This window comes from Scyliorhinus torazame, chromosome 1 (genome assembly GCF_047496885.1).
Source record: "Scyliorhinus torazame isolate Kashiwa2021f chromosome 1, sScyTor2.1, whole genome shotgun sequence".
In the NCBI taxonomy this organism is placed as follows: domain Eukaryota; kingdom Metazoa; phylum Chordata; class Chondrichthyes; order Carcharhiniformes; family Scyliorhinidae; genus Scyliorhinus; species Scyliorhinus torazame.
The window spans coordinates 411,043,525-411,111,833 of record NC_092707.1 but is presented as its reverse complement, the minus strand read 5'-3'; the positions used below and the strand labels follow the sequence as shown (position 1 = coordinate 411,111,833).

Genomic DNA, 68,309 nt, shown 5'->3' with positions numbered 1-68,309 from the left:
GGCCAAATATCACACAGACGGTGCGTAGCCACCCCATCATGCTCCACACCTGGAAAATAGCACGGGGAATGATTTTCCGCATCAAGACTTTAACCACAGTAGCAGCTTTATTATCGATAGTCGGATACGCCTTGACCCATCTGCTGAACACATCCACAATGACCAAAACATATTTATAACATTGACACCTTTCCAACTCAATGTAATCCATTTGGAGCGTCTCAAAGGGACCACTGGGCAACGGGGTTTGCCCCATCCCACAAGGGATACCTTTTCCGGTGTTATATTGCTGACAAATCAAACACCGATTACTGATACTCTGGGCCAACCCCTGCATTTTAGCACATTCAATGACCCATTAAGCCAGTACATCAGACATACAAGTCTGATGTGCTGGCGTGGTCCATAAAGAGGAAACAGAATCATATGTACAACCTAACCGTTTCCACATTTGTTTATCACTCTCAGGAGCGTCCTCCTGTAACCTTATGACGTCTTGGATGGTTGGCATTGACTTGTCAGAAGCAGACATATTTATAGTAGATCGTTTAGTCTGACTTAACATTTTAGGCACCATCACTTGCTGAATTTGCACGGCTGTCCACGCTGCACAATCTGCTTGTTCATTACCAACGTCAACTGGGGTCTTACCATTTGTGTGGGCAGCGCATTTAATAACGGAAATCTGTGCGGGCATAAGAAGGACCTGCAGTAAGTCATTAACTAAACCCCGGTGGGATATTTGACCACACATAATCATGTCAGGTTGTTCTGACGAAATGTCACTCAAATCGCCCCTTATTGTGGTAGTTTCCTGAATCAAGGCTAAACAGTCGTGGCCAGGTGTGTCTTCATGGACAGGGGGACCACTAAGAAAACAGGCTGGATTGATAGTGGTACAGTGGTTAAATGTCGGACGTGGATTGTTCAAAAGGTATACCTCATACCTATTCTGACGAGCTGCGGTAAGATGCTGAGTCTGCAGTTGCCTCAGTAGTGTGATGACCGAGTGGGAGCTATACACCGTAATATCCTGTTGGAGGGCGAGAGCATGTAACGGCTATGCGGTGGCATTGATTGAACGTAAATCCTGTACTAATCGGTACTGGTCTGGTTTGGCTGGTTTCGGCACAGCAAGTATGAGGGTGTTACATTCTGATTGGCAAGGGACCAAAATACCCTGTTGCAACAGCTCATGAATTAATTTGTCTATAGACGGAGCAGCTTGGGATTTCAGGGGGTATTGCTGAATGGAAGGTAGCTTTACATGATCCTTAATCGTTACCTTTATAGGTGTAACATTTGTCTTTCCCACTTGTGATGGGTATTTCGCCCAGACCTGTGGATTGACATATTCCAAAACATCATGTCCCCAGTGATGCTGCAGTCGAGTGTTAATTGTTTCAGGGACCTCAAAATATGTTATGGCAGTGCCGTCTGGCATGACTTCAAGTGCGTACTCTGTTGGATCTGAATGATCCACTGCCCTTCTTACCATTTGCCCCAGATCCCTGGCATGGTACTGGTCGTGGACCTGACGTGTAATATGAGGGCTTACCGAAGCTGACTGTGGCCATAAATGTGGTGGTATTGTAACAAAATCGGCTGTACCTTCTTTTCCCGTGACTGTGGCTGTAACCTTGACTGGCCATTCGGTCCCAATTAATGGCCGGTATTTGTCCTCCAACTCCCTGTTTTGTCCAGTTCTGTCATAGGCCAGGGGAACGTGATGCAGTGAATGTTCAATGTCTAACGTCCACCACTGGGGGGTGATATAAATATAGCACTGTTGTCTCATCCTCCATGATTTAACCGTTACCCCCTCGTCTCCGCACTCTAGCTGTAGCTGGAAGATACACAGTAAATCTCGGGCCAACAAGTTACAGTCCAATCCAGTAGTCACTGCAAACTGATGATCTGCAGACTTATTCTCGTAAGTGACTGTCACAGGTTCAGAAATAGGATACTCTCACACCTGTCCTTGGAACCCCGACAATTGCTGCGTGTGGTCGGATAGTGGTAGTCCAAGTTCTGATTGCACAGAAGACATGGCTGCTCCAGTGTCGATTACAAATGAGTGATGTTGATCTCCTATCTGCAGAGAGATAATAGGTTCCCTGTCCGATTGGAGAGTCCTTATGACTAAATTAACTAGTCAATCCTATGTTGGGAAAGGGTTTGCCTGGGAGAAGTCAGTGTATCTCGTCTGTCTTCCCCTTGGTGGGTACCCCCTCCTTTGGGTCGGATAATCTCCTTCTACTGCCTGTCTTTTAAAGGGGCATTCCTGTTGCCAGTGATCTGCATGGCCGCAATTAAAACATGCATTGCTCCCTCTATATCTGCCCCGTCCTCTTCTCCCAGTAGACCAATGGCCCCTCAGAGGGGGCGGCGGTTGTAAAGCTGTTGATGCATACGGTGGGCCATAAAAAGGAGCTGAGGGTCCCTTTGGGTGGGTTTGGTTTCCTCCCTAATCGGCAACTGTCTCCAAATCTCACCAGGGGGCACTCTAGCTATTTCCTCTGGTTCTTCCAAGACTTTGACGTCCCTCCCTGTCACTAGAGGGAGTTCTTTCTCTTCAAAATCATCTGTTGCAGCTCCCTTTGTTCTCGAACCTTCCGGTTCTGATCTCAACTCAGAACTAAATCTACGATTTGCTTAACACAAACTTGTATAACATTTACAACTTAATTAATTCTTTATCTTAACAATTTTTCTTTTAACAAGTTTTTCTTACATTCACAAAAATGTTGGCAAAGTCAACTATCATCTCCAGATTTACACTTTTTAAAATGGTGTCAGTGATCTTCTTTAACTTTCTATTAATTCACAAATAAAATGAGATAAACATTATTTCAAGTAAGTAAAACTTAAGATTCTGGCAATTTCAATCAATTGCTTTCGAAAATAATAACTTTTATCAAAGAGGTGGAGAAACCCACTGGTTTCCTTTAATTAATTCAAAACGTAACTTTGCTGGAGTTCACTGACTCAAAGGAAAGGTATCCGATTACACGACAGGCTGCTGCTGTTATCTCGAGGCCTGAGTGAGAAGCACAGTCTGTCGTCTATAACTTTGGCTGCTGCTGTGAACCCTTTGAGAGACTTCTGCTTCAACCAATATGCAGCATTCCCCACAATCTCAACTAGTCCTCAGAACTGCGCCCTTCGCCACCACAGTCCAAGGGTACAATTTTAGCTTAATCAACTATATATTTAAAACACTCACACATGGAATTGAATCATCTTCAGATTTTAAAAACAGTTATACTGGACTGAACCTTCACTACTGAAGTCCCATCAACCCTTAAACACACATACTCGACTGAACCTCCACTACTGAAGTCTCATCAGCCCTTAAACACATATACTGGACAGAACCTCCACTACTGAAGTCCCATCAGCCATAAAAACACTTTTACTTGGAATTGAATCATCATTTTCGATGTCCCATTAACCCAAAAACATAACCCAAGCCGAATCAACAATATGAAATCCCATCAATTAAATTTCTAATCCCTAGACTGACCTTTGATTTCGTCGAGACGATCTTTCCGTACCAACCGCGAGTGACCAGACTAATCAGACGATAAGAAGAGGGGAAAAAGCAATGCGCGGTGATTTTCCAGCTATACATTGTGGGCCCCTTCTTCCCACTCTCCCTGTTCATAATCAGTCTAATTCTGATTTCGCAGTTGGTCAGAACCGTCTTGAGAAATCCCGGGTTTTCGGCACCAATTGACAAATCCTAAATTTCTTTATCCGTCAGTCTGGCCTCAATAAAAGTCGAGATGGATTTGCAGGTACAGCATTAGTTATTTTATTTAGCTTGCAAGATTGTTCCATTTCACAGAAGCATAGGACACATCTAGTCTCCTACATCCCGGAAAGCGAATGAACAAAGAGACAAAGGGATCTCTGCAAATCAATTCAAATGGTATCAAGTTTCACATACACGATTCCCATAGGTCAGCCTATACCCCTCCTGGCCTAGTCAGACATTCTTATTGGCTCACTTCCAATCCCTTCCTCTGGCCCCTATTACCCAGCATCCTTTTCTCCTCCTATGGTGGACACACCTCTTCCTGCTTTGCCATGCGGTCTGAAATCCTTTGTCTGTGAACTCACCAGAATGAGACTGGCATATCTCTACATTACAGTAACAAATATCTCGAAAGTAACTATTTTATATAACATTCGTCACCAGCTGAGGTTATACATTCAGGCCTCGCCTTCTCAACCTTGCCCCTCGCCTGAGGTGTGGTGATCCTCAGGTTAAATGGGCTGACAATTGGCAAATAACATTTGCGCTACGCAAGTGCCAGGCAATGACCGTCTCCTACAAGAGAGGATCTAACCATCGGTCCTGGACATTCAATGGCATTACTATCGCTGAATCCCCCACAGTCAACATCCTGGGGGTTACCATTCATCAGAATCTGAACTGGACTAGCCATATTGATATTGTGGCTACCAGGACAGGTCAATGGCTAGGAATCCTATGGTGAGTAACTCACCTCCTGACCCCCAAAGCCTGTCCACAACCTACAAGGCATAAGTTAGGAGTGTAATGGAATACTCTCCACTTGCCTGGATGAGTGCAGCTCCAACAGCACTCAGGACAAAGCAGCCCGCTTGATTGCTCCTCCTTCCACAGATATTCAAACCCTCCACCACTGACAAACAGTGGCAGCCGTGTGTACCATCAACAAAATGCACTGCAGTACCTCACCAAGGTTCCTTAGACAACACTTTCCAAACCCACAAGCACTACCATCTAGAAGGACAAGAGCAGCATATACCTGGGAACAACACCAGCTGGAGGTTCACCTCCAAGTCACTCAACACCCCGACTGGGAAATATATCGCTGTTCCTTCATTGTCACTGTGGCAACATCCTGGAATTTCCTCCCTAGCAGCACAGTGGGTGAACCTACACGCCAGGGACTGCAGCGATTCAAGATGGCAACTCACCCCCACCTTCTGAAGGGTAACTAGGGATGGGCAATAAATGCCGGCCTAACCAGCGATGCCCCGTAAATAAATATAAAAACATTTAATCCCCAACCCCAAAGTTGTGAGTGAAGTGCAGCTCGCCAGGTGAGGCCCTCCCTCTGGTGTCCAGTGTTGAATGGGACCGGTTGAATTATCTGTCGGTGGAGCACCGTGAACATGATTTCAGAGAGCTGGGTGTTTGATCAGCATATCTGAGACGCAAAGGGGTAAACGTGGTGCCAAACATTCACCCGGCATCGACCCCGGCACCCGGCATCGACCCCGGCACCCGGCATCGACCCCGGCACCACAAAGTCCCCTTCCTAACATTCAGGAGCCAAAATTGGGAGAGGGAATTGACAGACTAGTCAAACAGCAGCCTGACACGGTGATACTGACAGACCCCAGACACTGTCACCATCCTTCAATATGACCTGTCTCACCGATAGGTCACACCCAGCAGAGGTGGTGGTGCCGTGGTATACAGTCGGGATTTAGGTGTCCGGGAATCCTCAGTGTTTGTCCCAGAGGAACTGTATGAACATTCTCTTGATTTCTGTGACAGAGTCAGTGGGAGGGCCCAATGTGACCAGCCGGTACCACAACATGGAGGCAATCAGCTGGTTTATGACCAGAACTCGGCCCCTGTAGGACAGCACTCGGAGCAGTCCTGTCCACTCTCTCAGGCGAGCGGTGGCCTTGGCCTCCAGCTCCTGCCCGTTAGCCGGCCAGGATTCCTCAGCCGGGCAAAGATGGACGCCCAAGTAGAGGAGGCTGGTCCTGCTCCAGGTGAAAGGCCTGATCTCCTCTGGGAGGGATGTCCATCCGCCACGGACTGACCCGGAGTCGCGAGCACTCGGCCCAGTGGATCCAGGGAGGAGACGCAGCTTCCTCTGCAGGTCAGCAGGGTTCATGAACATGAGGACATGTCATCAGCGGAGGCCAGAAGAACCACTCCAATTCCCAGCTGGCACAGAACCAATCACGACCACCTCCTCCGCAGGAGGCGCTGAACATGGGTTCAACAACAGGCAGACTCCTTCAATCACCACCAGAGACAATGATTGGGTTCAACAATCATTGACAAATTACTTGCTGCTTATTTTCTCCTGACTCCGAGTTTCCGGAAGTGCTGTGTGCTTTGAGACAGAAAGTCTCGTAGCAGGTAGCCTTATCCATGCTGGTTGTTCAGGGAGCATTTTCCATATCTCCTTTGGTATCCAGAGTTATGCGTGTGCTGTCTGTGGTTCCTGGAGGAGGCCCTCACAGAGATGTATTCCTCTGGAATCAGATCCACATTCCAGTTCTATAAAAAGGTCATTTAGATCCGAAACGTGTTTCCCTCTCCAAATACACTGCCAGACTTGCTGAGGTTATCCAGCATCCTTCACATCCTTTCTAAAGTGTGGTGCCCAGAGCTAGACGCAAACCTCCATTGAGACTGGACCCGTCATTTATAAAGGTTCACTAGACCATCCTTGCTTTTAGTCGACATCACAATATACATGAACGATCTGGAAGAAGGAACTGAAGGCACTGTTGCCAAGTCTGCAGATGATACAAAGATATGTCGAGGGACAGGTCGTATTGAGGAAGCAGGGGGGCTGCTGATGGACTTGGACAGGCTGGGAGAGTGGGCAAAGAAGTGGCAGCTGGAAAACAATCTGGAAAAGAGGTTATGCATTTTGGTAGGAAGAACGGAGGCATAGACCATTTCGAAATAGGGAGATGCTTCGGAAATCAGAGGCACAAAGGGACTTGGGAGTCCTTGTTCACGATTCTCTTAAGGTCAATGTGCATCTTCAGTTGGCAGTTAAGAAGGCAAATGAAATGTTAGCATTCATGTCAAGAGTGCTAGAATACAAGCCCAGGGGTGTTCTTCTGAGGCTATCTCAGGCTCTGGTCAGACCCCATTTGGAGTATTGTGAGCAGTTTTGGGCCCCGTATCTAAGGAAGGATGTGCTGGCCTTGGAAAGGGACCAGCGGAGGTTCACAAGAATGTTCCCTGGAATGAAGAGCTTGTCATATGAAGAATGGTTGAGGACTCTCGGTCTACACTCAGAGTTTAGAAGGATGAGGGAGGATCTCATTGAAACGTACAAGATACTGCGGGGCCTGGATAGAGTGGACTTGGAGAGGAAGGTTCCACTCGAGGAGTTTCCACGTGGAGAGGAGTTTCAAAATAGCGACAGCGATTGCTTATTAAGTCAAAGAGAGATAATGGCTTCCCAGCCAGGGATTTTCCTGCCCGGCTTGGGTATGCTCCAAAGCATACTTCCCAATCTCATTTCATTTTCATTTCATTTCATTTTCATTTCATTCATTTCATTTCAAGCATACTTCCCCATGGTGAGAAGTAGAATATCGGGACTGAGTTTCGGGTGAGTTCAGGTTGATGAAGGGTGGAAGATGTGTGGCTGGCCTGGAGGGCATTAGGGGCATTCTATTTGAAAGTGAGCAATGACGAGGGTTTCAGATGGATGGGGGTTGTTGGGGGATTCGGGGGAGGCAGCCAAAGTATGTCCTCAGTTTACAACATCACATTTTCCTTTGCACCACAATTGGGACAATCTGTAAATAAAAAGAGGATCTCTGTCAAGCCTATTTGTCCTTGTATTTCTCTTCAGGAGGCAGTGGTGTAGTGGTATTGTCACTAGTAAACCAGACACCCAGAGTAATACTGTGGAGACACAGGTTCAAATCCCACCAGATGGAGAAATTTGAATTGAAGGAAATAAATCTGGAATTAAAAATCGAAAGATGTCCATGAAACCATTGTCTTCCTTAAATGTTTCAACGCAGACTTCAGTGGAGAGGTGACAAGGCCAGCAGCATTGTGCACCCTGCTATTGGACAGTCAAATGTGCAGAGGCCACAACTCCACAAATAAAAGCGCGCATTGAGACATGTTCAATCCGAGGAGGTCACAAGGATGATTGATGCAGGTAGGGCAGTGGATGTTGTCTATATGGACTTCAGTAAGGCCTTTGACAAGGTCCCTCATGGCAGACTAGTACAAAAGGTGAAGTCACACGGGTCAGAGGTGAGCTGGTAAGATGGGTACAGAACTGGTTGGGTCATGGAAGGCAGAGAGTAGCAATGGAAGGCTGCTTTTCTGATTGGAGGGCTGTGACGAGTGGTGTTTCGCAGGGATCAGTGCTGGGAACTTTGCTGTTCGTAGCATATATAAATGATTTAGAGGAAAATGTAACTGGTCTGAGTAGTAAGTTTGCAGACGACACAAAGTTTGGTGGAATTGCGGATAGCGATGAGGACTTTCAGAGGATACAGCAGGATTTAAATCGTTTGGAGACTTGGGCGGAGAGATGACAGGTGGAGTTTAATCAGGGCAAATGTGAGGCCTGTTCCTGTGCTGTACTTTTCTTTGTTCTTTGTTCAAAAATAAACTCCTGTGGTATTGTTTAAAGTTCAACTTCCCCTTTTACAGCTTCCTCAGTGACATTTCCATCAAGAAGGGGTTTGTGTCCTTTCCATATACGGCCAGCACTGAAAACTGAGTCAGCAACAATATCGGATGTATTTCTTATCAAAGTTGCTATTCTGGAAGGAAGGTACCTGAATAAAGAGCCAAAAAAAGAACAGTTACATTTCTGTAGCACCTTTCACATCAGCTGGACTTGTCCCAGTACATCACAGCAGCTGTCTGCCGAGTAAAGTAGGAAATTCAGCAGCTCATTTTCACCCAACGGTATCACAATGGCAGGTTTTAAATTGTCATAGAATTGCTACAGTGCACAAGGAGACCATTCGGCCCATCGAGTCTGCACTTAGCCGCTGACTGATCACTCTACCTAGGCCCACTCCCTGCCCTATCCCGTTTTGGGTGAATTGGTTCCACAGCCTGAAGTTTACACAGTGCCTGTGGACCTGGACTTGAGTGGGAGTCACTGGATTCAATAAAAGAGACATTGAAGGGTGATTGGTGCCAATCTGTTTGCCCTCTTGTTCCTGATTTGTGAATTGTATATCAGAGGGCAGTCCCTCTTTCTCTTGTTATTCCTTCCTCTTTCTGTGACTGGTATTCGAGTTACGTGAACCGTAGTGAGAGTCAGTTACATCTGAAACTTCAGCAGTATCAGATTATACTCGGTGTGAAAGATCAGGAATTTCACCTTTGAAAAACCAGCTTGTTTGAAATGTTTGACTGGATTCTCTCAGTGCTGACTCTGGCCCTCGGTCTCACAATCAGTAAGTAAACACCCAGGGTTGACTTTGTTTGGTGTGGTTATGTTTTGGAATTCGATTTGCTGGTTATTGCTGGGCGACGTGTATTTTGGGTCAGATATTCCTGTTTTGGAAGGTGATAGTTTGGGATTCCTCGCGGTTCGATGGAAAAGTCGGAGATAAGACTGAGTCCCCAGCCCAGTTATCGGTGTGTGTCAGACTGCTGGATTTTGTCACGATATGCAGACATGCACATAATGAGATACAGACAGGCAGCTAATGAACACAGAGAACAGGACATAACCAATCAGCAGCCAGAACACTTGGGGGTGGTTTCCCACTATAAAAAGCACGAGGCACTCACACTCCACCTCTTTCAACTGGGGACATCTACAGAGTGAGTCAGGTGTATATATCACATAACACCTACAGCACATGGCTAAGAGCTAGTCTGGTTCAGTCAGACAGAGTAATCACACTAGGTTAGCAGAGAGTTGAACTCATAGAGAACTGAGCTAACTGTGTGACAGGTTCAGTAAATCAAATTGAACTAACTTCAAGGTCTGGAGTATATTTCAGTTATAGCTGCACCAGTTGCAGCCCGTGTTACCTCCGTGTGCTTAACACGACATGGTACCAGAAGACTGCTATCCCTAGGTTGTTTACCTCAATCTGTTCCGTAACGACCAGCAAATGTATCCCGGCACCATGGAGAAGATCCAGGTTCCTCAACAGCTGCGGACCTCCAGCAATCTCAGTGCCAATTGACGGACTTTCAAGCCAAGTTTCTGCTGTACATCGAAGCCTCAGACCTCGAGGGTGCGCCTGATACAAGAAAGATCGCGCTTCTCCTCTCAACTGCGGGGGATCAAGCCATCCAACTCTTTAACTTGTTTAACTTCACCGAAGGCCAGTACAAGACAAAGTTTCAGACCATCCTGGACAAGTTTGATAGTCATTGTGAAGTGGACACCAATGAAATCTTCGAGCGCCAGAGATTCAAACAACGCCTACAAGGTAAAGATGAATCTTTCATCTCCTTCTTAACTAATCTCAGTCTACTAGCGCTGTCCTGCAACTTTGGTGATATTGCCGACTCCATGATCAGAGACCAAATCGTGTTTGGAGTTCACTCTGATCCTCAGAGAGCAGCTCTTGAAAATCAAGCATTTGACCCTGTCGGTCGCGATTGAAACATATACAGTGCATGAGCATGCCAAAAATCGGTATTCCCAATACAAATCGGCTGAAAATGAGAAACTTGCCTCCCACGAGGCAGAGTGTGTACAGGTGATCGCCCGGATGCAGCACCTCAGCATTGAAGACAGCGGCCATCTCGCGCGCTTTTCCTGGAGCCCCACGCATGCGTGATGCGAACGGGTTAACGAAGCGGCCGACACCCACACTGCGCAGGTGCTGATGTCTGCCGACCGCACTGCGCATGTGCGACGACGCACGGAGCGTAACAACGTCATGACGTGCCCGAACTGCAGCACTGCCCACTTAAAGAAACACTGCCCTGCAAGAGGCAGGTGCTGTTTAAATTGCGGAGAGCCTGGACACTATGCAGCCTTGTGCAGGTCTGCACCACCAGTCAAGGGCCAGCGCTCCCAATTCCAACGCAGGCGCGTTCGGAGTGTCCAACAAGGTTTACAGGATTCTGATCCTGGCAGTCCAACAGATCCAGAGGACGATTGCCTGGAGTTCCCCTGCCATGTGGGCATCATTACCACACGTGAACATGCCTGACCGACATCATCACGGTGCCTGCCCATCCTCACTGCGGATTCTGCGGACCAATGGCGAGCGGTGATGCAAGTAAATCAATGCTCTATCCAGTTACAGCTGGACACAGGTGCTTCTGCCAATCTCCTTTCACAGGCAGATTTCAACCGCATCAAGAAGCCACCCAAGCTCCTTCCAGCAGTCTGCCAGCTCCTGGACTAGAACGGCAATGCCATCACAGCACTGGGATCCTGCCACCTGCTTGTCTCCAACAGGAGCATTCGCGCAAGGTTAAGGTTTAAAATCATCAAGCCAGACATGGCCTCCCTGCCCGACGCTTGTGCATGCAAGCAGCTAAACCTTGGCAGCGGGTCTACACAATGCCCTCCCCCAACGTGGATCTTCAAGCCGGCATTGACGACATCCTCGCTCAGTATCCGGATGTGTTTGACGGGATGGGCATTCTGCCATATTGGTACAAGATCTTGCTACGGCCTGATGCCACGCATGTGGTCCACGCACCACGCCGGGTCCCGGCTCCACTGAAGGAGCGTCTGAAGGCTCAGCTAAAGGATCTTCAGGACCAGGGCGGCATCTCCAAAGTTACAGAACCGACTGACTGAGTCAGCTCGATGGTATGTGTAAAAAAGCCTTCGGGGGAGCTGCGCATCTGCATTGATCCCAAAGATCTCAATCAGAATATAATGCGAGAACACGACCCCATCCCGGAGCGGGAGGACACTGACAAGTGAGATGCACACGCCCAGTTTTTCACAAAGTTAGATGCGTCACATGGATTCTGGCAAATCCAGCTGGCTGAGTCCAGCAGAAGGTGTCATAATATACACCAGTATATCATGGTGCAGACACACACTGATGGACACACAGTGGGACCAATCAACACACACAACACCGCAGCCAATCACCAGTGAGAGCACACGCACTATAAAGACAGGGACCATCAGTGTTCCCGCTCATTCGAGTTGCAGCTAGCTAGGAGGACAGAGCTCACAGCCTGCAACACAGACATGCACCAGGTGCTGAGTGCATCGACTGCTTAGGACAAGGCAAAGGTCTTTAGTTAAAGCTAGTATCGTATTAACCCACAGTCTAAGTATGTTTGAACATTTAATGATACAATGAAATAGTGTTGCACTATTTCAAGTGTTGGTGACCTGTATGTGAACCAGAACACCCAACACATCAGAAGGCTCTGCACCTTCAACACACCGTTTGGCAGGTACTGCTATAATCGTATGCTGTTAAGCATTGTCTCGGCCTCGGAGATCTTCCATAGAATCATTGAGCAGATGATGGAGGGCATTGAAGGGGTTCGTGTGTATGTGGACAACGTTATCATCTGGTCCACAACCCCCGACGAGCACATCTCTCGTCTCCAGCAGGTATTCCGCCGTGTCCATGCCAATGGCCTCAAGCTGAACAGGGCCAAGTGTTGCTTTGGCATGTCGACACTTAAGTTCTTAAGTGACCAGTTATCACCTCGCCAATGGCTGGGTAAAGCGCACTGCCCTAAATTCTTCAATGTGAAGAACGGCCTGACGGTGGTTGATGGTATCCTCCTCAAGCTGGACCGCATTGTCATTCCATTCAGTCTCCAGAGCTTGGTGATCCGGCAAATCCACGAGGGACATCTGGGTGTCGGAGTGCAGGCGCAGAGCCAGGCAAGCTGCTACTGGCCTGGGATTAGTCAGGACATCTCAATATGGTCCTCAACTGACCGACCTGTCAATGCTTCCAGACAGCACAGAGCAAGGAGACGCTTCAGCAGCACGGAATCGTGACCTCCCCGTGGTCCAAGGTGGGTATCGACCTCTTTCACGCCAATGGTCGTGATTATGTGTTAATCATTGATTAATTTTCCAACTACCCAGAAGCTCTCGGACCTCACATCCAAGACCGTCATCAAGGCCTGGAAGGAGACGTTCTCCAGGCATGGTATTCCACTCACTGTCATGAGTGACAACGGTTCTTACTTCAGCAGCCAAGAGTGGTCAAGATTTGCCCAGTTATATCAGTTTCATCACGTCACTTCCAGCCCACATTCCCCGCAGTCCAACGGGAAGGTTGAGAAAGGGGTGCACATAGTGAAGCAGCTCATCTGCAAGGCCGCGGATTCTGTTTCTGACATCACCCTTGCGCTGATTGCATACAGGGTAACCCCTCTGTCTACCAGCATGTCACCGGCTCAACTCCTGATGAACAGGGACCTGCGGACGACTCTTCCAGCCATCCACTTGCCTGACCTGGATCCCGGTGCTGCAGAAGGTGCAGAAACTCAGGGACCGGCAAAAGCAGGGCTCTGATGCTCATGCCACCGATTTGCCTGCGCTATCCCCGGCGGATGCTGTTCGGATCAAGCTACCTGATGGAGGCTGGTGAGTTCCAGCTGTTGTTGTTCGACAGGCGTATGTTGTGCATGTGGCTGATGGCTCTGTTGTGCGGCGAAACAGACGGGCACTGCGCACAGCTGCCCGCCCGCAACCACATTCTTCGTTGTTTCCATCTGTTATTGTGCCACCTCCTGATACCTCGAACCACGAGGCCACCAGTCAGGCTTCAATCCCGCCTATCAAGGTGCCGTAGTCCCCACCACCACCTCTCCAGCGGTCGACGAGGATCAGACGCAAGTCCCAGAGACTGGACTTATGAACATTTGTTTTGTTTGCTCTGTCCTGTTTTCGCACATAGGCCACCTGTTTTCACATTTACAATGGCAGATGGGATCATATGTATGTAAATAAGTTAGTTTTTCGGCCTACACATGTAAATACTTTCATATATGCTATAGAAAAACATTTCAACAGGGGAGATGTCACGATATGCAGACATGCACAGAATGAGATACAGACAGGCAGCTAATGAACACAGAAAACAGGACATAACCAATCAGCAGGCAGAATTCTTGGGGATGGTTTCCCACTATAAAAGGCACGAGGCACTCACACTCCGCCTCTTTCCACTGGGGACACCTACAGAGTGAGTCAGGTGTATATATCCCATAACACCTGCAGCATGTGGCTAAGAGCTAGTCTGGTTCAATCAGACAGGGTAATCACACAAAGGTTAGCAGAGAGTCGAACTCACAGAGAACTGAACTAACTGTTAGACAGACTCAATAAATCAAATTGAACTAACTTCAAGGTCTGGAGTATATTTCAGTGCATCCAGTTGCAGCCCGTGTTATCTCCGTATGCTTCACACGACAGACTTGGAGGCCAATCAGCTGCTCTTCGAGCTCGAGAAGCCACCCAGACATTTTCCTGCAGCCTCCCAGAGAACAATCATTTCCACACCAGGGCTGACATCACCTGTCAGTTCAAGCTGATATTAAACTAAAAGGCAGAGACAATAAAAAATGTGAAAAGGAAAGAGATACAGAGAGAGTGAGAGAGAATAGTGAGGAAAGGAATGCAGGAAAAGACTGTGAAGAATGATCGATGAGAAGGAAATGGCAGGTTTGTTCACTGAGAATGTTGCAGTCCTTCAGGAAAACAAATTGGATTTGATACGGGTAAAGGCAGTGACTGTGGAGTAAGTGTTGGGATTTAAGATCGATAAATCTCAAGGACCTGATGGTTTCCATGTCAAGTTATCAAAAGAACAGGTGAGAAAATTGTAAACGTGTTCCTCAGAAGTTTCCAAAGCTCGGGAGACCCAGGGGTAGTATTTGCACTGGAGAGTAACAAATGTCACTCTGGGTGGCACGGTGGCACAGTGGTTAGCACTGCTGCCTCACAGTGCCAGGGACACGGGTTCGATTCCGACCTCGGTGACTGTATGGAGTTTGCACGTTCTCCCCGTGTCTGCATGGGTTTCCTCCGGGTGCTCCGGTTTCCTCCCACAGTCCAAAGATGTGCAGGTTAGGTGCATTGGCCATGATCACGGCACGGGCTTACGGGGGAGTGGGCCAAAGGAAACAATTGGAATTGTTCAAACTCTCCTCATTTCCTCTGTTCAGGAGGTTCTTCTTTCACAATCCGTATTCCCCGGATCTGCTCCAAAGCTCAGCTTCTCAGTGATTGCCGGGAAATGTAACTGTGAAGCAATTCTTTAGCAAGAGGAAGTTGTGAAACTGAAGCAAGGAGGATATTGTGAATTCCGGCATAACCACAATATACAACCTGGCCAGCACTCAATTTCCTCTCCCGAGCTCAGGTAGCAGTTGGTCGGGTCGATATCAGAGGGTGTTGGGTGTGGGGCTGGGGGTGCCAGAGAGCAGAGTTGACCATTTCACACTACGATATGTGTTAGTTACTAACCCTGCGCTCCCCACCTCTCCCAGGGGTTAAATACATTTTACATTGGTACCGCTCACAAAGTCAGGAATTGACATTGAGTCATGATGTAAATGGCGAAGTTTCCCGGGCGACAGGTCTGTCTGATCGGTTTCAGCCTTCCAGAGATGTTCCCGGTAACAGCTACATTCTGACAGTCAGAGATGTGAAGCTCGGTGACTCCACTCTCTATATCTGTGGGATTTGGGGAACAATCTTTGGAAATGGAACCCGGCTGAATGTAACCAGTGAGTAATGTCTATCTTATATTGATTTTATTCCATATTGACCATATTAGAGGAATATGATGGAACCTTGGCAGCCTCGGAGGCTGTGACCCAGAGGGAGGAACAATCTGGGAAGAAGCCTGAAGTCTGTGAAGTAAAAATGTACAATTTAAACACACACACAGACGTAAAGCGACAGCGTGAGTGTAAAGGTGTGACATCAAAGTTTCACCCCTGAAATCTCTCAGCGCTCCAGGGGGTGTTGTCCGGGATTTTCCCGTTCAGATTCCTGGTGGGGATTCGGGATGGATTTTGACAGAACTGAAAGTGTGAATTTCTGTCCTCTCTCTCTCTCTCTCTCTGCCTTTCCCCAGCTGATTGGAATTAAACTTTACCGTGCGGGCAGTGTGTGCACTCTGCTGGTCTATGGGCAGGGAAGCTGCTGATGTGGCACCGATAGGTGGGCTACAGAACCTCTGGTCAAACAGGGAAGCTCTTCCATAATGTCCTCCCTGGATGGTTACATCCTGGCCAGCCTCTCTGCCGCTGCCATTGCAAACCCTCTTGTTGACCAGCGTCACATCCCCGCCTCCTGCTCCTGAGGTTACGGGAATATTGGGTGTCTGAGATCCAGACGTGTTCCAGTGGCCAAACTGTGTCTAGAGGGAAGGCCGTGATTGTCACTGTCTACAGAGGCTGCTGCGTCTCCTGAGCATTCATTCCCAGCATTTTCTGAAATCCTCATTGTCAAAATCTGCAGCACTTTGCTTGCGGTTTATTGTAACAAGTTAGTGCGGATAATACACAATATCCAGGCATCAATACACAGGAACTGGACACAATATTCCAAGTGTGGTCTAACCAAGGTTTTATAAAGTTGCAGCAAAACCTTGCGGCTCTTAAACTCAATCCCCCTGTTAATGAAAGCCAACACACCAGACGCCTTCTTCACAACCCTATTAACCTGGGTGGCAACTTTGAGGGAGCTCTGTACGTGGACCCCAAGATCCCTCTCTTCCTCCACGCTTCCAAGAATCCTGCCTTTAACCCTGTATTCAGCATTCAAATTTGACCTTCCAAAATGAATCACTCCACATTTATCTAGGTTGAACTCCATCTCAGCCCAGCTCTGCATCCTGTCAATGTCCTGTTGTAACCTGCAACCACCCTCAACACTATCTACAACTCCCCCAACCTTCGTGTTGTCGGCAAACTTACTAACCCACCCTTCCACTTCCTCATCCAAGTCATTTATAGAAACCACAAAGAGGTGAGGTCCCAGTACATATCCCAACACTTAGCCTCAGGATCAGAGAATCCCGCCCCCTATCTCTCAGAATCCTGAAGCAAAAATACTGAAGCAAAATATTTATTCAGGGCCTCCGCTATTTCGTCTGACTCCAGGCACAAGTAATAATAATAATAGCTTATTGTCACAAGTAGGCTTCAGTGAAGTTACTGTGAAAAGCCCCTAGTCGCCATATTCCGGTGCCTGTTCAGGGAGGCCGGTATGGGAATTAAACCCGCGTTGCTGACATTGTTCTGCATTACAAGCCAGCAGTTTAGCCACGCTGCTAAACAGCCTCTGCTTCCTCCACTATCCCTGTTCGGCCCTAATCTCACTTTGATCATCCTCTTATTTCTCCGAGTCATGTCCTTGCTTGCTCAACCTCACGTAAGTTTCCTTCTTCCTCTTGACTAGAAGCTCCACTTCTCTTGTCATCCAAGGCTCCTTCACCTTTTCCATTCCTTCCTCATCTCAGTGGGACAAAACTATTCAGCACTCGCAGCAAGTGCTCCTTAAACAACCCCCACATTACTGTTGTGCATTTCCCAAGAACTGTTCCCACTTTATGCTCCTCAGTTCCTGCCTAATAGCAGTATAATTTCCCCTCCCCCAATTAAATACTTTCCCATTCTGTCTGTCCCTATCCCTCTCCATGTCTGGGGTAAAGGTCAAGGAGTTGTGGTCACTGTCACCGAAATGCTCTCCCACCGAGACATCTGACACCTGGCCTGGTTGTCAAATGTTGGGGTCTGGTCCGGACCCAACAAATGTTGGTGTTTGCTCCGGGATCCTAACAAATGTTGGGGTTTGCTCCGGGATCCTAATAAATGTTGGGGTCTGCTCCGGGATCCTGACGCTGTATGGATTTGAACAGGTGGATTTGAGATGGTTTATGGGTTGAGATTAGATGAAGAGTCAGCAGTCGGGGGGCAGATATGTCTGGATGGTTTCTCTGAAGAGAGGATTGATGACAATGGTTTTGAATATTTGAGGAAAGCCCCCAGTGTGTGACCCGAGATTAAACAATGACAAAGTGTCACGAGAGGTAAGAAATAGAAATTAACGGGGGAGGGGGGCATTTAGGAAATATGGAGAGAGGGATTGGGAGGGAGAATGGGACAATTCTGCAGTGATAGGGATCAGGGAGGAGGAATAGGGAAGTTGGGAATGGTGGGGGGAGTGGCAGAGACAGCTGAACATGTGACCTTAAACAAATAAATCTTTAGCTTTTTCAGATCAGAGCGTTTGATAATTTCTTTACTTTGTCCCCAAGGTAACATCAGCGGATACATTTCTCCTTGAAACATTTGCAGATATTTGCAACCTTCAGACTGGTTATAACTTGTTGATATTTTTCTCTTAAAGGTGCAAATGCTCCAGTCCTTATCCAGTCTCCGCGTCTGGAACGTGTCACAGAGGGTCAGACTGCACGGTTACAGTGCAACATGCGGAACGCCGCAGTGACACACACCGATGTTCACTGGAACTGGGAGCTGCCAGGGAAAGATATGGAGAGGGTTCTAACACATGGGGCGAAATTCTCCCCCAACGGCGGGATGTCCGCCGACTGGCGCCAAAGACGGCGCCAATCAGACGGGCATCGCGCCGGCCCAATGGTGCGGAATGCTCCGCATCATTGGGGGCCGAGCCCCAACATTGAGGGGCTAGGCCGGCGCCGGAGGGATTTCCGCCCCGCCAGCTGGCGGAAATGGCGTTTGTTGCCCCGCCAGCTGGAGCGGAAATGCGGCGCATGCGCGGGAGCGTCAGCGGCCGCGGTCAGTTTCTTGGCGCATGCGCAATGGGGAGAGTCTCTTCCACCTCCGCCATGGTGGAGACCGTGGCGGAGGCGGAAGGGAAAGAGTGCCCCCACGGCACAGGCCCACCCGCGGATCGGTGGGCCCCGATCGCGGGCCAGGCCACCGTGGGGGCACCCCCCCCCCCCGGGGTCAGATCGCCCCGCGCCCCCCCCCCCCAGGACCCCGGAGCCCGCCCACGCCGCCTGGTCCCGCCGGTAAACACCAGTTTTGATTTACGCCGGCTGGACAGGCAATTTCTGGGCGGGACTTCGGCCGGAGAATTGAACGGGGGGTCCCGCCAACCGGCGCGGCCTGATTCCCGCCCCCGCCCAATCTCCGGTACCGGAGACCTCGGCGGGGGCTGGGGCGGGATTCACGGCGGCCAACGGCCATTCTCCGACACGGCGGGGGGTCGGAGAATGTCGCCCATGATATAAAAAACACACAACGGAGTCCAGGTTTCACTGGGCGTTTCCATCCTTCCCGAGACACGTCCAATAAAACCTTCATCCTGACAATAAGCAACGTGCAGCCCAGTGACACTGCCGTCTATTACTGCTCCGTGTGGGGAGATATCAGTGGGAATGGATCACAGCTGAGTGTACCCAGTAAGTGCATTCACAATGACATCACTACATAGAGGGGAATCCTGTAACCAAACATTCCCAGTGAAGAGGACAATGGGCTGGGGAATTGCCATTGTGATGTTCTAACCCAATATTCCATGGGACTGTGACTCCTCCCTGGGAGCACGGCATTGTCAAATCTTTCTCCTGCACACATATCAGCTCTGAATAGAGGTGGTAACCCCAAAACGTTATTTCTGTTACTCAGCAAAGTTGTGAAGACTGGTTTTATGAAGTGAAATGATTGGAAATAAACACCCACATAGCAGCCAATTAAATGTGGAGTTAGAAACACAGGATTGGGAAATGGGACTGCTGTTTGCCTGGCTGAAATATCCATTATTCCCAGAACTCCAGAGGTACGCCCACTCCTCTGCTTCTGTCCTCTGAAGCGGCCCAATTTTAATAACTCCACCACTGGGGACTTTGCCTCAATGGATGAGGATGAAGTTTACAATTCCCTCCCTACACCCCTCTACATCTTGACCTATCTCTCCGTTTTAAGATGCTGTGTATTACCTACGCTTGTTGACCAAGGTTATGGTCACCGGGAGAATATCTCCTTGTGTGGTGCAGTGTCAGACATTTTTTGATCAAGCTCTCACTGAAGCTCTTTGTGTTGTTTACCATGTCAAAGGCGCTACGTAAATGAAAGTCATTGTTTTAATTGTTAGGCTGTTCGATATCACAGAGGCCTTCTGTCGTGCTTCTCCAAAGTACATCTCCCTCCCTCCTCTCAACCCATTTAACTGCAAACATTCCAATTCTACACAGAATCACAATAAAATCATTGTGAAAATAACTGGGAAAAGTGGGGCCAGAGAGATGTCTCTTTGTGGATACAGAAATGGCAGAAAATGGATTTTATGCTGCAAGATTGAATTTTCTGTGCCTGCGTGACCTCACAATATTGTTCGTGGACCATTTTGCAGGTTAAGAGTGTCTTGGGTCCTGAACCCACCCACACACATCCATTGATGATGGGGTCACCAAAACAAGGCCCATAGGAAAAAAATAATTCCTGTCTCCCAGTGTTTTTGAAATCGGTTTGGTCGGTGTTTGATAGACTTCTAAAACCCAGCAAGTAAGACAGCTTGAGAACCTGGAGGGAAACCTGACGAGGAGCCAGGGACGTTCTGACAGGTAAGTGTCAAATGGTTTGATGGCTTCAAGTGGTCTTGCTCGGTGCTGAATTGCAGGGTAGATGTGTTTTTACTGAAGTGATTGAAAATGGGAGTCTGATTTGCAAAGGGAAGCTTACCATTACCTTGAACAACATTTTATAAGTATTGAGATGCTTTAGAGTACTTTGACCATTTGGAAAAATGCTAGACTGCAATCAAAACTGAAGAAAATGCTGTTTTTGATCCCAGGCGCCATGATATACAGTTATTTAAATGTCCAGAGCCCTTTTGAATTGAAAAGAAAAACCTTCAGGTTTCCTTTGGATTGTCCTGATTTTTGTTAATGTCCATTTTAAAGACGTGGTTCCTGAGGAAGCCCCTTATGGATACTGGAGTGTGTGGCTACATATGAGAATATAGGTAGAGATATAGGGATATAAATTATATAAATGACATGGAGGGGGCAGGTAGGGTGTGGAAGGTGACCAGGGGGTTGATGGGGTCAGGATGAGATGGTATAAAATCATTCTTGGAGAGCTGGCCTGATATCCCAGTGAACTGACACTGGCTTTCTAACCAACCGGCATCACCAGCTGCCCTGGGCCTCAGGAAACCTGGACCTTACCAACAGCACCTCCACAAGGTGAAATTCTGTATCTCTGGGCAGAGGTGAGGGGCTCAGGTTTCCAAAGGCAGGAATTGGCCTGGATCACGTTGTCCATCCCAACATGAAAACCCAGTCGGTGGTGTCAGGAAACTCAAACCCACCCTCCGATGCATCACATGAGAGAAAGTAACATCCTCACAGACCAACTGAACTCAGCCGAGTGAGTCCAACTTTCTCATAATCTGCAGCCGTGTTCTGACCATCAGCTGCTCCCGGGGCAGCTGGGAAATGAATTATAAAATCGCACCAACATCAGCCACAATATTCATCACATTTATCAGCGGACAACAACATTTCTGTCCTCACCAATTACTTTCCTTTTATAATGGGGTGGGGGACGCACTGACACAGCGATGAGTCATTGCTGAGGCCCAGGCTCATTCTCTGTTGATAAGGTTTCAAATTCCACCATGGCTTCCGGTGAGATTTAAATTCAAGTTTTTAATTAATACAGACTCTGGAATATAAAGCTATTCTCCTCAATGGTGACCTTGAAACCATCTGTGACTGTTGTAAAATCCATCTGATTCTCTGATGTCCTTTAGGGAAGGAAGTCTGCCGTCCTTACCTGGTCTGGCCGACATGTGACTGCAGTGTGGTGAATGTAGGAATTTCAGACATGTTGTACTGTGGGTATTTGGTGCAATAAGGGTTAAAATCCGGAGTTAGTGTGTGTGACTGCTGCAGTCATGTTTTTATAAATCCTGGTTTTGGATCCATGGGTGCAATTAAAGCATAGTTAAAAGCTTGGGCTAATGGAGTTTTGTTTGGATTAAGGGGTTTCCCTGTGGAGTTAATTAAGATTTTAGCTTGGTAAAATAATGTCATTTCTGGGAGTAGCAAAGATATCAGGCATTTTGCGGAGCAGCAGAGTTCAGTTGAGTTTCAGATGGAGATGTGAGCAGGCAGCAAGCATCTCAGTTCAGTTCAAAGATTTATGCCTGTGACTAGATGAGCACTTTCTTTCCAAGCAGTTCAGATGAGTGTAATCAGAAGGTGAGCTAAAACAAGCTGAAGTATCTTCTGAAGAAATACAGCCAGACTTTCTGCACGGTTCTGACAGGGTTCAGATCTTGTCTTCAAATGATCGCTCTTCTTCAAAGAACATCTCTGTGAAGCAGGTATTCTTGAGGGCTAACTGTATTTAACAGTGGATTGAGAGTTGAGATGGGATTTTTAATTGTTTGAGTGGGAACAAAGATAGCAGTTAAGGGTTACTGTATTCACCGTATTGATTAGCATTGTTTACGTGGCGATTGTCAGCTATTTCCTGGTGTGATGTAAAATATAATTTCATACTCTGTAAGTAATCAAGTTTGTTTAATACACCATATCCCTATTTTTCCCCAAATCACTCCTGGAGTGAGGTGTCATTTCATCACAGTTTTACCAAATTAAGATCAAATATTGGGGTTCCTGTCCCGTATTTCATCCACTGTTTTTGTCTGGCCAGGATTGCAACATCAGATCCTCAACAATGGGGTTGACTGTTAATTGCTCGCAAGGGAAATTAGGGATTGGCAATAAATGCTGCTCTTGCCAACAATGCCCACATACCATAAACAAACAAAACAAACTACACACAATAACCGAGATAAACGGAATTATTCTGTCAAAATTACGGGATTGTTATTTCCGAAGCAGTATGAATCCGATGAGCAAACTAATTCCAGCAAATCCCGTAAGAGTTCCCAGAATGATCCAGACAAGCTTCATCTTCTCAGCGTCAGCCGGGTCTGTGAAAGGAAATCACATGTTTACGGTTAAAGGACGGGGAAAGGATTTGATTCTCGTCAGTCGGTGACATTTGAAATGGTAAAGTAGAGAAATGACAGCAGGTGGAATTCAGACTGAGCAGATATTTCTATCTGCTGGACACCTGGAATAACAATGTCAGTTTAAACTCAGATCAATTTGAATTATTGATAATGCGGCAGGCCAATCTTATATTACACACTGACCACTTGCTGGCCATTCTGGCTGACTTGGTAACAGTGCAGCAAAGTTCCACAGATGGAAAGAAAACCACCAACAGATCCCCAGTGAGTTCCGTTCTGTATCCTCCTCCGTCCACACCAACATTACACTGTAGGGGAGTGACTTTTGGATAGGTGGTGTGTATTGTGTGACCGACACCACTAATGTGAACAGGCGATCCGTATAAACAAGATGAATTTGTTTTTAAACATGGAGGAGTTGAGTTGAGGAAAGGCTGAGCAATGGGGACTGAGATGAAGGTAAAGTTCTCTATATTGGAAGAGGAAATGTCAATGACACATCAGTTAGCAAGATGGAGTTTGTCTAAAAGATTGTGATTGCAAAATTAACAAGGAAGAGTGTAGAGAGTTTTAGATTAATGGAACACCCTCCAAAGAGAATTAACCCATTCAAAAAAGTGATTTAAATGTGTGAGTGGGATTGGGACTAAAGTTCAGAGTAATTGTGTTGATTCAGGTCATTGCCAATGTTGGCTGTGATGGGCAGCGTGCCAGGCTGAAAGGGAGCTAATGGGATGGGTTTTGTTTAGTTTATTCCCTCGAGTTACTGACTGGGGTGAACTCTCCTGCTCTTCTTAAGCTACTGTCATGTGGCCTCCTGCATCTCCCAGAGAGAGCGGACCAGGGCTTGGTTTAAAGTCTCGTCTGATCATCCTCTGATAGAATTGTTCCGAATTCTCAATCATTTTGCTGAAGCAAATTGAGACAAACTATTCCGACTTGTGGTATTCATTCTTCAGCACGCCAAAGATGATATTATCAGGCCATTATCACATTGTTATTTAGGGAGCTTGCTGTGCACAAATTGGCCAATACATTTCCTACATTTAAATAGGGCCCAAGCTTTACAAAGGGTTTAATTGGTTGTAAAGCACTTTGGGACAACTGGAGATGTCAGTAAAGGTCCGTATGCCCTGGATTTTATGGATGGTGAGAGTTCCTTGCTCATCATTCGGAGAGTCGGCGGGGACGACTCGACAGCATTGCTGCCATTTCCTGCTCAAATGAACTCCGGTCCGCATTTGGAAAGAAGTCCCAGTACCTCCATGCACAGCGCTACAGTGGCTGTAAGAGGTACTGCAGCACTGTGCCTGAGACAATGTTCCAGGAACTGCATTGATGGTAAGTAGCAGTGTTCCCAGAAAGGGGCAGTCCAGTGGCAATTTTGGAGTTTTTAAATTTAAACCTCCAAGATTTATTGAGAAGAAAAGAAAATTTAACCACACACAATTACAATTACACAGTTAAAATTGATTTCACAATATTTTCCCCCAAAATACTCCCTAATTGATCAGACTCATAAATACAATTCTTCCAGGCAGTACTCCATAATATATGTTTAAATATCAACATCCAGTTAATATTAACCAAGGCACAACTGCTGTAACTTGACGAAAAGTATCCCACATGATCTCTCAAACCACGTTGCACTCAAATGTGAAAATCAAAGACCTTCAGAAACTGCTTTTCACAGTCCAATACATTTCCAGACTGCCTGGATGGTTGATTGAAACATCACCTACTCCCAGCCCAGAGCTGTTTCCAAGGGATCTTTCCCCAACAGCCAATCCCCAACCAGTTCAACAGCTCTCCTCACATGTCCTTTTCCCTTTCATCTTCAATTCCAGTGTGTTCACTCTGTATGGACATTGTGGGCAATTCCCTTTGTCAGAGCAGAGCAGCAGGAGTAGGCCATTCAGCCCCTCGAGCCCTCTGTGTTATTCAACTGGGCTATGGCTGAGTGTTGACCTCAGTACCATTTTCCCTCACTATCCCCATAACCCTCAATATCATTGGCACCTAGAAATCCATCAATCAGTATGTCCTGCATAAGATTATGTGCTCGAGTCTGTGAAGTTGGATAATGTAACTTGTCCTTACTTATTACAGTGAGCTGGGTTCCATTCCAATCGATATCTCCCCTCACTTCACAATAGTAGATGGCAGCGTCACTGGGCTGAATGTTGCTGATTGTCAGAATGAAGCTGTTACTGGACATGTTTCGAGAAGACTGGAAATGCTCGGAGAAGCCAGGACCCCATCATGTGTTGTTCAGTATCTCATCTGTTAAAATCCACTCGATGTAAGCTGGTTGTTGTCGGTACCAATGAACATCAGCGTATGTCACAGCGGCGTTATACAGGGTGCACTGTAACCATGCACTCTGACCCTGTCTGATAGGTTCTGGGGCAGGAGACTGGATAACCACTGGGGCATCTGCACCTTTGGAGAAACAATATTCATAACTTAAAAGAGTATCTGGATTTACAAAGTAGCTCTGGTAGTTAACCATAGAATCGTTGGTGCTTCACGGCGCTGAGGTCCCAGGTGCGATCCCAGCTTTGGGTCACTGTCTGTGTGGAGTTTGTACATTCTCCCCGTGTCTGCGTGGGTTTCACCCCCACAACCCAAAGATGTGCAGGGTAGGTGGATTGGCTACGCCAAATTGGCCCTTAATTGGAAAAAATGAATTGGGTACTTGAAATTGTAAAAAAAAAACCAGAATCACTGCAGTGGAGAAAGAGGCCATTCAGCCCATCCAGTCTGCACAAACCCTCTGGAAGAGCACCCTGCCTCGGACACTCCCCCACCATCCAAACAAAATCCTTAAATTGGCACCAATACCCATTTGAAGACTGCATTCCACCACCAGCATCAGGAGGGGGACTCCCCATTTGGATAAAAACTAACCCACTTCGTGTTTCTAATGGTGACCTGGGGGAGTTCCTCATTGTCAAGTACTGGTTGCCATGACATCAGGAAGGGGGAGGGGGGCCTGTGAAGAGCTACCACCCTGTCCAGGTTGCTAACCCCTCTTCCCACAATCTCAACCTATGACCCCAAACCCTCCCACAATCACCTTTGGTCCGAGTCCCTCAGCCTGAGCTTGTTGTGGGCCACTGGTTTGACTGGTGTTTGCGATGTGCAGCTGCCTGTCTCAGGCACCATGGCCATGTGGAAGGCCCACCGCTGTCTATGTATGTGCCTGATCCTTCACAAAGGAAGCAACATGGGCCTCGCCCTGGATCTCAGGCCAGTGAGTGAGAGACCCCATCACCTGTAGCAAGAAGCGGGCTTTGTGTCCAAAAAAGTGTGAACATTTGAGACTTCTGAGAACCACAAGACAGAACATGTGGTGAAGATTAATGAGAATCATGGAAACTGTACTTACTGGTTACATTCAGCTGTGATCCATCCCCACTGATATCTCCCCACACTGAGCAGTAATAGACGGCAGTGTCACTGGGCTGCACGTTGCTGATTGTCAGGATGAAGCTGTTGGAGTCCATGTGTCTGGAAGGCAGGAAACGCTCAGAGAAACCCGAATCCCGGTCTACATAAATCTTTGCATCAAGTGCTAAAATCCTCTCCCTCTCTTTCCCTGGCAGCTCCCGGTACCAATAAACGTTTGTGTATCTCACTGCGGCGTTCTGCATGGAGCTGTGGAACCGTGCAGTCTGACCCTCTGGGACACGTTCCACACTCGGAGACTGGATAAGGACTGGAGGTTTCTCACCTTTCAGAGAAAAATATCAACAATTTATAAACAGGTGCTGAGGTTGCAGTCTGGGCTGATTCTCCGCTTCCCCAGCTGCGTGTTTCTCGGTGGCGCGCTGTTCCCAGGCAGCGCGATTCTGCCTTCCCGCTTGTCAGTGGGATTTCCCATTGAAGTCACGCCACAGGGAAAGCCCCGGGCGAGGGGGCGCTGCCGGCGGCAATCGCAACGGCCAGAGAATTGCAGCCTTTCTTTCTGCTTTTAGTAGAAGTGCCACCCTCCGATCAGAGACTCCGGGGTCCTCGATCACAGGGTCAGACCCATTATTGACCTGTCAATCCCTTCATGCTCACATAATCCAATGGAGCTTCCCAAAAAGAAATGATGTGGGGGTGTGGCTGCCTCTCCAGCCACCCGCTGAGTTCCCATCACCTCCACAAGATTCCACCCATTGTCCCGGCCGCACTGAAGCCGCCAGTTAATGTGTTCCTCACTCACATTCAAAGTGTGGGGCAACTATTTTGTGGCCCTTGTCCTATTAGCTGAAGGAGTTGCTCAATTCAAGAACAAACCTTTGTTTCTTTAGTCCACATTCCAGCAATTCTCATTGATGATTGGAAAGTGAGCATTGAGCTGCTCAATAGTTTAATAAATCATTGTCGATGCCACCAATCTGTGTGGATAGGACTGCAGGGAACAAAGCTCAGGAAGAATTCCCACCTTCGGGAGGGGAGGGCAAAGACAACAAGCAGGAAAATCTCACACACTTGATGGCCCACACGCTGTGATTCTAAAAGAGATCGCTGCAGATTTAGAGAATGCACTCGTTACAAATTTCCCAAATTCCTTCACGGGGACATCGGCCGGTATTCTGCGCTCTAGGCCGCTGAGATCGGGAAACCCGCTGGGATTGGCGCCGGGCGACAGACCCGTTCCCATTCTCTACCCGCCTCCACCCTCCCCCCCCCCCGTGCTGTGCTAACCCCCCCTGCAACCTGAAACCTTCTTCCTCACTATTAACCACCAGCTCAATCTTTGTGTCTTTCACAAACTTACTGATCCTCCCTCCACATTCTCATCTGTATCAAACTTCAGCAACATCGCTCTCTTTTCATCAAGATTCAAGTTCTGGGCGGTCAAGTCACTGTTTTTAAACTCAGTCTTTGTGCAATAACATTATTTGGAATAAAAGTAATAAAGCATAGACATTACTCACTGGTTACATTCAGCCGGGTTCCATTCCCAAAGATTTTCCCCCAAATCCCACAGATATAGAGAGTGGAGTCACCGGGCTTCACATCTCTGACTGTCAGAATGTAGCTGTTACCGGGAACATCTCTGGAAGGCTGAAACCGATCAGACAGACCTGTCGCCCGGGAAACTTCGCCACTTACATCATGACTCAATGTCAATTCCTGACTTTGTGAGCGGTACCAATGTAAAGTGTATTTATCCACAGTGTGCCCTACATGCTTGCTCTGTAAGTCACACAGAAACGTCACTGTTTCACCCTCAGGCACTTTCACAACTTGAGGAGATTGGATAAGAACCGTCCCTGTCACATGACCTGTGAACAGAAAATAACTGAAGATCAGAACAAATAAGAAAATACAAAATAGAAGCTGAAACACAAGTTATTATAAAATCCCGTGTAGATCAGGAATTAATATTGTGCATTGTCATCAGTAACTTGTAGCCCAGTTGCTTTATCCACACCCTGAACTTCACTGTCTCACATCGCACTGTACTGACCAATAATGTCAGCCCAGCATTTTGTGCTCAAAGCCTCGCGTCTCAAGTGGGATTTGAACTGAGCCAAGATGGACACAGTGGGGAGGATTTGAGGGATAGAACGATGTCCTGGAGGTGGGTCAGATTGACCAAATGTGTGCTGGTGTTGTGAATGGCTGCTTGCAGGCCTTAGAGCCAGGAACAGAATGTATTCAGCCAGGAGCAGTGCAGTTTCCTCTGTTAAGCGTGGTCCAAGTTTAAATTATTGATATGAATGGTAAACAAGAGTCATCCCAGCACAGAACATTGAAGAGCTCCAATTCCCGTCTTCTCTCATTCATTTGTTTATTACCTTATCAAAGGAAATCTAAATATATCACATCTACAAGTTTACCTATGTCTACTCTCTTAGTTAGCTCTTCAAAGAATTCTGGTCAGTGGCATGGTAACACAGAGGTTAGCACTACTGCCTCACAGCACCAGGGACGCAGGTTCAATTTTGGCCTCGGGTGACTGTCTGTATGGAGTTTGCATCATCTCCCCGTGTCTGTGTGGGTTTCCTCCGGGTGCTCTGGTTTCCTCCCACAGTATAAAGATATACAGGTTAGATAGATTGGACATGGAAAATTGCCCCTTAGTGTTCTGTAACGGGGATAGGGTGGGGGCCTGACCCTCTGTCATGTGCTCTTTCAGAGGGTCGGTGCAGGCTGGATGGGCTGAATGGCCTCCTTCTGCACTGTGGGGATTCTCTGAGTCTATGAATTGATTTGGTCAAGAATGACACGTCCATTTCAAGTCCATGTTAACTATTCATTCTTCTATTTGTTTTTTAGAGTCTAGATTTTTTTAGTAGGAATTCCATTATGTTTCATACAACTTATGTGATACCAAATTGTCTATAATTCCCAGGACATGTTATATTTCCTTTCTTAAGTGCAACATTTCTCTTAATTTTATTTTAATTGAGATTTCTAATCACATTGTTGGATGTCATTTCCTGTCTGACTTCACTCTCTTTCCTGGCTTCTTGTGGTTTTGCATCAAGGATCCTATCAGAAGCTGAGAAAGATAAAATCCAAAAGTCTATGAAAATTGATAAAATAATCATCTCCCATTGGGCACAATGGGTAAACTGATCTCCTGACCCAACGATCGTCCAACAATCAAACTGGATCTCGAGAATTTCTGACCCCTTTGAGTTCCCAATCCCCCCTGCAGCCTGCGGCAACGTTACTGGATTCAGGAGCCTCAACGCAAGGGGCAGGGTTCTGACCCTCTGGTGGCCAGAACATTCCAAGGTGGCTTTCTGAGATTGTCAACTCTGCTGAGGCACCGAGTGGGACCTCTTCACATCCCCCTCAACATCACCACAGGATTCCCATTGGCAAGCTCGGATCACTCACACTAATTAGATCAGGAAACATGCTCACAAAATTCATGACTGAAGCATAGAGGCAGAAAAATGCCTGGAGTTGTGTCAGAGTCACTTCAGCCTTCAGCATCTGTACATTAAACATCCTCCTCAGTGTGCTGACCCCCTCAGCAATCCCTACACCTCCCATTCCCATTCACACAGACAGCAGTAAATAGGGGCACACATTTGGGGGAAAGGCTTCAAGGGGGTGACTGTTCCTATGAGACGGATCAGGCTCCTCACGGACATGAAAGGGGTCTGAAGGATTTTGGGATGATAATTCAGGAGCAGTTTATGAATGGTGGATTTGAGGAAGAAATCCTCTGGCAAATTAATTCCCTCCATTTAACATTCCAGGACGGAAAATAATCCAATGAAAATCATCGTGCAAATCAGGAGAAATGGGAATTAAAGAATCAACGAGGTTTTGTTAATTTTAAAATTAAATTTAGAGTACCCAAGGAGCAATTTGGAATGGACAATCCATCTACCCTGCACATCTTTGAGTTGTGGGGGTGAAACCCACACAGACACGGGGAGAATGAGCAAACTCCACACAGACAGTGACCCGGGGCCGGGTTTTAACCCAGGTCCTCAGCTCCCAAGGCAGCAGTGCTAACCACTGTGCCACCTTGCCGCCCAACGATGTTTTGAACATGAAGAGTGAGACAATTGTGTCTGTGGATTGCCGGCTGCTCGAGTTTCAGAGTGGGATCACTGAGCTGGGGGCTCAGTGTTGTCTCTGACGCTGTATTTTCCCATTGAACCATGAGAACCCCAAACTATCCCAACTCTTATACAGGAAAATCTGACTAAAAATACACATCACCCCCAATAACCAGAAAATCAACTCAAAAACATAACGATGTGCAAGCAGCCCCAGGTTACTTACCCACCGCCATACAGAGGGTGAGAGTCAGAGCAGAGAGAGCTGGGCAAAACATTCCAAACAAAGTCCTTTTGCAAACACACAATTCTTGTTTCTTTCACATACTCTTCTATTAGATTTTGCTGTGAAAGATTCCAGAATGTCTCAATATTACTTCCTTTTTTTACTTCTAGAGGTGTGACAGCACGGTGACATTGTGGTTATGACTGCTGCCACACAGCGCCAGTCACCAGGGTTAGCAATGCTGCCTCACAGTGCCAGGGACCCGGGTCAGCTGCTGTCTCACAGTGCCATGGACCCAGGTCAGCACGGCTGTCTCATAGTGCCAAGGACCCGGGTCAGCACAGGTGTCTCATAGTGCCAGGGACCCGGGTCAGCACAGCTGTCTCACAGCGCCAGGGACACAAGTTCAATTCCAGTCTTGGGTGACTGTGTGGAATTTGTACATTCTCCCCGTGTCTGCGTGGGTTTCCTCCGGGTGCTCCGGTTTCATTCCACAGAGAAAAGATGCACAGGTTAGGTGGATTGGTCATGCTGAATTGTCCCTTAGTGTCCAAGGCTATGCAGGTTAGGTGGATTGGTCATGCTAAATTGCCCGTACTATTCAAAAGCTTACATGGTGACATGGGGATAGAAGTTGGGTGGCACGGTAGCACAGCGGTTAGCACTGTTGCTTCACAGCTCCAGGGTCCCAGGTTCGATTCCCGGCTTGGGCCACTGTCTGTGCGGAGTCTGCACGTTCTCCCCGTGTCTGCGTGGGTTTCCTCCGGGTGCTCCGGTTTCCTCCCACAAGCCGCGAAAGACGTGTTGTTGGTGAATTGGACATTCTGAATTCTCCCTCTGTGTACCCGGACAGGCGCCGGAATGTGGCGACTAGTGTTAACGTAAGCCTACTTGGGACAATAAAGATTATTAAAAAACAAAATTAAGTGTGGAGGAGTGGGCCTTGGTGGGGGGCTCGTTCACAGGGTCAGTATAGACTCAATGGGCCCAATGGCCTCCTCCTGCACTGTCGGGAATGTTTCTGTGCTTCTCTGATTCATTCCCATGGAACAGATTGGGTTACTGAGGGATATTAAAGTGGTTTTGGGGATGATAATTCAGGAGCCCCAGCAGCAGACTTCAGCAAGGTTCACCCTGCGTCTCCACAGATACTCGGAGAGCTCGCCAGTACTGACCAGTGGAAATGGCTCCATTTTATTCTATAGACAATGGTCTCCATCCCCTCACTCTGATGATGTTTTTTTAAAATAAATTTAGAGAACCCAATTCATTTTTTCCAATTAAGGGCCAATTTGGCGTGGCCAATCCACCTACCCTGCACATCTTTGGGTTGTGGGGGTGAAACCCACGCAAACACGGGGAGAATGTGCAAACTCCACACGGACAGTGATCCAGAGCCAAGGTCAAACCTGGGACCTCGGCAACGTGCTAACTGCTGCGCCACCGTGCTGCCCTCCTGATTCCAGGGATGGCAGGACTGACGTATGAGGAGAGATTGATTAGGTTAGGATTGTTTTCGCTGGAGTTCAGACGAATGAGGGGGGATCTCATAGAGACTTATAAAATTCTATTTATCTAATTCTAGTCGCCGTAAATGCCATCTTATTGATCGAGATCGGAACTCCTCTGAACCTTGAATGAAAATTTGAATGGAACCTCTGCCCCTCCCACCCTTTCCTCAGTCTCGTCTGATCCCTAATTGGCAAATATGTCTCCTGCAAGAAGACTAATTCTGCGCGGAGAGTCCGCAAATGAGTAAACACCCGAGACCTTTTAACCCGACCATTACCCCCTCACCTTCCCTTTCTGTGGTCCACCTTGAACTTGAACACAAGGAAGTGCGTGACAATGAGCTACCTGTGAACCACTGACCCGAGAATACAGGAAGAAAGAATAGAATTGTACATTTGCAAAAGGACTTTGTTTGGAATGTTTTGCTCAGCTCTCTCAGCTCTGACTCTCACCCTCTGTATGGCGGTGGGTAAGTAACCTGGGGCTGCTTGCACATTGTTATGTTTTTTAGTTGATTTTCTGGATATTGGGGGTGATGTGTATTTTTAGTCAGATTTTCCTGTTTAAGAGTTGGGATAGTTTGGGGTTCTCATGGTTCAATGGGAAAATACAGTGTCAGAGACAACACTGATCCCCCAGCTCAGTGATCCCACTCTGAAACTCGAGCGGGCGGCAATCCACAGACACAATTGTCTCAGTCTTCATGTTCAAAACATCACATTGTCCCGGTTCAGTGACGAGGAACAGTTATTGAAAAGAGTTATTGGAAGACTGATGCCACCTGTGGGATCACTCCCCACAGTGAGGTCAACACCATCAGGGTGAGGGACAGCACGGTATCACAGTGGGTTAGCACTGTTGCCTGACGGCGCCAAGGACCCGGGTTCGATCCCGACTCTGGGTCACTGTCCGTGTGGAGTTTGTACATTCTCCCTGTGTTTGTGTGGGTTTTAAAAGTTTATTTGAAAAAAACTCCCTGGAATCAGTCTGGTAAACCTTTACTGCTCACCCTCGAGAGCAAGAACATCCTTCCTCAGAAAAGGAGGCCAAAACTACACACAACATTTAATAAATGTTTCATTAAAGTTTTCCAATGAACGTTTTACATAACAAAAATAGGAATACAGATAGTAATAAACAATAACAAGAAACATATCCCAAAGTTTACAGTGAAACTACTGACACAACAGAATTAAAAAAAAACAGAACAAGGTGGGTTTTGTCTCCATGCCCAACTCACATTGTATCAACACTACCCCCACCTGAACCCCCCGCCCCTCCCCCCCAGGATGCTGCTGCTGCTGACACTTACGGCTCCCCTCGAAAGTCAAGGAAAGGTTGCCACCGCCGGGAGAACCCCATCAAGGACCCTCTCAAGGTGAACTTTATTCGCTCCACGCTGAGGAACCCCGCCATATCGCTAACCCAGGTCTCCACACCCGGGGGATTTGAGTCCCTCCACATTAGCAAGATCCGTCACCGGGCTACCAGGGAGGCAAAGGCCAGTACCTCGGCCTCTTTCGCTTCCTGCACTCCCGGATCCTCCGACACCCCAAATATCGCTACTGTTGGACTCGCCTTCACCCGAGTGTTCCAAATCCTGGACATCACCCTCGCAAACCCCTGCCAGAGTTCTTTAAGTGCCGGGCATGCCCAAAACATATGGGCATGTTTCACCGGACTCCCTGCACATCTCGAGCAACTGTCCTCCACCCCAAAAAACTTACTCATTCTTCCCGCCGTTATATGCGCCCGATGCACCACCTTGAACTGGATTAATCCGAGCCTGGTACATGATGAGGAGGAGTTCACCATGCTCAGCGCGCCGGCCCATAGACCCTCATCCAGCTCCTCACACAGCTCCTCCTCCCACTTGCCCTTCAAATCCTCCTCTGAGGCTTCCTCCACCTCCTGCAGCTCCTGATATATGTCCGACACCTTCCCCTCCCCTACCCAGCTGCCAGACACCACCCTGTCCTGGATCCTACGAGGGGGTAGCAGCGGAAATGTCCCCACCTGTTTTCTAAGAAAGTCTTGAACCTGGAGGTACCTGAACGCATTCCCCGGGGGCAGGCCGAACTTCTCCTCCAGCACCTGCATGCTAGGGAAAGTCCCGTCTATAAACAGGTCTCCCATCCTCCTAATACCTGCCCTATACCAGCCTTGGTATCCCCCATCCAACCCACCCAGAGCAAATCTGTGGTTATTCCATATCGGGGTCCACACCGAGGCCCCCTCCTCTCCTGTGTGTCTCCTCCACTGCTCCCAGATCCTCATTGCTGCTGTCACCACCGGACTAGTGGTGTATCGCGCCGGCGAGAACGGCAGCGGAGCCGTAACAAGTGCCCCTAGACTGGTGCCTCTACACGACACCACCTCCAACCGCCCCCACGCCGCCCCCTCCTCCATCATCCATTTCCTGATCATGGCCACATTGGCCGCCCAGTAATAACTGCAGAAGTTCGGCAGAGCCAGTCCACCCACCCCCCGCCCCGGCTACGCTCCAGGAATACACTTGTGACTCGCGGGGTTTTATTCACCCACACAAATCCCGTCACAATCCTATTCATCCGCTTAAAGAAGGACTTGGGGATGAAAATGGGGAAGCACTGAAATACGAAGAGGAACCTGGGGAGAACCGTCATCTTCACAGTCTGCACCCATCTCGCCAAGGAAAGTGGGAGCATATCCCACCTTGTAAACTCTCCCTCCATCTGCTCCACTAGCCGGGTTAAGTTGAGACTGTGCAGGGCATCCCAGTTCCTGGCCACTTGTATCCCCAAGGACCGAAAGCTCCTCTCCACTAACCTGAGCGGGAGCTCCCTCAGTCTCTCCTCCTGGCCCCTACCATGGACCACGAACAGCTCACTCTTCCCCACGTTCAACTTACACCCCGAGAACCTCCCGAAGTCCCCCAGGATCCGCATGACATCCCCCATCCCCTCTAACGGGTCCGAAATATACAACAGCAGGTCATCCACGTAGAGGGAGACCCGGTGCTCCTCCCCTCCACGGACCAGCACCCTCCAAACCCCCGAAGTCCTGAGCGCGATGGCCAATGGCTCAATTGCCGGGGCAAACAGCAATGGGGACAGGGGACACCCCTGTCTCGTCCCCCGGTGCAGACTGAAATATTCCGACCTTAGCCGGGTTGTGGACACACTCGCTGCAAGGGCCTGATACAGCAGCTTGACACACCCTATAAATCCCTCCCCAAATCCAAACCTGCCTAGCGCCTCCCACAGATACTCCCACTCAACCCTGTCAAAGGCCTTCACCGCGTCCATCGCAGCCACCACCTCCACCCCCCCCACCCCCCCAAGCCATCATGATAATATTCAGGAACCTCCTCACATTCGCGTTCAGCTGCCTGCCCTTAACAAACCCCGTCTGGTCCTCCCCAATCACTCCCGGGACACAGTCCTCTATTCTGGTGGGCAGAATTTTTGCCAACAGCTTGGCATCCACGTTCAGGAGCGATCTCGGCCTGTAGGACCCACACTGAAGCGGATCCTTCTGCTTCTTCAGGATAAGCGAGATCAATGCCTGCGACATTGTCGGAGGGAGGATCCCTTTCTCCTTTGCCTCATTGAAGGTTCTCACCAAGAGCGGGCTCAACAGCTCCGAGAACTTCTTATAAAATTCTACGGGGAAGCTGTCCGGGCCCGGGGCCTTGCCCGTCTGCCTGCCTGCCGGCCCCCTGACTACCTCCTCCTACCCAATCTGGGCCCCCAGTCCCTGCACTCGCTCTGCTTCCACCCTTGGGAACCTCAACCGGTCCATGAACCGTCTCATCCCTTCCCCCTCCCCGGGGGGGGGGGGGTGGGGGGGGGGGGGGGGTCCGACTTGTATAACCTTCCATAGAACTCCCTGAAGACTTCATTGACCCTCTCTGGGCTCAGCACCATGTTGCCTTCCCTATCCCGCACTCCCGCAATCTCTCTGGCCGCCTCCCTCCTGCGCAGCTGGTGCGCCAGCATCCTACTCGCCTTCTTCCCATACTCATAAACTGCCCCCTTCGCTTTCCTCAGCTCCGCCTCCGCCTTCCCCGTGGACAGCAAGTCAAACTCCGCCTGTAATTTCCGGCGCACGTTCAACAGCCCCCCTCTGGGGCCTCCGCGTACCTCCTATCTACCCTGAGTATCTCTCCCACCAGTCTCTCCCTCTCCGCCCTCTCCTTCTTCTCTCTGTGGGACCTAATGGAGATTAACTCTCCCCTACTGACCGCCTTCGGAGCCTACCAAACCACTGCCACCGTCACCTCTCCTGTGTCATTCGTTCCCACATAATTCTCAACACTCCTCCTTATCCGCCCGCACACCTCTTCGTCCGCCAGCAGCCCCACATCCAGTCGCCAGAGAGGGCGCTGACCGCGTTCCACCCCAGTCGCAGGTCCACCCAGTGCGGGGCATGGTCCGAGACTGCAATGGCCGATCTTTCTACCCCCTCCACCCTCGGGATTAACTCAACACAAAGAAGTCTATTCGCGAATACACTTTATGGACATGGGAGAAAAAGGAAAACTGCTTCATCCTTGGCCGTGTAAACCTCCAGGGGTCCACTCCCCCCATCTGGCCCATGAACTCCCACAAGGCCCTGGCCTCCTCCGGCCTCTTTCCTGTTCTGGATTTGGAACGATCCAAGCCCAGATCCAAGACCGTATTAAAGTCCCCTCCCATAATCAGTTGACTTATCTCCAAGTCCGGGATCCTACCCAGTACACGCGTCATAAAGTCCGCATTGACCCAGTTCCGGGCATATATATTCACTAACACCACCCGAGCCCCCTGCAGCTTGCCACTCACCAATATATACCTGCCCCCCTTGTCCGCCACGATACTCCCCGTCTCAACCGCCACTCATTTACTGACCAAAATAGCCACTCCACTGGTCTTTGAGTCTAACACCGAGTGAAACACCTGTCCAACCCATCCTTTCCTTAGCCTCGTCTGGTCCGCGAGCTTTAAGTGCGTCTCTTGCAACATGGCCACGTCTACCTTCAACCCCTTCAAATACGAGAACACGCGGGACCGCATGACTGGCCCATTCAGGCCCCTCACGTTCCATGTGATCAGCCTGCTTGGGGGGGGGGCGGGGGGGGGGGGGGGGGTAACCATCCCCCCATCCCGCCGACTAGCCATCTCCCTTTTTCGGCCAACCGCGTGCCCCGGCCTCCCTCCTCCAGCTCTCCCCCCGGCCGACTCTCCATCCATACGCCTCACCTGGCTCCCCTTCAGTCAGCAAAGCAGCACCCCTCCCCCTTCCCCCCCCAAACCCCCCTCCCCCCCCCCAAACGCCCCCCCCCCCGGCCAAGCATCCGCTTAGCTCTGGTTTCCCCCCCATTTTGCTTCCGTGAGTCAGCTCACCCATGCTGACCCCGGCCGCTCCCGCCTCTATATATCCACCCTTAACTTGTTGCCCCCTTCGGGCCACCCTATCAGGGTAGAGGGGCAAGCGCCATCTGGGACCTCCCCGTGCCCCGGACAGCCCGTCCCGGGCGATTCCCACCCCCTAGCACCGAACACCTGTAAAACAAAACACCTGGAAAACAAGCAAAACAAACAACAAACCCCAACCAAACTAGGGCAGACGTGCCCATAAACTTATGCTTTACCCGCAGTCCTCCCCTCGGTCCCACCCCACCCGCACATTTCACCCCCATACAACAGTCCCTTAGTTCAGGTCCGGCTTCTCCTGCCTGATGAACGACCACGTCTCGTCTGGGGTATCAAAATAGTGTTGCCTGTCCTGGTATGTTACCCACAGTCTCGCCGGGTGCAGGAGCCCAAACCTCACCCCTTTAGCGTGAAGGACCGCCTTTGCCCGGTTAAACCCTGCACGCCTCCTCGCCAGCTCATCTCCCAGGTCCTGGGAAATTCGGATCTCGCCACTCTCCCACTTCCTGCTCCGCTCTTTCTTCGCCCAACGCAGGGCTCGCTCCCGGTCTGCCAAGCGCTGAAACCGTATCACCATCGCCCTCGGTGGCTCGTTTACCGTCGGCTTTCCAGCGAGAACCCTGTGCGCCCCATCCAGCTCCAAGGGCCGTGGGAAGGCCCCCGCGCCCATCAGCGTCCCCAATATTGTGGCCACGTACGTGTTCGCGTCCTCCCCCTCCGCTCCTTCAGGAAGGCCCAGGATCCGCAGATTGTGGCACCGAGATCTGCACTCAAGGCCATCCAGCCTCTCCTGCCATCTGTTATGGAGCGCCTCGTGCGCCTCCACTTTCACCGCCAGGCCCAGGATCTCGTCCTCGTTCTCCGCCACCTTCCTCCTCACCTCCTTGATCTCCTTTTCTTGCGCCTTCTGGATCACCACAATTCTCTCCATGGAGGCCAGCATCTCCCTTTTCAGCTCCATGAAGCAGTTTTTCAGGAGCTCCTGCTGTTGTCTGGCCCACTGGGCCCACACCTCCCGATATTCTCCGGCCGCCATTTTGTCCTGCCGGACCTTCTCGACCTTCTTCCCCGGGTTCGCGCATCTGCCGGCTCCGCACCTGGTCCTCTCCATGCACCAGCGGGGGGGGGGGGCTCTCCCACGTCTGTTCCCATGCCGGTCCCTCCTGTTAATTGCCGCCGCCGCTCCTTTTAGCGGCCCGAAACACCGATCCCGGCGGGAGCTGCCGTTCGCGTGACCTAGCAGGTCATGGCCGCTACTGGAAGTCTACACACAATATTTAGGTGTGGCCGCACCAAAGCCCTGTATATTTGCAAAAACACATTCCTGCTCCTGTACTCGAAACCTCTCGCAATGAAGGTCAACATGCCATTCGCCTCCTTTACCGCCTGCTTTACCTGCATGCTTACCTTCAGCGAATGGTGCACAAGGACACGCAGGTCCCGCTGCACACTCCCCTCTCCCAATTTACAACCATTCAGGTAGTAATCTGCCTTCCTGTTTTTGCTTCCTCACACTTATCCAAATTATACTGCATCTGCCATTGATTTGCCCACTCGCCCAACCTGTCCGGATCATGCTGTAGGATCCCTGCATCCTCATCACAGTTCACCCTCCCACCCAACTTGGTGTCACCTACAAACATTGAGATGTTACATTTTGTTCCCTCATCCAAATCATCAATATCTCTTGTGAATAGCTGGGGTCCCAGTATCGGTCCGTGTGGTACCCCACTAGTTACTGCCTGCCAATTTGAAAAGGACCCAATAATCCGTGCTCTTTGTTTCTGCTCTCCCAACCAGTTTTCTATCCACCTCAATACACTTCCCCAATTCCATGCACTTTAATATTGCACGATAATTTCTGATGCGGGACTTTGTCAAATGTCTTCTGAAAGTCCAAATATACCACATCGACAGGCCCCTTGTCAACTCTACTACATACATTTTCAAAGAATTCCATTTGATTTGTCAAGCATGATTTCCCCTTCATAAATCCCTGCTGACTCTGACTGATCCTGCCACTGCTTTCTAAATGTCCCGCTACAAAGTCCTTGATAATGGATTTGAGAATTTTCCCCACTGCCAATGTTAGGCTTACTGGTCTATAATTCCCTGCTTTCTCTCTGTCTCCCTTTTTGAATATTGGAGTGACATTAGCCACCCTCCAATCAGCAGGGACTGCTCCAGAGTCTATAGAATCCTGGAAGGTGACCACCAATGCATCCACTATTTCCAGAGCCACTTCCTTCAGTATTCTGGGATGTAGATTATCAGACCCTGGGGATTTATCCGCCTTCAGTCCTATCAATTTCCCCAACACCATTTCTCTCCTAATATTGATCTCCCTCAGTTCTTCCCTCTCACTCAGCCTTTCAATCTCCAACATTTCTGGTATCTAATTTGTCCTCTTTTGTGAAGATAGAACCAAAGTATGTATTCCATTGCTCAGCCATTTCTTTGTCACCAATTTTACATTCCCCCATTTCTGTCTGTAGGGGGCCGACATTTGTCTTTACCAATCTCTTTCTCTTCATGTATTATAGAAACTGTTATAGTCTGTCTTTATGTTCCCTGCAAGCTTACTTTCGGACTGTATTTTCCCCTTGTTAATCAATCACTTGATCCTTTTTTGTTGAATTCTTTACTGCTCCCAATCCTCAGACTTATTATTTTTCTTGGCCAATCTGTGTGCTTCTTCCTTGGATCGGATACTATCCCTAATTTCCTTTGTAAGACAGAGATTGGTCCTCTTACCCAAGCGAGACAAGCAAGGCCAGCAGCGCGGGTTCAATTCCTGTACCAGTGACAAATCCCAAATTTCTTTACCCGTCAGTCTGGCCTCAATAAAAGTCGAGATGGATTTGCAGTTACAGCATTAGTTATTTTATTTAGCTTGCAAGCATGTTTCATTTCACAGAAGCATAGGACACATCTAGTCTCCTACATCCCGGAAAGCGAATGAACAAAGAGACAAAGGGATCTCTGCAAATCAATTCAAATGGTATCAAGTTTCACATACACGATTCCCATAGGTCAGCCTATACCCCTCCTGGCCTAGTCAGACATTCTGATTGGCTCACTTCCAATCCCTTCCTCTGGCCCCTATTACCCAGCATCCTTTTCTCCTCCTATGGTGGACACACCTCTTCCTGCTTTGCCATGCGGTCTGAAATCCTTTGTCTGTTAACTCACCAGAATGAGACTGGCCTATCTCTACATTACAGTAACTAATATCTCTAAAGTAACTATTTTATATCACATTCGAACTATCCAATCCATAGCTACGGTCCCTCATCTAAAAAGATCTGTCACTGCATTTCCAATTCCTGGCGTGGCCCCCCTTCATCTGCTGCACCCTCATAGATTTTGACAGCTAAGATTTTAGGGGCGTTGATCTGTTCCAGTGTACCCCACATTCTACCCATCACACATTTAAGGATGGCTGGGCCCACAAAGATGCAGCCGATAGCCACCACTAAATACATGACCATATTTATCAACCAGCCCTTTCAACCTCCAAATCCCCAGTTACCCCAAATGCCAGGATCCTGCATTCCGTCCAGGTGATCCCGTATGTGATCCATTAATTTAGTGATGTTAGCGGTCAAGTCCTGAACTCCCATGATACACTTGCCCTGCACTATGGCGCATACCCCACCCTCACGGGCCAGAAGATAGTCAAGAGCATACCGGTTCTGCATTGCAAACAACCGTAGCTGAGACAATTCCTTGGTTATTGCCTGAGGGCTCCCAAGGTTTCATTTCCCAAGATGGTAAGGCCACAAATAAAATAATTCCTATCGCTGACAGCCAAGGAACCCCCCACACCTCCCAGTGTCAAGACGCTCAGAGTCCCCCACCCGGCTGAGTGGCCCCGGTTGGGTGCGAGAACCTGAGGTTTTTTCCAGTTCTCGCAAAATTCAGCCGAGACTGCCCGGCGTGCTAACTGATTATGCAGCTTCCACGCCGCAGGGCAGGGGACTGTGGTAGGGACTAGAGTCCCTATAGCAATTTGGCGGGGAAATGGGGGTGACAAAACATTGGTCGCTGTGCCATTAAATAAAAAGTAGTATCCTTGTTCCGTGTGCAGGCTAGCATCACAATCAGTATATCGGTTGTGTAAGGATCCCCCAGTAGCCCAGTTTATCCAGCTTCGAAACGCCCATTTGGGCCGCCTAGCAATGCGGAAAGCCCGAGTCCCAACAGTGATATGAGAGACATTCGCCCAGCCACAAAGGAGCTGGAGGCCGGCGTTCAATGGAACGCAAGTGGTGTTGTAACAAACGCATTGGCCAGACGCCTGGGTGATATGGCACCTCCTGTCCGTACAGGTGGGGAACAGACATGTTATATTCGTTTCCACCTCTTCCAGCAAACAGCCGTATCCTTCACTGCTGAAACAATTCTCGTACGACCGGGAATCCCTATTGGGAGTGAAGTGGCTAGGTATATACGCCCTCCACCGTTGCAACCTATCATACTGTGAATGGGAATTATCCCGAGGAAGGGGAAGGCAAATAGCCGGTGGTGCTGAACCCGGATCGTAAGGAAGAGTGACTTGCTCGGGCAGTGGCTCGGAATGCTGACAATGAACCACTGTTTGGGGAGTGCCCCAAAGCGGTGAAACAGAAAATAACCTAGACACTGCTGCGGGGTTCGGATAGCAGACAACCCGTCCGTGGCCATACAAGCGATGGTAAATCTGGTAGAAGAGATTCATACTACCCAGGTTTTCCTCAGTTTGGCCTTTAACTAACTTAAGTGTATCTCCCGGTAACCTACGTTCTAGCTGTACTTCCCTTCTCACACGCCCCGTCCTCTCTCTAGTCCCTCTCTCTTTCTCATAGCCTCTTCCTACGCTCTCCTGACGGCCTGATGTTACCTTTATTGCACCAATCTTAACACATCCAAAATCAAATTTACATGTACTCCAAAAACAAGGCAATGTTTCCATAAAATATTCCCTTCCCATCGCCGGGACCGGTGCAATTGCTTCATGAGTCCTGCATTCTCCTTAACTTTGACGACCTTCCATGAGTCGATACCATGTCCTCGTATATGGGGGCAGCGAAGAACGTCACCTTTGCATAGGTGATGTATCCTTGTAGGTTGGTTGGGGTTACAAATATAGATAATATTCCCCTTTTCCATGTCCATCGCCAATAACACTCCAAGCGAAGTGAGGCCAAATATCACACAGACGGTGCGTAGCCACCCCATCATGCTCCACACCTGGAAAATAGCACAGGGAATGATTTTCCGCATCAAGACTTTAACCACAGTAGCAGCTTTATTATCGATAGTCGGATACGTCTTGACCCATCTGCTGAACACATCCACAATGACCAAAACATATTTATAACATTGACACCTTTCCAACTCAATGTAATCCATTTGGAGCGTCTCAAAGGGACCACTGGGCAACGGGGTTTGCCCCATCCCACAAGGGATACCTTTTCCGGTGTTATATTGCTGACAAATCAAACACCGATTACTGATACTCTGGGCCAACCCCTGCATTTTAGCACATTCAATGACCCATTAAGCCAGTACATCAGACATACAAGTCTGATGTGCTGGCGTGGTCCATAAAGAGGAAACAGAATCATATGTACAACCTAACCGTTTCCACATTTGTTTATCACTCTCAGGAGCGTCCTCCTGTAACCTTATGACGTCTTGGATGGTTGGCATTGACTTGTCAGAAGCAGACATATTTATAGTAGATCATTTAGTCTGACTTAACATTTTAGGCACCATCACTTGCTGAATTTGCACGGCTGTCTGCGCTGCACAATCTGCTTGTTCATTACCAACGTCAACTGGGGTCTTACCATTTGTGTGGGCAGCGCATTTAATAACGGAAATCTGTGCGGGCATAAGAAGGGCCTGCAGTAAGTCATTAACTAAACCCCGGTGGGATATTTGACCACACATAATCATGTCAGGTTGTTCTGACGAAATGTCACTCAAATCGCCCCTTATTGTGGTAGTTTCCTGAATCAAGGCTAAACAGTCGTGGCCAGGTGCGTCTTCATGGACAGGGGGACCACTAAGAAAACAGGCTGGATTGATAGTGGTACAGTGGTTAAATGTCGGACGTGGATTGTTCAAAAGGTATACCTCATACCTATTCTGACTAGCTGCGGTAAGATGCTGAGTCTGCAGTTGCCTCAGGAGTGTGATGACCGAGTGGGAGCTATACACTGTAATATCCTGTTGGAGGGTGAGAGCATGTAACGGCTATGCGATGGCATTGATTGAACGTAAATCCTGTACTAATCGGTACTGGTCTGGTTTGGCTGGTTTAGGCACAGCAAGTATGAGGGTGTTACATTCTGATTGGCAAGGGACCAAAATACCCTGTTGCAACAGCTCATGAATTAATTTGTCTATAGACGGAGCAGCTTGGGATTTCAGGGGGTATTGCCGAATGGAAGGTAGCTTTACATGATCCTTAATCGTTCCTTTATAGGTGTAACATTTGTCTTTCCCACTTGTGATGGGTATTTCGCCCAGACCTGTGGATTGACATATTCCAAAACATCATGTCCCCAGTGATGCTGCAGTCGAGTGTTAATTGTTTCAGGGACCTCAAAATATGTTCTGGCAGTGCCGTCTGGCATGACTTCAAGTGCGTACTCTGTTGGATCTGAATGATCCACTGCCCTCCTTACCATTTGCCCCAGATCCCTGGCATGGTACTGGTCGTGGACCTGACGTGTAATATGAGGGCTTACCGAAGCTGACTGTGGCCATAAATGTGGTGGTATTGTAACAAAATTGGCTGTACCTTCTTTTCCCGTGACTGTGGCTGTAACCTTGACTGGCCATTCGGTCCCAATTAATGGCCGGTATTTGTCCTCCAACTCCCTGTTTTGTCCAGTTCTGTCATAGGCCAGGGTAACGTGATGCAGTGAATGTTCAATGTCTAACGTCCACCACTGGGTGGTGATAGAAATATAGCACTGTTGTCTCATCCTCCATGATTTAACCGTTACCCCCTGGTCTCCGCACTCTAGCTGTAGCTGGAAGATACACAGTAAATCTCGGGCCAACAAGTTACAGTCCAATCCAGTAGTCACTACAAACTGATGATCTGCAGACTTATTCTCGTAAGTGACTGTCACAGGTTCAGAAATAGGATACTCACACACCTGTCCTTGGAACCCCGACAATTGCTGCGTGTGGTCGGATAGTGGTAGTCGAAGTTCTGATTGCACAGAAGACTTGGCTGCTCCAGTGTCGATTACAAATGTGTGATGTTGATCTCCTATCTGCAGAGAGATAATAGGTTCCCTGTCCGATTGGAGAGTCCTTATGACTAAATTAACTAGTCAATCCTATGTTGGGAAAGGGTTTGCCTGGGAGAAGTCAGTGTATCTCGTCTGTCTTCCCCTTGGTGGGTACCCCCTCCTTTGGGTCGGATAATCTCTTTCTACTGCCTGTCTTTTAAAGGGGCATTTCTGTTGCCAGTGATCTGCACGGCCGCAATTAAAACATGCATTGCTCCCTCTATATCTGCCCCGTCCTCTTCTCCCAGTAGACCAATGGCCCCTCAGAGGGTCGGCGGTTGTAAAGCTGTTGCTGCATACGGTGGGCCATAAAAAGGAGCTGAGGGTCCCTTTGGGTGGGTATGGTTTCCTCCCTAATCGGCAACTGTCTCCAAATCTCACCAGGGGGCACTCTAGCTATTTCCTCTGGTTCTTCCAAGACTTCGACGTCCCTCCCTGTCACTAGAGGGAGTTCTTTCTCTTCAAAATCATCTGTTGCAGCTCCCTTTGTTCTCGAACCTTGCAGTTTCCCGTTGGTTTGGAGGGATTTAGGTGGTATGCTTAATTGTTTTTGGTTAGGATCAAGCCCTTCTCTCGCTGTCCAAGATCTGGTCCTAGAGCTAACTGGGCTTGCGGAACAGAGCTCCTCTTTCTCTACTGATCGTGAAGATGGTAAATCAGGACCCACACTATCACCCAAAAGGGCTTGAGTTACTAGCATAATTGGAATCTGGGGAGCAGTGACTGGATATCAATTATTATACTCTGGTGGTTCTGGAATTAGTGCAGACAATGCTACAGGTGCAGTCGGAACTTTTAGTGACTTTTCTAAATTATTGAATTTATCATTTTCTGTCAATTCAAGGCCAGCCATTGAACTACGTAGCTCATCTTTTGTTTGACCCTCGCCTTTCCTGTCTCTACTTGCGCGTTTTTTTTTTTTCTTGGCAAAACGATTGAAAAGGTTCTAACAGTGTTTTTTTTTAAACATAAAAATGTTTGAAAATTCAAATTGAATTACTGCAACTTGCAAGCTTAGCTCTGATCTCAACTCAGAACTAAATCTACGATTTGCTTAACACAAACTTGTATAACATTTACAACTTAATTAATTCTTTATCTTAACAATTTTTCTTTTAACAAGTTTTTCTTACATTCACAAATATGTTGGCAAAGTCAACTATCATCTCCAGATTTACACTTTTTAAAATGGTGTCAGTGATCTTCTTTAAGTTTCTATTCATTCACAAATAAAATGAGATAAACATTATTTCAAGTAAGTAAAACTTAAGAATCTGGCAATTTCAATCAATTGCTTTCGAAAATAATAACTTTTATCAAAGAGGTGGAGAAACCCACTGGTTTCCTTTAATTAATTCAAAACATAACTTTGCTGGAGTTCACTGACTCAAAGGAAAGGTATCCGATTACACGACAGGCTGCTGCTGTTATCTCAAGGCCTGAGTGAGAAGCACAGTCTGTCATCTTTAACTTTGGCTGCTGCTGGTAACCCTTTGAGAGACTTCTGCTTCAACCAATATGCAGCATTCCCCACAATCTCAACTAGTCCTCAGAACTGCGCCCTTCGCCACCACAGTCCAAGGGTACAATTTTAGCTTAATCAACTATATATTTAAAACACTCACACATGGAATTGAATCATCTTCAAATTTAAAAACAGTTATACTGGACTGAACCTTCACTACTGAAGTCCCATCAACCCTTAAACACATATACTCGACCGAACCTCCACTACTGAAGTCTCATCAGCCCTTAAACACATATACTGGACTGAAACTCCACTACTGAAGTCTCATCAGCCATAAAAACACTTATACTTGGAATTGAATCATCATTTTAGATGTCCCATCAACCCAAAAACATAACCCAAGCCGAATCAACAATATGAAATCCCATCAATTAAATTTCTAATCCCCAGACTGACCTTTGATTTCGTCGAGACGATCTTTCCGTACCAACCGCGAGTGACCAGACTAATCAGACGATAAGAAGAGGGGAAAAAGCAATGCGCGGTGATTTTCCAGCTATACATTGTGGGCCCCTTCTTCCCACTCTCCCTGTTCATAATCAGTCTAATTCTGATTTCGCAGTTGGTCAGAACCGTCTTGAGAAATCCCGGGTTTTCGGCACCAATTGATAAATCCTAAATTTCTTTACCCGTCAGTCTGGCCTCAATAAAAGTCGAGATGGATTTGAAGGTACAGCATTAGTTATTTTATTTAGCTTGCAAGATTGTTCCATTTCACAGAAGCATAGGACACATCTAGTCTCCTACATCCCGGAAAGCGAATGAACAAAGAGACAAAGGGATCTCTGCAAATCAATTCAAATGGTATCAAGTTTCACATACACGATTCCCATAGGTCAGCCTATACCCCTCCTGGCCGAGTCAGACATTCTGATTGGCTCACTTCCAATCCCTTCCTCTGGCCCCTATTACCCAGCATCCTTTTCTCCTCCGATGGTGGACACACCTCTTCCTGCTTTGCCATGCGGTCTGAAATCCTTTGTCTGTGAACTCACCAGAATGAGACTGGCATATCTCTACATTACAGTAACTAATGTCTCTAAAGTAACTATTTTATATCACATTCGTCACCAGCTGAGGTTATACATTCAGGCCTCGCCTTCTCAACCTTGCCCCTCGCCTGAGGTGTGGTGATCCTCAGGTTAAATGGGCTGACAATTGGCAAATAACATTTGCGCTACACAAGTGCCAGGCAATGACCGTCTCCTACAAGAGAGGATCAAACCATCGGTCCTGGACATTCAATGGCATTACTATCGCTGAATCCCCCACAGTCAACATCCTGGGGGTTACCATTCATCAGAATCTGAATTGGACTAGCCATATTGATATTGTGGTTACCAGGACAGGTCAATGGCTAGGAATCCTATGGTGAGTAACTCACCTACTGACCCCCAAAGCCTGTCCACAACTTACAAGGCATAAGTTAGGAGTGTAATGGAATACTCTCCACTTGCCTGGATGAGTGCAGCTCCAACAGCACTCAGGACAAAGCAGCCCGCTTGATTGCTCCTCCTTCCACAGATATTCAAACCCTCCACCACTGACAAACAGTGGCAGCTGTGTGTACCATCAACAAAATGCACTGCAGTAACTCACCAAGGTTCCTTAGACAACACCTTCCAAACCCACAAGCACTACCATCTAGAAGGACAAGTGCAGCAGATACCTGGGAACACCACCAGCTGGGGGTTCCCCTCCAAGTCACTCACCATCCCGACTGGGAAATATATCGCCGTTCCTTCACTGGCACTGGGGCAACATCCTGGAATTCCCTCCCTAGCAGCACAGTGGGTGCACCTACACGCCAGGGACTGCAGCGATTCAAGAAGGCAACTCACCCCCACCTTCTGAAGGGTAACTAGGGATGGGCAATAAATGCCGGCCTAACCAGCGATGCCCCGTAAATAAATATAAAAATATTTAAATCCCCAACCCCAAAGTTGTGAGTGAAGTGCAGCTCGCCAGGTGAGGCCCTCCCTCTGGTGTCCAGTGTTGAATGGGACCGGTTGAATTATCTGTCGGTGGAGCACCGTGAACATGATTTCAGAGAGCTGGGTGTTTGATCAGCATATCTGAGACGCAAAGGGGTAACCGTGGTGCCAAACATCCACCCGGCACCGACCCGGCACCCGGCATCGACCCCGGCACCCGGCATCGACCCCGGCACCCGGCATCGACCCCGGCACCCGGCATCGACCCCGGCACCCGGCATCGACCCCGGCACCCGGCATCGACCCCGGCACCCGGCATCGACCCCGGCACCCGGCATCGACCCCGGCACCCGGCATCGACCCCGGCACCCGGCATCGACCCCGGCATCGACCCCGGCACCTGGCATCGACCCCGGCACCCGGCATCGACCCCGGCACCTGGCATCGACCCCGGCACCGACCCCGGCACCCGGCATCGACCCCGGCACCCGGCACCCGGCATCGACCCCGGCACCCAGCATCGACCCCGGCACCCGGCACCGACCCCGGCATCGACCCCGGCACCCGGCATCGACCCCGGCACCACAAAATCCCCTTCCTAACATTCAGGAGCCAAAATTGGGAGAGGGAAATGACAGACTAGTCAAACAGCAGCCTGACACGGTGATACTGACACGGCATCGACCCCGGCACCTGGCATCGACCCCGGCACCGAGCCCGGCACCCGGCATTGACCCCGGCACCCGGCATCGACCCCGGCACCCGGCATCGACCCCAGCACCCGGCATCGAGCCCGGCACCCGGCATCGACCCCGGCACCCGGCATCGACCCCGGCACCCGGCATCGACCCCGGCACCCGACATCGACCCCGGCACCACAAAATCCCCTTCCTAACATTCAGGAGCCAAAATTGGGAGAGGGAATTGACAGACTAGTCAAACAGCAGCCTGACACGGTGATACTGACAGACCCCAGACACTGTCACCATCCTTCAATATGACCTGTCTCACCGACAGGTCACACCCAGCAGAGGTGGTGGTGCCGTTGTATACAGTCGGGATTTAGGTGTCCGGGAATCCCCAGTGTTTGTCCCAGAGGAACTGTATGAACATTCTCTGGATTTCTGTGACAGAGTCAGGGAGAGGGCCCAATGTGACCAGCCGGTACCACAACATGGAGGCAATCAGCTGGTTTATGACCAGAACTCGGCCCCTGTAAGACAGCACTCGGAGCAGTCCTGTCCACTCTCTCAGGCGAGCGGTGGCCTTGGCCTCCAGCTCCTGCCAGTTAGCCGACCAGGATTCCTCAGCCGGACAAAGATGGACGCCCAAGTAGAGGAGGCTGGTCCTGCTCCAGGTGAAAGGCCTGATCTCCTCTGGGAGGGATGTCCATCCGCCACGGACTGACCCGGAGTCGGGAGCACTCGGCCCAGTGGATCCAGGGAGGAGACGCAGCTTCCGCTGCAGGTCAGCAGGGTTCATGAACATGAGGACATGTCATCAGCGGAGGCCAGAAGGACCACTCCAATGCCCAGCTGGCACAGAACCAATCCCGACCACCTCTTCCGCAGGAGGCGCTGAACATGGGTTCAACAACAGGAAGACTCCTTCAATCACCACCAGAGACAATGATTGGGTTCAACAATCATTGACAAATTACTTGCTGCTTATTTTCTCCTGACTCCGAGTTTCCGGAAGTGCTGTGTGCTTTGAGACAAAGTCTCGTAGCAGGTAGCCTTATCCATGCTGGTTGTTCAGGGAGCATTTTCCATATCTCCTGTGGTATCCAGAGTTATGCGTGTGCTGTCTGTGGTTCCTGGAGGAGGCCCTCACAGAGATGTACTCCTCTGGAATCAGATCCACATTCCAGTTCTGTAAAAAGGTCATTTAGATCCGAAACGTGTTTCCCTCTCCAAATACACTGCCAGACTTGCTGAGGTTATCCAGCATTTTCTGTTTGTAGTCCATGGGCACCGTGCCCACCACCTGCCCACCCACCCTGACCCCGTCACAATTGTACCCATGGCAAGGGTAATATCGGGAGGCCGACCTGTCCACTGGGCCAATAGAGGCCATTAATTGGCCAAACATTTTGCCACCACTGGCATTGAACCAGCAGCAGGAGAAATCCAAAGCTGACCTGCAGCCGGGCAGCTTTCATTGGGTGGGCTGCTGGCGAGCGAGGGGGCTCCTCCTTTATGCCCCATTGGGCCTATCTGGGCAATGCCCCCAAGCTCTTCCCCACACCCCCCTGCCCCCACCCCCCAGTGAAGTTCCTCATCCTCAAACCATTTCTGTCAATCTTTTCTGCATTTTCTCCAATGCCTTCACATCCTTTCTAAAGTGTGGTGCCCAGAGCTAGACGCAAACCTCCATTGAGACTGGACCCGTCATTTATAAAGGTTCACTAGACCATCCTTGCTTTTAGTCGACATCACAATATACATGAACGATCTGGAAGAAGGAACTGAAGGCACTGTTGCCAAGTCTGCAGATGATACAAAGATATGTCGAGGGACAGGTCGTATTGAGGAAGCAGGGGGGCTGCTGATGGTCTTGGACAGGCTGGGAGAGTGGGCAAAGAAGTGGCAGGTGGAAAACAATCTGGAAAAGAGGTTATGCATTTTGGTAGGAAGAATGGAGGCATAGACTATTTTGAAATAGGGAGATGCTTCGGAAATCAGAGGCACAAAGGGACTTGGGAGTCCTTGTTCACGATTCTCTTAAGGTCAATGTGCATCTTCAGTTGGCAGTTAAGAAGGCAAATGAAATGTTAGCATTCATGTCAAGAGTGCTAGAATACAAGCCCAGGGGTGTTCTTCTGAGGCTATCTCAGGCTCTGGTCAGACCCCATTTGGAGTATTGTGAGCAGTTTTGGGCCCCGTATCTAAGGAAGGATGTGCTGGCCTTGGAAAGGGACCAGCGGAGGTTCACAAGAATGTTCCCTGGAATGAAGAGCTTGTCATATGAAGAATGGTTGAGGACTCTCGGTCTACACTCAGAGTTTAGAAGGATGAGGGAGGATCTCATTGAAACGTACAAGATACTGCGGGGCCTGGATAGAGTGGACTTGGAGAGGATGGTTCCACTCGAGGAGTTTCCACGTGGAGAGGAGTTTCAAAATAGCGACAGCGATTGCTTATTCAGTCAAAGAGAGATAATGGCTTCCCAGCCAGGGATTTTCCTGCCCGGTTTGGGCATGCTCCAAAGCATACTTCCCCATCTCATTTCGTTTTCATTTCATTTCATTTTCATTTCATTCATTTCATTTCAAGCATACTTCCCCATGGTGAGAAGTAGAATATCGGGACTGAGTTTCGGGTGAGTTCAGGTTGATGAAGGGTGGAAGATGTGAGGCTGGCTTGAAGGGCATTAGGGGCGTTCTATTTGAAAGTGAGCAATGACGAGGGTTTCAGATGGATGGGGGTTGTTGGGGGATTCGGGGGAGGCAGCCAAAGTATGTCCTCAGTTTACAACATCACATTTTCCTTTGCACCACAATTGGGACAATATGTAAATAAAAAGAGGATCTCTGTCAAGCCTATTTGTACTTGTATTTCTCTTCAGGAGGCAGTGGTGTAGTGGTATTGTCACTGGACTAGTAAACCAGACACCCAGAGTAATACTGTGGAGACACAGGTTCAAATCCCACCAGATGGAGAAATTTGAATTGAAGGAAATAAATCTGGAATTAAAAATCGAAAGATGTCTATGAAACCATTGTCGATTTTCATAAAAACCCATTGGGTTCACTAATGTCCTCGAGGGAAGGAAATCTGCCGTTCTTACCTGGTCTGGCCTACATGTGACTCCAGACCCACAGTACTGTGGTTGATTCTTTACTGCCCCCTCAAGGGCAATGAATCAATAAATGCAGGCCCGGCCTGCCCCGCCCACATCCCGTGGAATAAAAAACCTGTTGCCAGACAGACTGCAATGATTGTATATTTTTTAAATGACTTCCTTAAATGTTTCAACGCAGACTTCAGTGGAGAAGTGACAAGGCCAGCAGCATTGTGCACCCTGCTATTGGACAGTCAAATGTGCAGAGGCCACAACTCCACAAACAAAAGCGCGCATTCAGACATGTTCAATCCGAGGAGGTCACAAGGCCTTTGACAAGGTCCCTCATGGCAGACTAGTACAAAAGGTGAAGTCACACGGGTCAGAGGTGAGCTGTTAAGATGGGTACGGAATTGGTTCGGTCATAGAAGGCAGAGAGTAGCAATGGAAGGATGCTTTTCTGATTGGAGGGCTGTGACTAGCGGCGTTCCACAGGGATCAGTGCTGGGAACTTTGCTGTTCGTAGCATATATAAATGATTTAGAGAAAATGTAACTGGTCTGATTAGTAAGTTTGCAGACGACACAAAGTTTGGTGGAATTGCGGATAGCGATGAGGACTTTCAGAGGATACAGCAGGATTTAAATCGTTTGGAGACTTGGGCGGAGAGATGACAGGTGGAGTTTAATCAGGGCAAATGTGAGGCCTGTTCCTGTGCTGTACTTTTCTTTGTTCTTTGTTCTTTATTCAAAAATAAACTCCTGTGGTATTGTTTCAAGTTCAACTTCCCCTTTTACAGCTTCCTCAGTGACATTTCCATCAAGAAGGGGTTTGTGTCCTTTCCATATACGGCCAGCACTGAAAACTGAGTCAGCAACAAACTCGGATGTATTTCTTATCAAAGTTGCTATTCTGGAAGGAAGGTACCTGAATAAAGAGCCAAAAAAAGAACAGTTACATTTCTGTAGCACCTTTCACATCAGCTGGACTTGTCCCAGTACATCACAGCCGCTGTCTGCCGAGTAAAGTAGGAAATTCAGCCGCTCATTTTCACCCAACGGTATCACAATGGCAGGTTTTAAATTGTCATAGAATTGCTACAGTGCACAAGGAGACCATTCGGCACATCGAGTCTGTACCTAGCCTCTGATTGATCACTCTACCTAGGCCCACTCCCCGCCCTATCCCATTTTGGGTGAATTGGTTCCACAGCCTGAAGTTTACACAGTGCCTGTGGACCTGGACTTGAGTGGGAGTCACTGGATTCAATAAAAGAGACATTGAAGGGTGATTGGTGCCAATCTGTTTGCCTTATTGTTCCTGATTTGTGAATTGTATATCAGAGCGCAGTCCCTCTTTCTCTTGTTATTCCTTCCTCTTTCTGTGACTGGTATTCGAGTTACGTGAACCGTAATGAGAGTCAGTTACATCTGAAACTTCAGCAGTATCAGATTATACTCGGTGTGAAAGATCAGGGGCGAAATTCTCCCGAAACGGGGCGATGTCCGCCGACTGGCGCACAAAACGGCGCCAATCAGACGGGCATCGCGCCGCCCCATAGGTGCGGAATGTTCCGCATCTTTGGGGGCCGAGCCCCAACATTGAGGGGCTAGGCCGACGCCGGAGGAATTTCCAACCCGCCAGCTGGCGGAAACGGCCTTTGTTGCCCCGCCAGCTGGCGCGGAAATGACATCCACGGGCAGCGCATGCGCGGGAGCGTCAGCGGCCGCTGACAGTTTCCCACGCATGCGCAGTGGCGGGAGTCTCTTCCGCCTCCGCCATGGTGAAGACCGTGGCGGAGGCGGAAGGGAAAGAGTGCCCCCACGGCACAGGCCCGCCCGCGGATCGGTGGGCCCCGATCGCGGGCCAGGCCACCGTGGGGGCACCCCCCGGGGCCAGATCGCCCCGCGCCCACCTCAGGACCCCGGAGCCCTCCCTCGCCGCCTTGTCCCGCCGTTCAAAAGGTGGTTTAATCCACGCCGGCGAGACAGGCAATCTATCGGCGGGACTTCGGCCCATCCGGGCCGGAGAATCGAGCGGGGGGGCCCGCCAACCGGCGCGGCCCGATTCCCGCACCCGCCGAATATCCGGTGCCGGAGACTTCGGCAACCGGCGGGGGCGGGATTCACGGCAGCCCCCGGCTATTCTCCAACCTGGAGGGGGGATCAGAGAATGACGCCCCAGGAATTTCACCTTTGAAAAATCAGCTTGTTTGAAATGTTTGACTGGATTCTCTCAGCGCTGACTCTGGCCCTCGGTCTCACAATCAGTAAGTAAACACCCAGGGTTGACTTTGTTTGGTGTGGTTATGTTTTGGAATTCGATTTGCTGGTTATTGGTGGGCGACGTGTATTTTGGGTCAGATATTTCTGTTTTGGAAGGTGATAGTTTGGGATTCCTCGCGGTTCGATGGGAAAGTCGGAGATAAGACTGAGTCCCCAGCCCAGTTATCGGTGTGTGTCAGACTGCTGGACTTTGTCACGATATGCAGACATGCACATAATGAGATACAGACAGGCAGCTAATGAACACAGAGAACAGGACATAACTAATCAGCAGGCAGAACACTTGGGGGTGGTTTCCCACTATAAAAAGCACGAGGCACTCACACTCCACCTCTTTCAACTGGGGACATCTACAGAGTGAGTCAGGTGTATATATCACATAACACCTACAGCACATGGCTAAGAGCCAGTCTGGTTCAGTCAGACAGAGTAATCACATTTAGGTTAGCAGAGTGTTGAACTCACAGAGAACTGAGCTAACTGTGTGACAGGTTCAATAAATCAAATTGAACTAACTTCAAGGTCTGGAGTATATTTCAGTTATAGCTGCACCAGTTGCAGCCCGTGTTACCTCAGTGTGCTTAACACGACATAGTACCAGAAGACTGCTATCCCTAGGTTGTTTACCTCAATCTGTTCCGTGACGACCAGCAAATGTATCCCGGTACCATGGAGAAGATCCAGGCTCCTCAACAGCTGCGGACCTCCAGCAATCTCAGTGCCAATTGACGGAATTTCAAGCAAAGGTTTCTGCTGTACATCGAAGCCTCAGACCTCGAGGGTGCGCCTGATACAAGAAAGATCGCGCTTCTCCTCTCAACTGCGGGGGATCAAGCCATCCAAATCTTTAACTTGTTTAACTTCACCGAAGGCCAGTACAAGGCAAAGTTTCAGACCATCCTGGACAAGTTTGATAGTCATTGTGAAGTGGACTCCAATGAAATCTTCGAGCGCTAGAGATTCAAACAACGCCTACAAGGTAAAGATGAATCTTTCATCTCCTTCTTAACTAATTTCCGTCTACTAGCGCTGTCCTGCAACTTTGGTGATATTGCTGACTCCATGATCAGAGACCAAATCGTGTTTGGAGTTCACTCTCATCCTCTGAGAGAGCAGCTCTTGAAAATCAAGCATTTGACCCTGTCAGTCGCGATTGAAACATATACAGTGCATGAGCATGCCAAAAATCGGTATTCCCAATACAAATCGGCTGAAAATGAGAAACTTGCCTCCCACGAGGCAGAGAGTGTACAGGTCATCGCCCGGATGCAGCACCTCAGCATTGAAGACAGCGGCCATCTCGCGCGCTTTCCCTGGAGCCCCACGCATGCGTGATGCGAACGGGTTAACGAAGCGGCCGACACCCACACTGCGCAGGTGCTGATGTCTGCCGACCGCACTGCGCATGTGCGACGACGGACAGAGCGTAACAACGTCATGACGTGCCCGAACTGCAGCACCGCCCACTTAAAGAAACACTGCCCTGCAAGAGGCAGGTGCTGTTTAAATTGCGGAGAGCCTGGACACTATGCAGCCTTGTGCAGGTCTGCACCACCAGTCAAGGGCCAGCACTCCCAATTCCAACGCAGGCGTGTTCGGAGTGTCCAACAAGGTTTACAGGATTCTGATCCTGGCAGTCCAACGGATCCAGAGGACGATTGCCTGGAGTTCCCCTGCCATGTGGGCATCATTACCACACATGAACATGCCTGACCGACATCATCACGGTGCCTGCCCATCCTCACTGCGGATTCTGCGGACCAATGGCGAGCGGTGATGCAAGTAAATCAATGCTCTATCCAGTTACAGCTGGACACAGGTGCTTCTGCCAATCTCCTTTCACAGGCAGATTTCAACCGCATCAAGAAGCCACCCAAGCTCCTTCCAGCAGTCTGCCAGCTCCTGGACTATAACGGCAATGCCATCACAGCACTGGGATCCTGCCACCTGCTCGTCTCCAACAGGAGCATTCGCTCAAATCTAAGGTTTAAAATCATCAAGCCAGACATGGCCTCCCTGCCCGACGCATGTGCATGCAAGCAGCTAAACCTTGGCAGCGGGTCTACACAATGCCCTCCCCCAACGTGGATCTTCAAGCCGGCATTGACGACATCCTCGCTCAGTATCTGGATGTGTTTGACGGGATGGGCATTCTGCCATATCGGTACAAGATCCTGCTACGGCCTGATGCCACGCCTGTGGTCCACGCACCACGCCGGGTCCCGGCTCCACTGAAGGAGCGTCTGAAGGCTCAGCTAAAGGATCTTCAGGACCAGGGCAGCATTTCCAAAGTTACAGAACCGACTGACTGGGTCAGCTCGATGGTATGTGTAAAAAAGCCTTTGGGGGAGCTGCGCATCTGCATTGATCCCAAGGACCTCAATCAGAATATAATGCGGGAACACTACCCCATCCCGGAGCGGGATGACACTGACAAGTGAGATGCACACGCCCAGTTTTTCACAAAGTTAGATGCATCACATGGATTCTGGCAAATCCAGCTGGCTGAGTCCAGCAGAAGGTGTCATAATATAAACCAGTATATCATGGTGCAGACACACACTGATGGACACACAGTGGGACCAATCAACACACACAACACCGCAGCCAATCACCAGTGAGAGCACATGCACCATAAAGACAGGGGGCATCAGAGTTCCCGCTCATTCGAGTTGCAGCTAGCTAGGAGGACAGAGCTCACAGCCTGCAACACAGACATTCACCATGTGCTGAGTGCATCGACTGGTTAGAACAAGGCAAAGGTTTTTAGTTCAAGCTAGTATCTTATTAACCCACAGTCTAAGTATGTTTAAACAGTTAATGATTCAGTAAAATAGTGGCACTATTTCAAGTGTTGGTGACCTGTATGTGATCCAGAACACCCAACACATCATGATACCAGGGGTGGTGGGATACTAGCACTTCTCAGACCAACCTGCAAGTGATCTGCCTTCCGCCAGCATTCCATCATCCTGCAACATGGACAACATCAGCCCGCCGCCGCCGCTCCGCATCGCCGGCAACCTTGGGGCCAACTGGAAGATTTTCAAACAGTGCTTCCAGCTCTTCCTCGAAGCCACGGACAGGGAGGGCGCCTGGGACACCAGAAAGACTGCTCTTCGCCTCTCCACGGCCGGGGACTATGCCACCCACATTTTCAACTCTCTCACCTTTGCAGATGCTGAAGATAAGATGAAGTTCAAGACGGTCCTCCTCAAGTTTGACACTCACTGCAGCGTAGAGGTGAATGAAAGTTTTGAATGCTACGTGTTCCAGTAGCATTTGTAGGATAAGGATGAACCTTTCCAATCTTTTCTCACGCACCTCCGCATCCTTGCGCAATGTTGCAGCTACGACTGGGAGGTTATTGTGTAGACCCGCTGCACAAGGTTTAGCTGCTTGCATGCACATGCGTCGGGCAGGGAGGCCATGTCTGGCTTGATGATTTCAAACCTTAGGGCCCACGTCCGACTCCATGATATGCGACCTGATCGTTTTCGGTGTTCAGTCGGACCCCCTATGTCAGCAGCTCCTCAAAGTAAAGCAAATCACCCTAGCGACCGCCCTCGAGACCTGTGTCTTACATGAAAACGCCACAAGTCGGTATTCCCAGAAACAAGCGACTCAAACGGCGCGGCAAGGTCCCTGCGAGGCGGAATGGGTCCAAGTGATTGAGCACCTCCAAGGCCTCAGCCTGGATGAGGGCGGTCATTTCCGGAGTCAGGAGGTCATGTTGCAGCTGTACAAAACTCTGGTACGGCCGCATTTGGAGTATTGCGTACAGTTCCGGTCACCGCATTATAGGAAGGACGTGGAGGCTTTGGAGCGGGTGCAGAGGAGATTTACCAGGATGTTGCCTGGTATGGAGGGAACATCCTATGAGGAAAGGCTGATGGACTTGAGGTTGTTTTCGTTGGAGAGAAGAAGGTTAAGAGGAGACTTAATAGAGGCATACAAAATGATCAGGGGGTTAGATAGGGTGGACAGTGAGAGCCTTCTCCCGCGGATGGAAATGGCTGGCACGAGGGGACATAGCTTTAAACTGAGGGGAAATAGATATAGAACAGAGGTCAGAGGTAAGTTCTTTACGCAAAGAGTGGTGAGGCCGTGGAATGCCCTACCTGCAACAGTAGTGAACTCGCCAACATTGAGGCCATTTAAAAGTTTATTGGATAAGCATATGTATGATAATGGCATAGTGTAGGTTAGATGGCTTTTGTTTTGGTGCAACATCGTGGGCCGAAGGGCCTGTACTGCGCTGTATCGTTCTATGTTCTATGTTCTATTTCGCGCGCTTTTCACGGCCTCCCGCGCTTGTATGCACCAAACGAGGTGACGGCGACGTTGAGGGACGTAATGCGCAGGCGCGCACCACGCACGACCGCACCACGCATGCGCGGTGGTGCAGCGAACGTGCTGACGTCACAACGTGCGGCAACTGTGGCTCTGCCCATTTAAAGCGGCAATGACCCGCAAAATCTCGTCCATGTCTACGATGTGGAAGACTTGGCCACTATGCTGCCTTCTGTCGAGCAGCTCAGCCTGCCAACTCATATCACTTCAGCCAGCCTCGCAGGAATGTTTTTTTTCTCATAGATTATCATAGAATTTACAGTGCAGAAGGAGACCATTCAGCCCATCGAGTCTGCACCGGCTCTTGGAAAGAGCACCCTACCCAAGGTCAACACCGCCACCCTATCCCCATAACCCAGTAACCCCACCCAACACTAAGGGCAATTTTGGTCACTAAGTGCAGTTTATCATGGCCAATCCACCTAACCCGCACATCTTTGGACTGTGGGAGGAAACCGGAGCACCCGGAGGAAACCCACGCACACACGGGGAGGATGTGCAGACTCCGCACAAACAGTGACCCAAGCCAGAATCGAACCTGGGACCCTGGAGCTGTGAAGCAATTGTGCTATCCACAAGGCTACCGTGCTGTTCGGGCAATTCAACCCGCGGTCACCGAGTCCGATGCGGACCTCCCACACAGCAGTGACACCGAGGACCAGAAGGCGCCTTTTGAGTCGGTGTCGTAACGAAAAACAGGCTGTCCCCGAAGCAAAGACACCAGCCGCTGTCGGTATACAGCATCGACCCAGACGATGAGTGGTGTGCCACCCTGACAGTCAACCAGAATTTGGTCGCCCACCTCAGACTTAATTTGTGAACTTTGTGGATTTATGGACTTTCTGATTCGTTCTGTTCTTCCGTTTAATCGTTCATTGGTTTGTATATAGTGTTCATCTCGTTATTCTTGTGACACACTGTTTTTTTCTGCACCAGGCACCTTCCCATGTAAATAGCTTAGTTGTTACGTACATAGTCCGGTAAATATTCCACACACACATAGTCATGAACATTCACCACACACTATTTATTTCCACGCAGGTACATTTTTATAAAAGGGGGGATGTCATAATATACACCAGTATATCATGGTGCAGACACACACTGATGGACACACAGTGGGACCAATCAACACACACAACACAGCAGCCAATCACCAGTGAGCGCACACGCACTATAAAGACAGGGACCATCAGAGTTTCCGCTCATTCGAGTTGCAGCTAGCTAGGAGGACAGAGCTCACAGCCTGCAACACAGACATTCACCATGTGCTGAGTGCATCGACTGGTTGGGACAAGGCAAAGGTCTTTAGTTAAAGCTAGTATTGTATTAACCCACAGTCTAAGTATGTTTGAACAGTTAATGATTCAATAAAATAGTGTTGCACTATTTCAAGTGTTGGTGACCTGTATGTGATCCAGAACACCCAATACATCAGAAGGCTCTGCACCTTCAACACACCCTTTGGCAGGTACTGCTATAACCGTATGCTGTTCAGCATTGTCTCGGCCTCGGAGATCTTCCATAGAATCATGGAGCAGATGATGGAGGGCATTGGAGGGGTTCGTGTGTATGTGGACGCCGTTATCATATGGTCCACAACCCCCGAAGAGCACATCTCTCGTCTCCAGCAGGTATTCCGCCGTGTCCATGCCAATGGCCTCAAGCTGAACAGGGCCAAGTGTTGCTTTGGCATGTCGACACTTAAGTTCTTAAGTGACCAGATATCTCAGCAGGGTGAGCGCCCGGACACAGATAAGGTCTAGGCCATCGAAGCCATGAAGACCCCTGAAGACAAGAAGGATGTGCTGCGCTTCCTAGGCATGGTAAACTTTTTGGGCAAGTTCATCCCTAACCTGGCCTCACACACCACGGCCCTCAGACACCTGGTGAAAAAGTCTCCTGCCTTTGAGTGGCAGGCAGCTCATCAAGCAGAGTGGTTGGAGCTGAAAGCCAAGCTCACCACTGCACCTGGATTGGCATTTTTTGACCCTGACAGGGAAACAAAAATCTCAACAGATGCGAGCCAGGACGGCATCGGCGTGGTGTTGCTCCAGCGCGATGACACCTCATCCTGGGCACCGGTTGCCTACGCATCACGGGCGATGACACCCACTGAGCAGCGGTACGCCCAAATTGAAAAGGAATGCCTGGGCCTACTCAATGGAATTCTCAAGTTCTACGATTATGTCCACGGCCGACCGACATTCACCGTCGAGACGGACCACAGGCCTCTGCTCCACATTATCCACAAGGACCTGAACGACATGACACCCCGGCTGCAGCACATCCTCCTCAGACTCAGAAGGTACGACTTGGAACTCGTGTACACGCCTGGCAAGGTGCTCATTATTGCGGATGCCTTGTCCCGCTCCATAACCTTGCCTGTGACCCGCCGGCATTCATCCAACAGATCGAATCACAAGTGCAGCTGTGGGCCAGCAACCTCCTGGCGTCGGATGAAAAGGTGATCCGCATTCGCGAGGAGACAGCCAAAGACCCTCTTCTGCTGCGTGTCATGCACCACCTCGCAATGGCTGGGAAAAGCGCACTGCCCTAAATTCTTCAATGTGAAGGACGACCTGACGGTGGTTGATGGTATCCTCCTCAAGCTGGACCGCATTGTCATTCCATTCAGTCTCCAGAGCTTGGTGATCCGGCAAATCCACGAGGGACATCTGGGTGTCGAGGAGTGCAGGCGCAGAGCCAGGCAAGCTGCTACTGGCCTGGGATTAGTCAGGACATCTCAATATGGTCCTCAACTGACCGACCTGTCAATGCTTCCAGACAGCACAGAGCAAGGAGACGCTTCAGCAGCACGGAATCGTGACCTCCCCGTGGTCCAAGGGGGGGGCATCGACCTCTTTCATGCCAATGGTCGTGATTATGTATTAATCAGTGATTATTTTTCCAACTACCCAGAAGCTCTCGGACCGCACATCCAAGACCGTCATCAAGGCCTGTAAGGAGACGTTCTCCAGGCATGGTATTCCACTCACTGTCATGAGTGACAACGGTTCTTACTTCAGCAGCCAAGAGTGGTCAAGATTTGCCCAGTTATATCAGTTTCATCACGTCACTTCCAGCCCATATTACCCGCAGTCCAACGGGAAGGTTGAGAAAGGGGTGCACATAGTGAAGCAGCTCACCTGCAAGGCCGCGGATTCTGTTTCTGACATCACCCATGCGCTGCTTGCATACAGGGTAACCCCTCTGTCTACCAGCATGTCACCGGCTCAACTCCTGATGAACAGGGACCTGCGGACGACTCTTCCAGCCATACACTTGCCTGACCTGGAACCCGGTGCTGCAGAAGGTGCAGAAACTCAGGGACCGGCAAAAGCAGGGCTCTGATGCTCATGCCACCGATTTGCCTGTGCTATCGCCGGCGGATGCTGTTCGGATCAAGCTACCTGATGGAGGCTGGTGAGTTCCAGCTGTTGTTGTTCGACAGGCGTATGTTGTGCATGTGGCTGATGGCTCTGTTGTGCGGTGAAACAGACGGGCACTGCGCACAGCTGCCCGCCCGCAATCACATTCTTCGTTGTTTCCATCTGTTATTGTGCCACCTCCTGATACCTCGAACCACGAGGCCACCAGTCAGGCTTCAATCCCGCCTATCAAGGTGCCGTAGTCCCCACCACCACCTCTCCAGCGGTCGACGAGGATCAGACGCAAGTCCCAGAGACTGGACTTATGAACATTTGCTTTGTTTGCTCTGTTCTGTTTTCGCACATTCGACACCTATTTTCACATTTACATATGTTCCCATCTGCCATTGTATGTAAATAAGTTAGTTTTTCGGCCTACACATGTAAATACTTTTGTATATGCTACAGAAAAACATTTCAACAGGGGAGATGTCATGATATGCAGACATGCACAGAATGAGAGACAGACAGGCAGCTAATGAACACAGAGAACAGGACATAACCAATCAGCAGGCAGAATTCTTGGGGATGGTTTCCCACTATAAAAGGCACGGGGCACTTACACTCCGCCTCTTTCCACTGGGGACACCTACAGAGTGAGTCGGGTGTATATATCACATAACACCTGCAGCATGTGGCTAAGAGCTAGTCTGGTTCAGTCAGACAGGGTAATCACACTTAGGTTAGCAGAGAGTCGAACTCACAGAGAACTGAACTAGCTGTTAGACAGACTCAATAAATCAAATTGAACTAACTTCAAGGTCTGGAGTATATTTCAGTTATAGCTGCATCCAGTTGCAGCCCGTGTTATCTCAGTGTGCTTCACACGACAGACTTGGAGGCTAATCAGCTGCTCTTCAAACTCGAGAAGCCACCCAAACATTTTCCTGCAGCCTCCCAGAGAATAATCATTTCCACACCAGGGCTGACATCACCTGTCAGCTCAAGCTGATATTAAACTAAAAGGCAGATACAATAAAAAATGTGAAAAGGAAAGAGATACAGAGAGAGTGAGGGAGAATAGTGAGGAAAGGAATGCAGGAAAAGACTGTGAAGAATGATCGATGAGAAGGAAATGGCAGGTTTGTTCACTGAGAATGTTGCAGTCCTTCAGGAAAACAAATTGGATTTGATACGGGTAAAGGCAGTGACAGTGGAGTAAGTGTTGGGATTTAAGATCGATAAATCTCAAGGACCTGATGGTTTCCATGTCAAGTTATCAAAAGAACAGGTGAGAAAATTGTAAACGTGTTCATCAGAAGTTTCCAAAGCTCGGGAGATCCAGGGGTAGTATTTGCACTGGAGAGTAACAAATGTCACTCTGGGTGGCACGGTGGCACAGTGGTTAGCACTGCTGCCTCACAGTGCCAGGAACACGGATTCGATTCCGACCTCGGTGACTGTATGGAGTTTGCACGTTCTCCCCGTGTCTGCGTGGGTTTCCTCCGGGTGCTCCGGTTTCCTCCCACAGTCCAAAGATGTGCAGGTTAGGTGGGTTGGCCATGATCACGGCACGGGCTTGCGGGGGAGTGGGCCAAAGGAAACAATTGGAAGTTGTTCAAACTCTCCTCATTTCCTCTGTTCAGAAGGTTCTTCTTTCACAATCCGTATTCCCCGGATCTGCTCCAAAGCTCAGCTTCTCAGCGATTGCCGGGAAATGTAACTGTGAAGCAATTCTTTAGCAAGAGGAAGTTGTGAAACTGAAGCAAGGAGGACATTGTGAATTCCGGCATAACCACAATATACAACCTGGCCAGCACTCAATTTCCTCTCCCGAGCTCAGGTAGCAGTTGGTCGGGTCGATACCAGAGGGTGTTGGGTGTGGGGCTGGGGGTGCTGGAGAGCAGAGTTGACCATTTCACACTACGATATGTGTTAGTTACTAACCCTGCCCTCCCCACCTCTCCCAGGGGTTAAATACATTTTACATTGGTACCGCTCACAAAGTCAGGAATTGACATTGAGTCATGATGTAAATGGCCAAGTTTCCCGGGCGACAGGTCTGTCTGATCAGTTTCAGCCTTCCAGAGATGTTCCCGGTAACAGCTACATTCTGACAGTCCGAGATGTGAAGCTCGGTGACTCCGCTGTCTATATCTGTGGGATTTGGGGGGAAATCTTTGGGAAAGGAACCCGGCTGAATGTAACCAGTGAGTAATGTCTATCTTATACTGATTTTATTCCATATTTGACCATATATTAGAGGAATATGATGGAACCTTGCCAGCCTCGGAGGCTGTGACCCAGAGGGAGGAACGATCTGGGAAGAAGCCTGAAGTCTGTGAAGTAAAAATGTACAATTTAAACACACACACAGACGTAAAGCGACAGCGTGAGTGTAAAGGTGCGACATCAAAGTTTCACCCCTGAAATCTCTCAGTGCTCCAGGGGGTGTTGTCCGGGATTTTCACGTTCAGATTCCCGGTGGGGATTCGGGGTGGATTTTGACAGAACTGAAAGTGTGAATTTCTGTCCTCTCTCTGCCTTTCCCCAGCTGATTGGAATTAAACTTTACCGTGCGGGCAGTGTGGGCACTCTGCTGGTCTATGGGCAGGGAAGCTGCTGATGTGGCACCGGTAGGTGGGCTACAGAACCTCTGGTCAAACAGGGAAGCTCTTCCGCAATGTCCTCCCTGGATGGTTACATCCTGGCCAGCCTCTCTGCCGCTGCCATTGCAAACCCTCTTGTTGACCAGCGTCACATCCCCGCCTCCTGCTCCTGAGGTTACGGGAATATTGGGTGTCTGAGATCCAGAGGTGTTCCAGTGGCCAAACTGTATCTAGAGGGAAGGCCGTGATTGTCACTGTCTACAGATGCTGCTGGGTCTCCTGAGCATTCATTCCCAGCATTTTCTGAAATCCTCATTGTCAAAACCTGCAGCACTTTGCTTGCGGTTTATTGTAACAAGTTAGTGCGGATAATACACAATATCCAGGCATCAATACACAGGAACTGGACACAATATTCCAAGTGTGGTCTAACCAAGGTTTTATAAAGTTGCAGCAAAACCTCGCGGCTCTTAAACTCAATCCCCCTGTTAATGAAAGCCAACACACCAGACGCCTTCTTCACAACCCTATTAACCTGGGTGGCAACTTTGAGGGAGCTCTGTACGTGGACCCCAAGATCCCTCTCTTCCTCCACGCTTCCAAAAATCCTGCCTTTAACCCTGTATTCAGCATTCAAATTTGACCTTCCAAAATGAATCACTCCACATTTATCTAGGTTGAACTCCATCTCAGCCCAGCTCTGCATCCTGTCAATGTCCTGTTGTAACCTGCAACCACCCTCAACACTATCTACAACTCCCCCAACCTTCGTGTCGTCGGCAAACTTACTAACCCACCCTTCCACTTCCTCATCCAAGTCATTTATAGAAACCACAAAGAGGTGAGGTCCCAGTACATATCCCAACACTTAGCCTCAGGATCAGAGAATCCCGCCCCCTATCTCTCAGAATCCTGAAGCAAAAATACTGAAGCAAAATATTTATTCAGGGCCTCCGCTATTTCCTCTGACTCTAGGCACAAGTAATAATAATAATAATCGCTTATTGTCACAAGTAGGCTTCAGTGAAGTTACTGTGAAAAGCCCCTAGTCGCCATATTCCGGTGCCTGTTTGGGGAGGCCGGTATGGGAATTGAACCCGCGTTGCTGACATTGTTCTGCATTACAAGCCAGCAGTTTAGCCCACGCTGCTAAACAGCCTCTGTTTCCTCCACTATCCCTGTTCGGCCCTAATCTCACTTTGATCATCCTCTTATTTCTCCGAGTCATGTCCTTGCTTGCTCAACCTCACGTAAATTTCCTTCTTCCTCTTGACTAGAAGCTCCACTTCTCTTGTCATCCAAGGCTCCTTCACCTTTCCATTCCTTCCTCGTCTCAGTGGGACAAAACTATTCAGCACTCGCAGCAAGTGCTCCTTAAACAACCCCCACATTACTGTTGTGCATTTCCCACAAACAACTGTTCCCACTTTATGCTCCTCAGTTCCTGCCTAATAGCAGTATAATTTCCCCTCCCCCAATTAAATACTTTCCCATACTGTCTGTCCCTACCCCTCTCCATGTTTGGGGTAAAGGTCAAGGAGTTGTGCTCACTGTCACCGAAATGCTCTCCCACCGAGACATCTGACATCTGTCCTGGTTGTCAAATGTTGGGGTTTGCTCCGGGATCCTAACAAATGTTGGGGTCTGGTCCGGGATCCTAACAAATGTTGGGGTCTGCTCCGGGATCCTAACAAATGTTGGGGTCTGCTCCGGGATGCTAACAAATGTTGGGGTTTGCTCCGGGATCCTAACAAATGTTGGGGTCTGCTCCGGGATCCTAACAAATGTTGGAGTCTGCTCCGGGATCCTAACAAATGTTGGGGTCTGCTCTGGGATCCTAACAAATGTTGGGGTCGGGTCCGGGATCCTGACGCTGGATGGAATTGAACAGGTGGATTTGAGATGGTTTATGGATTGAGATTAGATGAAGAGTCAGCAGTCGAGGGGCAGATATGTCTGGATGGTTTCTATGAAGAGAGGATTGATGACAATGGTTTTGAATATTTGAGGAAAGCCTCCAGTGTGTGACCCGAGAGTAAACAATGACAAAGTGTCAGGGGATGTAAGAAATAGAAATTAATGGGGGAGGGGGGCAATTAGGAAATATGGAGAGAGGGATTGGGAGGGAGAATGGGAAGACTCTGCAGTGATAGGGATCACGGAGGAGGAATAGGGAAGTTGGGAATGGTGGGGGGGGGGTGGCAGAGACAGCTGAACATGTGACCTTAAACAAATAAATCTTTAGCTTTTTCAGATCAGAGCGTTTGATAATTTCTTCACTTTGTCCCCAAGGTAACATCAGCGGATACATTTCTCATTGAAACATTTGCAGATATTTGCAACCTTCAGACTGGTTATAACTTGTTGATATTTTTGTCTTAAAGAGGTGAATGCTCCAGTCCTTATCCAGTCTCCGAGTCTGGAACGTGTCACAGAGGGTCAGACTGCACGGTTACACTGCACCATGCGGAACGCCGCAGTGACACACACCGATGTTCACTGGAACCGGGAGCTGCCAGGGAATGATATGGAGAGGGTTTTAACACATGATATAAAGAACAACACACGACGGAGTCCAGGTTTCACTGAGCGTTTCCATCCTTCCCGAGACACGTCCAATAAAACCTTCAACCTGACAATCAGCAACGTGCAGCCCAGTGACACTGCCGTCTATTACTGCTCCGTGTGGGGAGATATCAGTGGGAATGGATCACAGCTGAATGTAACCAGTAAGTGCATTCACAATGACATCACTCCATAGAGGTGAATCCTGTAACCAAACATTCCCAGTGAAGAGGAGAATGGGCTGGGGAATTGCCATTGTGATGTTATAACCCAATATTCCATGGGACTGTGACTCCTCCCTGGGAGCACGGCATTGTCAACTCTTTCTCCTGTCCCCATATCAGCTCTGAATAGAGATGGTAACCCCAAAACATTATTTCTGTTATTCAGGTCGGCTTTGAGAATTCCAAAAAAGTTACAAATTGGACATTGCAAAACATTAATACATGAGTGACCATCGCTGATGCAGGTACCATAACCTCCCCGAATACATCACCAGTTCACCCCCAACAACATCAGGTCTGTGTACGTTATGAAACAGCCTTCTTAACTTGTCCTACAGGTTTGAAGGAATGTGCCCGTACCGACTGAGCTCTCTCAGCCCCTGCACCCTGTTTAAAATTGTACCAACTCATTCACATTGCCTCTCCTCATCTTTACCAAACTGAGTCACTTTCCACTTCTTTGTGATAAATTTCATCTGTCCCGACTCTACCTATTTCACCGTTCTGTCAATATTCCCCGGAGCCTGACACTGTTCATCTCACTCTTCCCGACATTCCTGAACTTGGAGGGAGCTGTTCACTGGGAAATTCTGCCTCCTCTACTCGAGCCCATTTTAAATATTTAAAAATCTTGCTCATGTCCCCTCTTGCTGAAAATTAACCAGTGCGACAAAATCTGATTGTGTCATCACACCGAGCCTCCCCCATTGTCTGCCTGTCTCTCTCTGAGGACATGGTGCTGGGCACAGCCCTCTGCACACACTGCTGCCATCACTTTAGTCAGGGTGCATGCGGGAGCTGGACATTACTCTCAGATTCGGGTTGCCTTGTTATTTTAGGACAATTACATTGAGCAGAAAAGGAATGAAACAATTGTTTATAAATCACCTATCACAACTTCAGGGTGTCCAAACACGATTCGCAGACAATTAAATATATTTACACAGGAAAATAGGAATGTAGTTTTTCCACCCCCTGAGCTAGTGTGCGGTCAATTCC

At 49.0% G+C, this 68,309-nt stretch overlaps 1 protein-coding gene across 1 annotated transcript; it reads right to left on the bottom strand.

Annotated features, from left to right (window-relative positions):
• Window positions 1-22,232: 22,232 nt before the first annotated feature.
• On the bottom strand, window positions 22,233-61,727 carry LOC140423681 (uncharacterized). Its single transcript, XM_072507806.1, has 5 exons — window positions 61,691-61,727; window positions 27,635-27,985; window positions 26,095-26,439; window positions 24,804-25,145; window positions 22,233-22,661 (listed from the first exon to the last, which is right to left on the bottom strand). Exons 1-4 carry the CDS (start codon window positions 61,725-61,727, stop codon window positions 24,964-24,966), a joined length of 915 nt encoding a protein of 304 aa, XP_072363907.1. The 3' UTR covers window positions 22,233-22,661; window positions 24,804-24,963.
• Between the last annotated feature and the right edge of the window lie 6,582 nt (window positions 61,728-68,309).

Excerpts from the sequence above, each read along its gene's own strand:
- LOC140423681 (XM_072507806.1), bottom strand. The coding sequence starts at position 61,727 with ATGGGTGATGTCAGAAACAGAATCCGCGGCCTTGCAG. Across the intron at positions 27,986-61,690 it reads CAGAATCCGCGGCCTTGCAG|GTCATGTGACAGGGACGGTT; the intron begins GTGAGCTGCTTC and ends TTCTGTTCACAG. Across the intron at positions 25,146-26,094 it reads ATCACAGCTGAATGTAACCA|GTGCAGATGCCCCAGTGGTT; the intron begins GTAAGTACAGTT and ends GTTTCTCCAAAG.